Here is a 72,089-nt window from a genome sequence, read left to right on the forward strand (position 1 = left end):
TAGCCAAAACAAAGAGTATATAAGCTTGCCATGGTGGTGCATATTTGAAATATACTACAATTTTAAACATAAATTATATTTTAATAAATGTTATTTCTCAATAGTCTAAGATGCATTGTTGTGGCTAAGGGCTCTATTCTTGCTGTTTCACTTCCATACTCCTTTATTCTTCTGGATTTTCAGATTAGCAGCATGACTGCATGTTCTGTTCAAAGAGTATTCACTGCACTGTCCTCCAGGCAGTGTTTAGGTTTTTGTGTTTTACTGAAGACAAAGACTAAATAAAGACAGGGGCTGCCCCATTAACTAGGGGGAACTATAAATTTTAGCATATAACGTACACCTGAAGTCCTTTATAGGTTGTGAAGTCTCCACCAGTGGTTAGTGCATAGGAGCTGCATGGAAAAATGGAGAATTTAATCCACGGAATGTTATATGCTAGGGCTGTGTAAAGCTTTGGTTGCTGATTCAATTGGGAGGAAATTTGGCTTGATTCACTGGCCGAATCTCTGAACCTGAATTGAATCAGGAGACCAATAAAAAGGTCCAAATAGATTTGAAACCTCTGAATCAATTCAAAAAAGATTCAGAGGAGATTCAGAGATTTGGGCAGTCCCTGCTCACTGCCACAGGGAGCTGGACCTGGGCTTCGCACCAGTAAGTAGGAGTTGTGGGGTGGGGGGCAGAGGAGGAGGGAAGGGACCATGGGGGGACCCTCACCAGGCCCCATCCCCTGTCTACTCCACCAGTCCCCCCAGAGCACCCCGACACGCCGCCTCCTCTCCCAGCCTCGTCAATGGCTGCTCGCCTGACCCCAGCTCATGGCACTTTAAAAAAAAAAAAGCCCCACACTCACCAGCTGCAGCAGCAGCCATTGGGGCCTCCAGGGGCTCATGGCAGAGCCTCCCCATGCAGCATGGGGCAGTGGAGATTGCTCCCCCACCTGGCAGGAGCCAATGAGTGCAGGGATTTTTTTATATATATATATATTTTTTTAATGCCAGGATGCTGGGGCTGGGCAGGGCAGCCATTGACAGGGGTTGAAGAGTGGGTAGGGGATGTGGCCTATCTGATTTGGATATTTGGCTGATTCAGCAGTGGCCAAATCTTCAAATCCAATTCAGCTGCATCAACTGGGGACAGTGATTCAAATCATCAGATTGAATCACTGTCCCCAGGATTGGCCAAATCTGAATCCGAAGTGAATACTAGCCACTTCACACTGGCTTATTATATGCCTAACCCTGCAATTCTTTATGTATGGATACCTGTATCATATCTGCTCTTGCCAAAGGAAAATCTTCAAATATGGGCCAGGAATTCCTTCTGTATTTATCAATTTCAACACCCTGTTTCTTCCCCCCAGGCAGGGGGTTGGACTTGAAGATCTACAAGGTCCCTTCTGACCCTAATTCTATGACTTCTATGATTCCTGTTTCTATGAAATGGCTCAATATAGGACAACTTGAACATTATTAAAGAGCTGGACTGTCTCTTGAATAGGTAGGTTTGATATGATTCTTCACAGTAATATCTGGGAAGAGAAGAATTATGATTGCCTGATGTTAAAGAAAAGTCAATTTCTCTCCTCTTCATTGCAGAAATTGTTGGAGAAATCATTCATGTGAAAACATGACCCTGTTATGTTGGCAAGGTCAGTTATACTCATGGTGATCAACTATGTCAGTTCTGGTCACATAAGCTGAAGATATTGAAGCTGCATCTTAAATTTATGCAGTTGCTCCCTGCCCCTACTCCCTCCCCTGAAGTTCGCAAAAACAAGAGAACTTAGGATGAGAAGGGGAACTAGCTGAAGAAGTAGTCTATTTTCACTCTCTCTCATGCCTAGTGGGCTCCCTGAGATGCACAATAAAAATGGTGGGAGAAAATGTGAATTAGTTCCAATGATTAGTGATATCTCTATTCTTAATGCTAATTATGAAAAACAATTAAGATACGGTGGAGTTCAGAATGGAGCCCTTAACCTATCATTAATAATAAAAGATATAGCAATAGCCAAATTCCTATGTTTTCTCTCTTCTTTTATCCTAGATACAATGTACATCATCCAAAACAATCAGGAACTACAAAAACAACAATTTAACTACAATTAAGTCAGGAAAATATCCAAATAAATAAACTTTTAATTATGATACAATACTTATTACAGTAAAAATTGGCATTTTTCCCTCTTCAAAAGCAGAAGCACCATTCTTACATATAACATACGGTCTGAATGATATCCTACATGAAATATAGCATAATACAGTGTGCAAACAGCATCTTAGTACAGAATATAAATCTTGTTATAGTTTTTCTACATTTAAACCTGCCTGAATGGAAACAATGTCATGCTGAATTAAAAACTTAGATTTTAAAAACGAAATCAATCATAATATGAAATACTGCTGAATAGATACATGAATAATTAAAAATGATAAATAGCCAAAAATAGAGGGCATTGAAATACAAATGTGACTAGTGCTTAGATTCCTTCCCACCCCCAAAATAAAATAATGTAATGCTTCTACTGAAAAGTAAAGTGAACTTTAAATATTTAAGAAGCATTCTTCAAATGCTGATGTAGTTCTAATAATGTGAAACGAAATCAAGCTACAAACCAGACGCTTTTTACTCTCTTATTTTCAACACACTTCAATTTTTATGAGCGGACTGTGAAAAGAGATGATGTCCAGTGCAGTGAATACACATCTGCTTCAACATCATGTGACTTCTGCAAAGGCCGTGATGTGGTTCTACAAGTTTAAAACAAACATGAAAACAAAAGCATATGGTTAGACACAGATCATCCCCATCACAAAGACTTTTCCTTGTCTTTAAAGCAGAAACAACTCTAATGTTTGGAGAATTTTGCAGTATAATGGAAATAACAGTGTTTCTAATTGCAATAATGTCTATCCATGCCAAAAGAACTTTTGCTGCAACGCTGTCTGCAAAAGTACAATCAAAGTAGCTCACTCTTATAGTTCTACCATATTTTAGATTTTAATGTACTTTTTATTAAATAACAATGTGAATAATTGAGTTTGTTGTAATTTTATTACTGTCTTATTTATAATTAAAAGCTAAATTCCTAGGAATGAAAACTGCAGTGTCTGACAGATGATAATATTTGGCTTCAGCAGTAAAAAGATTTTAATGTTGCATTTCTTTTTAAGACTAATTGCTGCCTGTGAGCCAGATGGCACAGAATGAAGTAGTGAAATGCAAGGAGATGACATTCTCTAGTTGACAGAACATGTGAAAAATTTCTTGTTCAGAGTCACTGCAATAACATCTTCATTTGCCATGCTTTTCTGCTGGTTCCTTCAACAAGAGGATTTTAAATTGTGTGTCTGTATGCATCAGGTATTACTTCATTAGTAATTTTTTTTTTTTTTACTTAAAATATTATATAGGAAAAAAATCACAGGGTCCAAAGCAACTAATGTGTCTATTTTCTTGCTCCAAACTGTGATGCTTCTCTTGGAAATAGGCACCTTTGCTAGTGGATAATTTCATTCATGCAAGCACTCCCATTCACTCAAACTGCATACACCCAGGATTGGTTCCTACAAAGTGGTGTAACTAGGGGCATAACAGGGGAGCCAGGCCAGGTGCCAACTTGAGGGGAGCGGGGAGGGGGAAGGAAGTGAAGAAAAGTGACTGCCTCCGGCAGCCATGCATTTGCACTCACAAAATGAAAGTTAGTGCTTCTGCTTTTGTGCTGGGTGCTATACTCCTTATACTGCTGTTTCTGCAGGCTGGATACTGCAAAGTATGGATGCAGGTGTCATCAACTGCCACTGTCTTCCACAATCAATTTTCTGAGTGATACTTTTTTTTAATTTTATTTTTAAACCACCACCATGGAATGTGTAAAAGTTCTACATGTATACAGGGCTCTGGGCTAGACCTGTAAGAATGAACAAAAGGAAACAATGTGCCTGGGTTTGCAGTTGCATCATTTCTCTCAGCATCCATCACATCTCTCTTTCCCCATCTGTAGAGCCAGTAGCAATGCTGAGATGTGACAGACAGCAAAATGGGTCAAAGGCTGTAGAAGAAACTGGGACCTGAACATACCCTCCCCCAACTCCAGCTCTCCTTTTGGCATCGATCCTATTATGCCACCAATGCTCAGCACTGTGTTCTCAGTTGCTTTCACTGTGGGCTGAGTTTTGAGATCCATGCAATGGAAGCTGTAGATCACAAGAGAGTAATAACTGTTGTAGCCCCTGTAGTGATTACTAGGAAGTCTAGTCCGGGCTGTGGAAAGTGCTGCTAAAGGTGCATATGCCTCAGCTCCTCCCTATACTGCCTAACCACTCTCTTCTGTCAGACTGGGGATTTTTTATGAAAAGGAACATGATTGTTACACAGGAAAGTGAAGACATTGAATTTCCCATTATTCCAGGGACTTCAGGTCTAGACTCACAATACGTTAACACTGTTGCAAATTATGTCAATTTTGTGAACCAATATAAAAGTTACTTTATTGTCCAAGGTGGACAGGGGACTGGCTCTCAGAAGGAGAATTGGCAGAAGGCACTATTGTAGGGTCTTGTTAGGTGACAGGGTTGCTGGCAATAGCTTGCTTGCTTTGAATCTGCAGCTACTACAGGTGAGTAGATATATTTATCCTGGTGTAATTTACAGCAGCTTAGTTTCATTCCTCTGTTTCCCTGACGTTACTATTTACTGCATTGTCATAAGTTCCACAAGCGGAGGGCCATACGTTATATGCTTACTCCTTGTTTACATTGCTGCAAGTAGCTTACACTGATGCCTGAAGCAAACTCTGAGTACTTTTCTTGTATCATAGCAAAGCAAAGGGTCATGATGACTTAATTCAAGAGGAAACAAGTTTTGTATTCTGCATTTTAAATGAAAAAAAATTTGGTCTTAATGTTTTACAAACAAGAGCTCTTGTTGCTGTGGATTTCAATGAACCATCAGTTTTCATTTTACTCCAAAACAGAGTGAAAGTGCTTTAAATAAATGACAATTGATTGAAACATTGCTTGCAAATTACTTTTCTAATGCTTCTTATAATCACTGCAGAAACTTTAAATGTGAAGAGGGTCTCGCAGTTTAACAATATTAATATTTGGCAGAGATTCTAGGGTTTTATTTGGCAAAAGACAGACCAAATTAGACTCCTTAATTAGCAAACAAAATACTTGAATTTCAAGGAGTTATTTCAAGAAGTTTCAAGTTCACTTAGTGGGACAAGATCTGCTCTCAGTGGGGGCATCTACAGGAGATGCTTACAGAAGAGTTGCCTAATCAGCTCCACAGTAAAATGTCACCGTCTACATGTATGGAGGTATTAGGCTGGTGTAAACTAACTCTGCCATAGGTTAGTACAGTCTGACATAAGTACTATCCTATGGCAGAGTTATTTACCCTGCCACAATGCACATGTAGATGGTGACCAGGGCTGGCTGAAGCATGAGGGTGCTAGTGTGGAGCCTGCCTGCTGGCTAGCCCTGCACTGCCGCATCCTTGTGCCCCAGCCAGTACACTGAGCAAGGGTAGAGCAGCTCCAGGCTGACCCCCCCCGGAGCTGCTGCCAGACAGAAATTCATAGAGCATCGAGTCCGACGCCCTGCCCTGGGCAGGAAAGAGTGCTGGGGTGAGTTGACCCCAGCCAGATACCTGTCCAGCCTTCTCTTAAAGACCCCCAAGGAAGGGGAGAGCTCCCTTGGAAGCCCATTCCAAATTTTGGCCACCTCTACCATGAAGTTCTTGATGTACAGCCTAAATCTGCTCTCTGTCAACTTGTGACTATTGTTCGTTGTTACCCCAAGAAGTGCCCGTGAACAGAGCATTTCTGGTTCCTTGCTGCCCCACCCAATGAATTTGTAGGCATCCACAAGATCACCTCTCAGCCTTCTCTTGCGGAGGATGAAGAGAACCAATTCTCTTAGTATCTCCTCATAGGGCTTGGCCTGCAAATCCTTAACCATATGAGTGACTCTCCTCTGGACCCTCTAGAGGTTATCCACATTCTTCTTAAAAGTATGGCGTCCAAAACTGGATGCAGTACTCCAATTGTGGTCTAACCAATACCGCATAGAGGGGAAGTATCACCTCCTTGGATCTGTTAGTCATGCATCTGCTGATGCATGATGAAGCACAACTAGCGTTGCTGATGATTTCCTCACACTGACGATGCATGTTCATCTTGGAGTTCACTATGACTCCAAGATCCCTTTTCACTTCTGTGCTGCTGAAAGGGGCATTTCCCAGCCAGTAAGTGTGCTGGACATTTTTATGCCCTAGGTGCAGCACTGCATTTGTCCTTGTTGAACTGAATCCTATTGTGTTCTGCCCACTTTTCCAACCTGTCCAAGTCTGTCTGTAATCGTTCCCTACCCTCCAGCGTGTTCATTTCACCCCGCAATTTAGTATCATCCACAAACTTGGACAGAATACATTTCAAGCCCACATCCAAGTTGCTGAAGAAGACATTGAGGAGTACAGGTACAAGGACCGAGTCCTGTGGGACCCCATTGCCCACATCCTTTCAGGTCGATACCAACCCATCTACCACCACTCTCTGGGTGCAACCTCCAAGCCAATTTGCCACCCACTGGACTGTGTAATCATCTAAGTCACAGCCTCTTATTTATTTATGAGAATGAGATGAGATATTGTATCGAAGGCCTTCCTAAAATTCAAGTAAATGACATCCACCTCTACTGCGCGTCTAAGCATTTTGTGACCTGGTCATAAAAAGAAACCAGATTAGTCAGGCATGATCTCCCTGGTACAAATCATGCTGCATTATTATTCCTGCTGGACTCCCACAAATATGATTCTTAATAATTTTTTCAAATAACTTTTCCAAGGGTAGAGGTGAGACTAACTGGCCTATAATTACTCAGATCCTCCTTCCTCCTATTCTTGAAAATAGGGACTACATTGGCCCTTTTCCAGTCCTTCAGGACCTGACCCGAGTGCCACAAGAGCTCAAACAACCGTTCCAGTGATTCCGCTATGAAACCAGACAATTCCTTCAGTACCCTCAGATGAAGCTCATCCGGGCCTGCTGACTTACACACATCCAGTCCATGCAAGTGACTCTGCACCAAGTCAGCGTCAATAGCTGATGGGCTGGTGCACCTCTGATGCCCATCTAAGAACCCATTAGGAAACTTATCTGTGGTCCTGGGTGCATTTGTAAATGCTGCAACCAGAAGCAATAAACTCTGACAAACTGTGCTGGATTCTATTCAGGTGCATTCATTGCATATGTAGATGTGCCAATTACACTGTGCAACTCTACTGAATCCAGAACAGCAGCAGACATGTATAATTTTGGTCTACTGTATTTATCTGTGAGCTCCATTTAGATAGGAAAACACCACTGTCTAACACCACTAGGCAGCTATGGTTTACCTATTCTTATGACAACCATGAGGAAGAATATAAGTGAAAGGAACTGGAGGAAAAATTGGAGTATTTTTTGGCTTATTTATCTCAAGTAATTAAAAAAAAGACATTAGGTCAGTCAGGAATCTGAATCACTTTTGAAAAATGGGATTTAAGTGCTTTTGAAAACGTTACCCTTTATGTGTTTTGTAGGGCCGTGCAAAATTTTGCCAGCTCTTTCGTTCCAATGCTGTTTCAACTAGTTTTAAGCTCAAAACAGCAAAATCAAAACAAAACAAAGGGCTTCAAAACAGCCTTGAAATGAAATGAGGGCAGTCAAAATGTTTCAAAATTTTTTTAAATGTTTCAATTTTCAAAGCTGAAGCTGGGCTTGCCTTCAGGGAAACAGAAAGGAAGGAGAGGGAGGGGGAAGAGTGGGGAAGGACTGCTCTGACACTGACTGTGACTGTTTGGCTGCCTGAGATGCTGCTGGCACTACTGTGCTGTTTACTAAGTTACTACCTGTTGTCATTTAAAGTGGTGGACCAGTCTAAGGCTACAGGGGAGGAGGAGACTTCATTGGGGCACATGATCACGTCATATAGAAGCCCCAGTACCCGCGAAGTTGTGCCTTAACACATACACACAGTCACCCATGTCACGAGTTTTGCTCATCTTCAGCTTGAGGTGCCTATACCTATCTCCTTGAAACCTGGTAGGCTTCATGGCCTCAGCAGGGGCTACCATGCCTGTAGTTTTCACCCCCCTGTGCCTTCACACTTCCAAGTGATACTTGTTTTGCTTTCAAGATTTTGTGGTGCAGTTTCCCAGAAACTTCTATACCTATCTCCTTGAAACTTGGGAGGCACAATGCCCTCAGAAGGGGCTACCATTCCTGCTGTTTGTATCCAAATCTGACAAAACATGACAAAGTTATAGGCAGTTTTGTTCTTCCCCATTATAGCCTATGGGCAAAACGTCAAAACAGCATCAAAACTGTGAAACGGTTTCAATGAAACGAAATGGAACAGTGCTTTCAAAATGAAAACTCAAAATGAAACACTGTCCCAGTGAAACGAAAGTTGAAACTAATAGTGCCGTTTCATACAGGCCTAGTATTTTGATAGTGTTAGGTTTGTTACACAGCAATAACAAAAAGGAATGACATTTTAAAAAACTGAAATGAGGCTGTAATACCATATAAACTGGGACACTCAGGGGCAAGTATAGGACTTGAAAGTGCTGGAAATGCTTTGTTATGATACTAGTTAGATTTTAGGTTTGAAGGTACCAGTTCAAGAGATGGAGGGCCCCTTTCTAAAGTTACCCAGTGCCTGGAGGATGTAGGAGTCATGGGTCACCCAAACAATGTGTATTCCACGTATTCCCAGGAAACATAAAACTTGCACCCAGCTGTACTAGTCCTTTGGCAGCATGGTTATATTGCACAACCTCTGCTCCTCAAGGGATGTGTGCACCGATGCATGGAAAGTATAATGTATAATAGTATAATGCTCTTTCTTGCAGCATTCATTTAGGAGTGGATATCTATTGCCAAGGAAATGAGAACATGACTTTCTGCTTCTACTTCCAACACTCTAGAGCATGTAAACAATTCTGTGGCATCCCAGGACAAAGGACATAATACCAGAGAGCAATACCCAAGTCCTCTGAACAAATCCTCAGAGAGACATTCTCACTAGCAATTATGGAGTAGTGGATCTGTAACCTAATTAAATGTTGCCTATTCATTTCCAACAGATTCTACAAGATGACATTTTAACAGATCAAACCTAATTACTTGATATTGATAGGAATAATGGGTATTGATGAACATGGCTGTGGTGGTATTCATGTCTTTTGCAGATGTCATTTTTTTCCAGGAAAAGTGCAAATAATGCTTGCCGAGAATCCTTTAGAAAAAAACCCAGTGTTTTCCTCTAGAACATTTGATCTTTTCAGGTACTTTACCATGCTCTTTTAGTTCAGTTTCATGTTATTATGACAGTGTATTAAAATTTAACAGCAAAAGCAAAGACACACAAATGCAGGGGACAAGCCAAAAACATGCACAAAACCCCAGTGTCCTTGAACTCCATGAGAAAAAGTTATATACTTCAGTGCTCATAAAGAATTCAATCAAAAAGAAAGGTTTATGTTATACTTTGGTTGCTTTACACATTGATACACTGTTTTTATAGTATTCATTCTAAGTTGACAGTGTAAAATTATTAGAAGCAGCAGCAGAAGATTTTCAACTCAGCATGCTTAGTAATTATTCCTTCAGGTCAATAACCATTAAAGCAAAGTGTGGAAGGCTGAACCTTGAGTGCAGATTTCTGGGGAAAAAAATACCATATTCTTGTTCTGTGTAAAGCATTTAACTGTTGAATTTAATATAATCAACTACATAATGATTAAGTACAAGATACTTTGCATGGTCTTACTTATATTTTGTACTTTCCTTTACACAGATGACATTTTCAAGCATTAAATATTCATTTCTGTTCTATAAAAAATTCATTATTGCATCTGTCAATATTTGGAAATAGCTATCTATGCAACAATATTCTTCCTTTTTAGGATACTTTAACTTAAACAGCCAGGGTAGGTAGCAAAAAAAACCAGGAAGAGAAAATGTTGCAATTTAGGCAAATATAACAATTCTATTGTAGTACCAGAGAATTTGCTTCTTGGTCTGACAATGTAAAGAACACAAGAATTGTTTATGTTCTTAGAGAGAACAGAATAAGTAATCAGTCCTTCACTGAAATGCTAATTTCCTGAAAAGTTCAAACCCTGCACAGAAGGTTACCATGCCTTATAGATCTCCCTTTGCTTAAAGCCACACTCAAACATATAAGTGCGCTTTTGCGCACATACGTTTATTGCCTTATGCGAAGACGTTCAAAACAATTCATCCCGGTTATCCAGGAGAAGAATCTAATGAGGTGTTCTTTGAAGGAGTTGTGTTGTAAAGGGTCCTCCTGATTATTATCAATACCTTGGTTCTGTAACACCTACAGTGGGTATATTTGTGGAAGTCACATTAAATATATTTAACATTTCTTTTGTTCAGCTACTATTTTATAGTACTTACCAAAATTCACTGTTTGCTCAAAATTCAGTATAGTGCAAATAAAAATACCTCCATACAATTGCCTGGAAACAAATACTAATGTGGAGAAAAGTATGGGAGAAGTTGGGAACATACATTCAGACGCTTGGTTTCAATAAAAGTTGGGCCTAAACTGCTTTCTGAACCTTTTTTTCCTTTTTCGGTGCTTTCCATTTATAATAAAGCATCGTTACAAATACATATTTTTTTAACATGCTGAGTTGCCAAGATATAGCCACATAACCACAAAAAGCTTGCAAAATTACGCATAAGATAATGCTAACATATTCAGTCTGGTAAACTGTACACAAGTCCACATCTGCATCTTCCTGTGCATACTTGTGTGCCCATATGCACTGCAACACTGTAGTTATCTACAAAAAAAATAGACTAAATATAGACATTGGATTTATGACACACTACAACCTGCCTCACATCTGACTCCCCAGGTACCTCTCCACTATTTAACTGCTACATTCATTCCCCTTCTCTCCCACCCACCCTGCCTGACTCTCACCTACTGACTCCTCTCCTCAGTTTACATCTTCACTGACTGCCTGTCTCATGCGCAGCCCAGCCCAGCCTCTGACCTCTTTCCTGTTCATTCCATCCAGGAACAGCACACACCAACTGCAGAGACTTCCTGAGCCTGATGAAGGGTTTTTAAACCCAAAAGCTTGCATAAAAGACCTTTTTTCAACTATTTCAGTTCGTCTAATAAAAGATATCCAATTCACCCAAAGAACCTTGTCTACTTTGAAGATACACATTCATCAGCTAAATGTTTGTTTAAATGAGACTGTGACCTCTTTGACCAGGTACAGACATTGAACTTTTACCAGTATAAGGGATTGGAAGCTGGTCTATACCTGTAACAGAACAGCAGTTCAGCACACAGAATAGTTTCAAAATGGCAGAACCCAGTCTAAGCTTTGCCCCCCGCCGCCAAGGGTGAATGTGTGTTCTGTTCACTACTACCGATCTAAACTACACCACTTGCAAAAAACTGTGCAACTTGGATAAATTCCGCCTTGAACTTTTTGAATGTCTGCACCTAGCCTTGATGACAAAATATCAGAACTGACTTAGATGCACTTGGTTAGAGACAGCTTGTTAGAGAATTCAGAAAAAATACATCTGCCTGCTTTTCCAAGGGTATAAACTACAAACCTAGGGTCTCATGCTTTATTCAGGTGCCATTTCCATTGATTTCAAGTGATTGGCATGGACTGTCAATTGGTTAAAAATAAAAAACCACAATATATTTTCTTATGATTAAAGGGAAAGTTACCGTGATAGCCATTGTATTAAAGTGAACACCAATAAAATCATATTGTTGGTGTCCTGCAGGAAATAAAGTTGCTCACCATCTTCAAGTGAGGGCGCACACTAAAGAGATCTTAACACACAGTGACAAATAAAGTCATTATGAAAATTTAAACATTTGCATTAGTAATTCAAAATTTCCTTTAGGTAAAAAAGTGCCTAAAATATTTCCTTTACTTGGTTAAGTTATCTGTTTCAATTCCTATTATATCACAAAAGTGTTCCAACACAACTTCTTCTAACATTTATATAATATATCATCATCTTTGGAAACATTATCATTTTTATTGCAGCAAAATAAAATTAATTTTAAATATAGTTCAATTGTTTTCCATGCAAAGCATTTTGACATACCCAAGGATGTGCTAGTAATGTTAACCTAAGAATCTGTTTTGGCAAGAGTCCATGGCTTTCTTGTAGTTACTGTGACATTCATGTATGAACTCTTTATGTGTCTCATTTGGTAGTTAGTCTTAGAGTCATAGGAAAATAGGACTAGAAGGGACCTCAGAAAAGTCTTGTAGTCCAAATTGTCTGATCCCAGTCTAGTGGTCGTCTAACCTGAGTTTCAAGAGCTCCAGTGAGCAGAACTGACCTGAGTAGGGTATGGGGCCAGGGCAAATCAGCCCACGCGCGGCACTGTCCCTGCTCTGATCCCATGCGCCCCATAACTGAAGAAGCCGCTACTGCCATTAGCAGTGGCAGTTTCGGTGGCAGGGGGTAGTGTGTGGGCTGCTCCACCCAGCTCTGCGGGGCCCCTTCAAAGCGCAGGACTCTGCCAATGACTGAGAGATTCCATATAACCATTTTAGGTAATCTATTCCAGTGTTTAAATACCCTCAAGAGTCAGCAGATTCTGCCTAGTATCTAACCTGTATCTCCCATGTTACAGTTTAAGCCTGTTATTTCTTGTCCTGTTCCCTGTGGATGCAGAGAACAATTGACTGCCATGCTCTTTATCACAACCCCTTCTGTATTAGAAGACTGTTAGCAAATTCCCCCTTTTATCCTTTCTCTAGACAAAATAATCCCAATCTTCCACCTTTCCTCATGTCAGATTTTTTTACACCTTGAATAATGTGTTGCTCTACAACTATTTAGTTGGTCTAATAAAAGATATCAGATTGATCCAAAGAACCTTGTCTGCATATTTCTCTACTCTGACCTTTTTCCAATTTGTCCATATCTTTCTTTAAGTGTTATGCTTGAAACATTGTAGACTATGTGAAGTTTCTGTGCAATCACTATGTGTGGCTGCAAGAAAAGCATGTTAAAGGTAAAGATCATCTAACACTTTGATGACACTGGGAATGACATTAAGGGTCTGCTTCCAGATGAAACTTAAAACTGCTAATCTGTAGGTATTTCCCAATATATAACCTTAGCATTCTTGTTATTGCACTTTCCAGTACAGGTTATTACAGACATTTATCATTCCAGAAAAATTAGCAAAACTACCACTGTACTTTGATTTTAAAAATGAAATTCTTTGGGTGGATGTTACCTTTTCTAAAGGACTTTCTACTCGTGGAATGCTGATCATTGGCATCTGAGCCAGACTGTCCATATGTGAATGTTCATGTTCCGTTTGTCTTCCTCTAAAGTTATTTACCACACATACAACCTAAAAGAAGGTTAGAAGGCAGTTAGAATAACTATTAAACATTTTAATTATTGAAGTCTGATCATGCAATCTTAACTCAGGCCAAACTCCTGCTATTGTTAGAGCTTACAGTAGAAGCACAGACTTACTAATGAAGTATTAAAAAAATCTCAATTGTCCTATTATAAATAAAACTAAGTACTATTTCAAATTATTCTGAGATCAGCAAGCTTCTACCCAAATAGGAAGTTGAGAAACTGACCAATTGTAATTAGAAGCAATAGCATAATTCTAGTAAAAACAGCATTATAAATCTGAGTTTGTAAACTAGACTGGCTTACGTTGTTTTTTGTTGTAGTCCAACTCATGTTTTGACAAAAAACATTAAATTGATATTACAAAGATATAATATTAAATAATGTAATATTTCAACATGGTACAAGAACTTTCTGAATGAAAATCTGTTGCTGTTGTGAAATAATAAGTTACCATTTCCAACAACTTAAAGCTCAAAATAAAGGAGTGTTGAAAACAGCTTTTAATGAAATAAATTTAATAAAAAGTACAGTAATACCCAAGTTAGCCTTAACGGATCTAACCAAATATAATTTAAGTGCTTATCACTTGACATCAGGTGCTACATGACATCAAATACAAGCACAAACAGCTCTTCATCTGGCAGTAGTTAGAAAATAGCAATGCATTTTACTTTATTAATCTCAGAGACTATTAATATTAATTTATTTATGTTACAGTGTTTCTGCACTCCGATGGCTTTTTCAGTATCGTATTGTTGAATATGGTACAGAAATCTGAGTAGCATGCACATAATGGAAAATTATTCTAGTAAAAAAATGGATTAGTGTGAAATAATTCTCAGATCTGTTAAATAATATTGCCTGCAGTGAACTAAATATAAATTCCATACCTTAATTTCTGAAAAGTAATTATAATCCTCTCTTTCCAACAGATAAAGTACCCTACTGCACAATGTCTTTGTTTTACTTAACTTTTATTGTATGGTGCAATTTCTTTCTTTAAATTGTTCCAGTGGCAAGGTTCCTACAAAACTGATGTTTAAGAATAATGGTGACATTCATAAAGCATGCCCAAATTGTTTCTTCTTCTCCAGAAACAGCTAGTGAATAATCAAATATTTAATACCCAGAATGCTGAGTTTTCCACTTAGAAACCATTTGATTGAGCAGGGGGGGTTTGCTACTGTATGTTAAATGTGATGCCCTACTATTTTTATAAAAGGAACTCATACTCTGTAGTGTCAGCATTCTAAAGCTAAGGTAAAAGGATGGGCTTTTGGTTTCCATCTGTGCTGGAGGCAGATCTTCAGGGGTACGCACAGCACAGAAATGTAGAAAAAGCAGCTTGCTAAGAATCCCATGCATATGGAACATTTCCACTGACAGCTTAAGCAACTGATCTGGGCTCCTTCTGGTGTAGGTAATCTCCTGGGGCAGGTGGAATGTGTGGTCAGATACTCCATGTGTCCTAGGCAAATAGGAGGGCTCTCAGATGTGGGGGGAAAGGCATTACTTCTGGTGGAAATAGGGAGTAACATCATTTCTATCTTCTCTCTCCGGGATCTAAGAGAAGTATAGTTCCAGACCCAAGAACCAGGACCCAAAGTATTTTGTAGAGTAAAAATTATATGAACTTTGAGGAGTGAATAAAACGATATTGCATGGTGGTAGATGGATAGACCTGTATAACAAATGAGACTTAGTTCAACTTCTGCACCCTTTCCATAGATCAGCCCTCTACTGAGATTCTGAATGAAGAGGTTATGAATGAGGTCTTGTGATGTTGATATATGTCCGTATAAACCAAAACCACACATCTGGGTACAAAAATACAGATCTAAGAGCGAGGGAATCTTGCATACAAGGCTGCAAATGAAATAATAGACAGCTATATATTAAATAAATTCATTTAATTCTTGAATAGAACTTAAAACTAAGTGAAGGACTTTTATTCCAGAAAACCACACCATTTTCAACAAAATGAGCCAAATACAGCAGGGGCATTTTTAAGTAAGAAATCACTACTGTGCAATGAAGAGGTTTGCTTCTTTGGTCCCGATATATAATAATAAACTAAATTCTAATATTCTGTTACCAAAACCAATATTGGATGCCATTCTGAAAGATACTCTAGCTCAACCAGTTATGGAATGCTACAAGTATTACCAGATGAAATTCTATGACCTCTATTGTCCAGGAAATCAGATGTGATGATGATATTGGCCTTAGTATTTATGAAAAAATAAATCTATGAACACTGGCACTTTAACTAACAAGCTTGGACACAACACAAAGTCTGATGTTTTAGTAACCTGTAAAGAAATCTACAGAATCAATTCACCGATTAGGAGATGGAAATATATTCATTACATTCTTTATTGGGTGTTAGGTGAGAAATCCTAGCCCCAGGATTGTTTTCCCTATTGACTTTCAGTAGGCTAAAAATTTCCCCCTTTGCACCAGATCCTAAAAAAGACCTAGGTGCCTTAAACAGAACCTAGGCAGACATTGCAGTCCAAGAAACCCCTGCTCATCAACCTCCTAACTCTGGAATTGCTGAGGCACCTACCTTTTTTGACCAAAAAGTTCCCTAGGTACCTGAAGTTCTGCCTTCTGTACATGTCTCTAGACTGAGTTATAAGGTGTCTAACACTTAACTAAGCCTCACTGAGATCCAGCAACTGGGTAGGGCAGTGTTCAAAACCCTGCCCTGAGAGGTCCAATCTAGCAGATGAGTTGAAAACACATTGACAACATTGATTTCAGCGCAAAAAAGCAAAAGTCATTTACATTGGATTTCACATTGTCCCATATTGTCACTTTATTTATAGAAGTCTATTGCCAGACATTGGTCCCAGGATCTAGCACTTGAATAGCTAGATCCTTGTGAGTTCCCACCCTGATTTAGGTGCCCAAGCTCTAGAAAAGGGCTGGAATTTAGATGTACCCTTGTTCTCAGCGTTTCTTATCGGTTAATCCTTGATGGTGTAGCATGTAGGTTTTTGGTAATTTTTTTGAGGCTTTATCTCTCCCCCTGCACTGTGTTGGAGGCCTGCGTACTTAACTCTGGGTTTTGGATTCTACTCTGAGGTCCAAGCATGAAACATTTAGTCATTACAGCACCTTACATATACGCTCCTAAGGCTCTTATTGCATGTAGCCTTCCAATTGTCCTTATCCACATCCAAAACACACACTTACCAAAAAAACTGCTATAGATATTCCAATTAGAAATCCTGCTATCACATCTGACCAGTGATTTCGATACTCTGCTACTCTGTTGATTCCAGTAAGAAAGGCCAGACATATTAAGCCCAAACACAGAACAGGTTTTGCAAGTCTTGTTCCTCTGGCTTTTACTGTGTTGGTAATATACATCTGGAAATTAAAAGAAGAAAATACAAAAGACTACAATGAATGATATTTCCTATTGATCTCTGAAAAGACTCTTTAGAATTTGGTGCACACTGTTTTCCGTACAAAGCAAGGAAGTAGAGCTCTCTATTCATTACATTACCCAAGCCTGTGGCATTCTTTTCCTACCCAGAGATTGGATAAGTACATTTTTCAACTGGGATTTATCATCATTACAGATATTGGAAATCTAAGCAATGAAAAACGGGACTCTTAAAATCTCATTTAAAACTTAAAATCTTAATTTAAAAATTCCAACTTTTTTTGTGTTTTTTTACATTTAGGATGTTAATACTTAATTGCTCATGCTTTTGGGGAGCAAGGGTTTTTTAACACTTGGCACTGGTGCCATGGAAGAATATACCTGTCCTGCAAAGCTCCTGATCTGAGCCAGAACACGGTCTTGTTTTCACAGGCAAGTGTTTGTACCAGCATTTTTTATGCAACAGCTTTAAAGGGGAGATTGTCCATCTGTTTTCTGAATAGTTTGACAGTACATGAGAATTTGCCAATAACAGTGAGAATCATACCACCACCACCCAGATCTAATTTTTGGAAATAAAACATATCAATTTCAACATGTCAATTCAAAACATGTCAGTTCTGGGCAGATCCTGTTTCTGTACTTCTCAGACGCCAATGGAGGGCAATTAGTGCCAATTAACCTCATTGTGTGAAGAGGTCTGGAAACAGAAATTTATTTAAACAGTTTTGCCAAACTCCACTTAGTCAATAACTTCACCCCTGACCAGCTATGAAAAATCATCACTGTAAACACACTATGCAAGCACAAATGGTGACTTATGACAGTTCACTGCTTTGACACTGGTGGCACACAATTTACAGTGATGTGGCCACACCAGTAACAACACTGAAGTACGCGAAGTTTGATAGACCCACAGAGATGATGACTCATGGCTTAAGGCCCTGTGTTGAAAAGGTCCCTTTTCCAGTCCTTCCAGATACTAAAATCAAGGGCCGAGTGTTACATGAAATTCCTCTGCCTAAACTGGTTTTTGATGGAAAACTAAGATCTCAGTTAAATGCATTTTTTCCTCGGTGATTCCTCCACATGCCAAGGGAGTATTTAATTTCTGCATAAGATTCTGAATTTCTAAAACATAAAAATCTACAAATTCAAACTTTATATAGTTGGGGACTAATTCTTAGAGGGGGAAAAAAAAGATAAGCCATGTATTTCTACTCCATGCTGCTTTAACATTCAGAACCATCTCCTGGTATTGCCCAAAGAAATAGGGCTGCATTTAATTAAATAGGGAACTATTACTTTATATATCTAAAAATGACAAGTAAACAGACCATTCCAACCTCTGAAAGCTTCTGATTGGTTTATATGGGTAGTATGTCACATAGTACTGCAGAAACCCAATCAGCAAGCAGACCTATGAAGTATTTGATATAGACTTATAGAAGCAACTGCAAGCCACACAAAAACTGGCTCCTTGTCTTGAATCCTAGCATGAAACCAAGAGCTGGAATATGCTCAGAGAATGCATGTGTCAAAACCAGCTAATCACAAAGTGCATGTATGTGTTAAGCCACCATATTATAGATCCATTGACAAAACATGATACATGTCAGTTTTTTTCCTTAGGGTATGGACAGAAGACCCACGATATAGATAAAATATGAACGGCAGAATCAGGGAACTTAAATAATAGTACAGTATTATGGAACTTGCACACATCACATACCTTGCATGATGCTTAAACTTGCACATCACTGGATTTCCAGCATAAATTATGCTGCTAGCTTGCATTAATTGAAAGGATGTGGTGAAGGGCAGATAGCAGAACATAAGAAAAAAAAAACATTTCAGCCCATATCTGCAACCCATATTGCTCCCCTTTTCACTCTAGCCCATTTAGGAAACAATACATTTTTTCCTTCACTTGCTCTCTTTTTAAGTTTTGGTCACATTTCTCTGGGCTTTTTCTTCTCTGTCCTCCACTCCTATGCAATATTGATAAGACATTATTAATTTCAAGTTCCAGCTGTTTTCCAGCTATTTTCTTTTGGTATTGAGCACCCAAGCCCACTTCTCCAGCAACTGTGAGAGCTGAATCACCCGATGACACCTATATTTCAGTGACACTTACTGTAGTCCAGAGTATTGGGCATTTTAGTACACTATGATCTTTGTTATCCACACTACATATTATAAACCACAGATTTCCATTATTCCTTGTGTCAGAGAAAAGAACTGTGATGTCTTGAATATACAGAAAGATCACCAGGTTTCAAACACAGCTTGAATAGGACTGACAAGAGTGGGTTGGCAGCAGGCTACGCTTGTTTTAATTCTACACCATAGGTGTTAAAGCAAAATGACTACTTGTAAGTAAATATCAACTAAATAAAGTACATTTTTCAAAGGCAAGTGACAGTGATGTATATTAATTATCTATAATAGGTACTCATCACTCCAGAAGATAATATTAACTCTTAACAGAGAAGTCAAAACCATTATGGTGCTGAATGGAGCTCATTGCTCTCATTCTGTGTGAGCCATAAGGACTCAGAACTTTGCAGGAGATGTTCACCAGCACTCAGCACTATTCAGGCACATTCCTGAAGATCTCACTTCAGGAAAAACATCTACTGAATCAGAAAGTGCTGCAGAATCCAGCCCGACATGTCTAACTCATAAGTTCTAGCATCTGGGCCCACTGAAAGCTATGTTTAAGGTGGTAATGGCCCTTCCGTTCTTCAGAGTAGTAGTTTGAGAGTTCTGCTAATATAGTTACCAGTTTTATCGTAACACAGCCACAATCGATTGTACAAATAATAACGAATCAGTGTAAGCACGGCAGTATCTTTAGTTCAAACAGTATCCTGTTTGAATTCTTCGCATCTGCGATCTTCTCTACGTCTGTTTCAAACCAGAGAACACATATATTCCTAAGACTGGTTACCTGCAGTTTTGGTGGTACATTCATCTTAGTCAAAGATTAGGTTTGTGCCAAGGAATAAAGTGTAATTAAGCAATTGTTTTGTTCATGCTCTTGAAGCAAAGTGCTGGAAAAGCAGGATAAACAAACGTGTGATAAAAGAATAAAGATATTACAAAGATGACTGAGTTTTTGCTATTCTTCATAAATATTAAATGCATTCTCAGCAAAGGATCAGTGAATTAAAATTGGGTTCTCCTCAGCGAGAATGAATGATATGATAAATTGTAAGATGAATAATGATAGCTACTGAACAATTCTATTTTAGTTCTTCCAGGGACAGAAGTGCAGGGAAATTCTAAAATAGCCTTGTAAAGCAATAAACTCAGCAGAAGGACCAATAAACAAATAAGATCATGGGTATAATGCCAAGAATAACTGATAGGGGTTGATCCATTAGAGAATTCTCACAGATAGCATCATTTTGCATTCAGTTCACGGGTAGTATTTCTTTCACCACACGAGACCATTGTTAAATCTTGACTGGGGATACTCTTGCTATTGCTAATCTAAATTTAGGTCTATGCATGCAGAGATCAGAAGACACTATAGACAGGCAAGCACAAGCAGTAAGGGAGCAATATGGAAGTAAGTAAGTGTCATGTAGTGCAGTGCTTTTATACACAACATTTACTATTCAGCAAAAAATGAATAAAATATAAAAATGAAATAAATACCTTGAACAAAGCATTTCTGAAAAATGTTTGTCAGTTCATTTTCTTTTGATTGTGACGAATACAAATACTAGCATCCTAAGCAAGACTGGAGGTACAGTATTACTTTTGATATCTATACATTCAGAGCCTATCAATATTGATGATCTCTCTCCAGAATAAAATAATAATAAATAATTTTCTTTCCATAGATCAGATTTTTAAAGGCATTTGAGTGACTAACGATACATTATATTTCCTTGACAATCTTATTTACTATTCTCATCTTATATAAATGCAGTGTTAGGTATTCTAGCAAGCAATAAACCTACCTCCTAAAAACTCATTCTGTAATCAAATTTTGCTTAATGTCTTTGTCTTTAAGAAAAAACAGCTGTATATATCCATTTATATTTTTTAGACATTACATGTATTATACGCTTGATAGCAAGGTCAAAAGTAAGACTTCATTCTAACACCCATATAACAATACAGTAATTTATTGTTATTTCCACTGGAGGTCATAATCATCACCACCACCACCATAAGGTATACAAATAAACTGGATCCTCAGACAGGAATCTCGAAAGATTATAAGCAGGAGAAAAATTAATGTTCATGTTAAAATGTTAACAGGAAAGCACCCAGCAGAGGATATTATGCTGCAGAAAATATAAAATATTGGTTTTACAAAGTTCATCACACACCTTAGACACTAAATGCAACAATTCAGAAACAAACAGTCATGTGCCAAATGCAGACCAAATGATTTGCAGGATTATAGCAAGAGTTATCTCTAAGCTTTTTCTTTCAACAAATCTTCCACCCATCTTTCCACTTTCTCTTTCCTTATTCTCTTACATATGCATATACCCAGAGTCATACATACAGAGTGGCTCAAAACATCCCATGTTTAACTAGGGGGTGGTTATCACAATTCTAGTTGCGTAAGACCGCGTCAGGTTGCCCACTCACGGAGCAACTAAGCAGAACACCATTACATTCTTGACTGGCCTGCTCTGAATTGTGATGGCTAAGCATTCATTCAGCCAGAAAACTGTACTGTAGCCTGTTACTTCACCTTATTGTTGAAGCAGGTGGATAGGAATAATAGACTGCAACGACAGGATAGATCAGCAGCAAATTACTATTCTCACAGAAGGGGTGCAGAAGGAATAAATCCTCCCTCGGAAAAGCACAAACTAGCCATTTTTAAGCATTACATAGTTAGAGAACTGCTAAACTATACTGATAAAGATGATCATATATCCGCTATATGTGCTCCATCTGTAGGGCATGTAGCCCCATCAATTGTTCATGCATCCAAGGATCACAACATTTAAATAAATGACAAAATAAACAAAAGAAATGCAAGATACATTATAAGCCTCAATACACAGACAAATACCACAGTTCTTCCCAACCTGGGTTAACCATTTACTCAAAATTCTATTCTGGTTTGACTTCAGTTTTTTTACCCAATAATCAATGGCCAAATCCATTCCTGGAGTAATTACACTGTTTTGTTCAGCAATCTGCTAAGCCTTACTACAGACAAAAGAACAGAACAAGGACCACAGTTCCTTTGTTACTGCAGTGAAACCTACGTTTTGTTAAAAATTTTATAGCAGTTAGTAATGACCATATGCAAATCTGGTCCAGATTTTTACTGCAAAACATTTTTGCCCATATTTGAGATGCTCTAACTATAGGCACAGAGACAGTCTGGGGGAACTTTTAGAGAGAAAGACATTTCCTAGTACACTTGCTACCTCTTAAGTATAGATACACCACCAAATGCTAACCATGGCTATATTATTAGTAACTAATAACTAAATAATTAATTCTCAATGTAGTCTCCATTTTTTCAATTGTTTTTCCCATGAAAATGATAAAACATGCTTTTCAGACTTCTGAAATCCGCTATGGATTCAAAAGAACCCCAGGATGTATACCTGGTTAGCATAGGTAGACAGCTCTACACTCAGTGAAGTAGATTCCAATACCATTATCCCATCTGGACCTGTCCTATAATTTATCAGAGCACTGCCATCCCATGTGCGCTGCATCTCACACCTCTATCAAATCCAAGAAAGCTGAGAGACCGAGACTTCTGAAACTGACAGAAGAGAAACATTGGGATGAGCATCATGATCACTGCCTTCTACTTGACTTCAGACTAACAGAGCTAACTACCCCTCTCTGCTCATTGATATAAAAGGCAAAGATTTTTTGTGATATATATTTACTGGACCAATGGTATAATTGAAAGAACTGTTGGACAAGCTTTTCAGTATCAAATGCCCTTCCTCAAGCACTTTATACCAAAAAGCTATACCAACAGCTCTCCCAACTATACAAGTTGATCCAGTAAAAGATACACAGAAATCCTCATCTATCATACACTTTTTTGATCGCTGCAGCTAGAACAACACACCAATCCCATACTACTATCACCACTGATGGCACTGTACCCAAACTGCCTTGCAATCTGCTCTAACAGCTTCAAATGCACTCAACAGAAGGGACAATTTAACTGAATCTTACATAAAAAGAGTCTCAAGACAGAAGATCCAATGACCATTATTGGGACTCACCATCTATCCCAGACTAAGATCAAAACAAGGTCTGTGCTTAATAGTCAAAGATGTCTAAGGCAGTTAAAACATCCAAAATTTCTTTTCATGACCAAGACCACCAATGGAACTTTATTAGAGCAAGTTTCTTATCAAATATCCAATCTAAAACCTGTTTGAAAGGTTTCCAGAAAATTTGTGAACTCCAAGTATTGCCAGAATTAGTTCACTTGCCTGTTTGCCTGGACAAATGAAATAAGAATAGACAGAACCAAAAATGGACTTGCTGTTTTATGTTTTGAGTTATACAATGGAAAAATATCCAAATAGCACAGGAAGAACTCAAAACTCTTCTCAGTTGCACCTTGCAAAGATCAAGCCCTACATTTTCAAAACAAAGTGATATTTGCAAACCTCAAAGCCTCCATTAATGTGTATGGGAACCAGGTGGTTAATTCCCAATCTACAATTTCTGAAATCTAACTCATTTCAGAACAACTTATTTTTAAGTCTCCATTACAAAAAACAAAACACACAAATATTCCTATAACTAAATATGGCCTGGTAGAATGTTACTTGTTCAACCTGGATTTGCTTTCTACCTGCATGTCAGAGTACTGTTGATAGTACTTTGGTATTTAATAGCCTGGAAGTGTTTGCCTGAAAAATCTCATTTCATAGGCAGATGCTGTTCTTATTGGGAAAGAGTTAAGGGTTAATGACGGACTGATATCCAGTTGTGATAATGAGTCAATGGCATAAGGGAGCTCAGTAGTGACTCTGGTGAAAAAGGATCTTTGAAGAGGAACCCAAAAGCAGACAAGCCTGGGTAGAAAGCATGAGTGTGATATGCATGCATCTATGTGATGCAATTTTAACCTTATGAAGCAAGCATGTAGTTAATTTATTCTGTCTGTGAAGAAGAGTGGGGCAGGTGGGTTAAAAATCATCTGACCACACTGTTACACTGGAACAATTTCAGTTGTTAAAGATTTCCTTGGGAAGCCTCAGGTAAAGCAATGGAAGAAAATAGTATGGAGAGGTTCAAACATTAGAAATAAAATTGCTTCAAAAGGACTGCATTTTCAGCAGGAGGGAAATTCAGAGTTGCCATAGCAGCCACCCACACACACTACAGAGAGAAAGGGAGAAACTGCAAATGAGCCAAAAAAAAAAAGACGACAGTATGTTCCATACTATATGATGGGTCCCATGGTATACTTAGAGAGAAGAAGATACAGGAGACTTAGATAGAAGATAGATGTTAGATTTACATAAGCTGATATGTAAAACCGTACAGACCCTGCTTTGTTTAGTTTATACAGTGTTAGGGTCAAGTCTCTGAATCAGCACGTTGGTTAGCACCCAGATAGTTAAAATGCAGGAAGTGAAAACTGGGATTCAGCAACAACCTCCAAACAATAGCAATAACAAAAAACCCATGTTTTTGTACAAGAGACAAATGCTTGCATCTGGGTAATGTACACAGCCAGCTATGTGCATCAGTAGCCTGTGCTGGGCATATACAAAGACCCAGCCACAACTTAAAGTTTCAGCCCCAATGAATAACCCTGAGGGAGATCAGATGACAAAGAATGGATACTGAAAAACATCAGCAACAGCATAAGCCAATGCCCCCAAATAAAATAAATGCACTGCATTTCCTACAAAAGTGGATTTCTAGATTTAACAATGTACATTAAAAGATTTTTGAAAAAAAATGATGGACGTAAGAAACAGGAGCTTAAAATGTAAAAACAACTATTTTCTTCTTATAGATCTTCTGATGTATAGCGCAGTCAGAACTTACAGTGAATTACATGGCAATAATTCACTTTATATCATACAGTCTATAAAAGGATCATTAAGAAGTCATATCAGCATTTCATAGTATTTTAGTATAACAATTATATTGGCATACACCAGGCAAATTAGTCATGATAACATGGAACAATTGTAAACTACAAGATAAATCTCAATCCATGAACTAAATCATGTTTAGTTTGCTGTCTGACTGATCCCCATACTGTTCAATAGCCTGTATCAAAATTACTTCAAATACCTTTAGTCTTGGCTAGCAGTTCTCCTTACAGTCCTGGTGTGGGGGAGGGAGGAGAGGGATAGACAGAGAAGGGAATCTTTAAAAAAAAAAACAAGCCTCACACGGGTCCAAGGACCAGGACTTGAATTACTAAATTAATCAGTTCTGGACCAAGGGCAGAAACTCCAATATGAAAATTTATACAACTAGTAAGCTGGGAATTGAATCTAAATCCTAACAATCAAATTATGTCGATGAAATACATCATTTAGAATGTTTGTAACTTTTAAAAAAGTATGCATATGAATTTTAGCTGGTTCTTTTTTCTCTAGTTTAAGTGGGTCACGGACATAGTGGAAATTCAGTTTTATAGATAGAGAAGAAAAATAAGTACAATTAAAGTGTACAATTCTAAATCTTTTCATAGTAGCCTGAGCCAAATTTAGAGGTGAATGTCAATTAATCAGAAAACAAATGCTTCATATATCTCCCCCCAGCAAGAGACAACAATGATCTTAAGTGTTGTTCTTCCTATAGTTCAGCATTTCACTGCTCACATCACCACTTGACTGCAGATAACACTCCCTTGCCTTGATGTTGATCACAGTTTCTAGATTACACTATAATCACAAGGAATTGTGTGGAAATGCTGTGTTTAGTGCTAGAAATAGCAAGGCACTAAAACATAACTTATGGAAGCAAAGAGTGGGTCCCTCCAGGAACATCAGTGCCCTAAAGCTGATGAACGTAAAGATGTTTTATGGTGGGAATGTTACTGAGAAATACTAGCTGTGTCAGATAACTAAAGAATTCCTCAAATCAAATTAGCTTGTAAAATATAAACGTCCAATTCAAAAAATTGTCTAGTTAGAAGGCAATAATTTAACCAACCATGAAATTATTTGTTAAAGCTCTTAATGGCCACAAAAAGATACCCATTTACTTTGTACTTCAGATACAAAATACTGAGGAAAATCCTATTCCCTTTTGCCTAGGTGCTCATATATCATTACTTTGAACGTAGTATAAAATAGATTTAATCAGGGGCTCTAACCTGTGGCCCATAAGAACAACTGTATTAACAATAAAATAAAAATGTATTTATGAAAACAAAGAACACACACTCTGAATTAAGACTGAGGTATTTGAATCACCCCAGTTACTACTTCCCTCCATCATTTCCTCGGTCTTCCGTGGAATAGCTCTGGTGCCAGAACTGTGGTCAATAGCTGCTGTCCCCTCCCTACTGCAGCTGCTCCTGCCACCAGCTACATCTCAGAAGACGGAGAAGGAATTGTTCCATTCCTGTTTTCCTGTTCATCTATGGAAACCTGGAGAGCAGGATAAGAGCTCCCAGGGGTTTGCCTGAACCTAGACACTCCTAGCAAAGGGTGTTTCCTTTTTCTGAAAGCAATCCCAGAAGACAGATTAAGAGAAGATGAAAAACAGAAAATAGTTAGCGATTCAGTACTCTGCTTCATTCCATGCAGAGTTCAGACAGCCTGGGGCTCCCCCTTTTTGCACCAAATGACAAGATTTCCCAAGAGGACACTAGCTAGAATGGGATAACCAGTATACATCATCCTTCAGCTGCTCCCTATTTTCATGAGCCACAAGAGCTCCTTCCCCAGAGACAAGGGGAAGGAAACACAGCACTTGATGGTACTAAATCTATGCCTGCTAGGGACTTCTCCACACTGAGGAAATGCCAAACTCAGAGCTTACAGGTAAGTTTTTTGCTCCTCTGCATCACCTGAGAATGGGACATGACAGGCAATCTGCTCCCAAACACTGCAGATGGGCATCTTTATCTTTCCAAGATAGTAAGTCTGGCCTTTTGGAATGAGCAGATCAGACACCACTGGATTAGGCAACTATGCTGAAATGGGTAACTCAGTGGAGTGGAGTTATTCAGGATTTACCACCAGCACAAGAGAAAATGTTGGCTCAGTGTGGTTCTCATTAAACACTGGCCTAGTTCATTGTTCCAGGGTCAACATAAATGCCTTTAAAAAAAAAAACAACCCACCACCACAATTAAACTGAAAATATATCTTCCTTCTTGGAAACTATTCCTACCTCAGTTTCTCTCTCATAATCCTAAAAGACTATGGGAGTTGCATCCACATAACCATGGCAGAATTTGACTTAATGACACCAATTCTCAAAGGCTACAAACCAGCTTCATAAAATCTCTCACACATTAGTTTCAGAGGAAGGAAAAATCTCAGCTGTGTAACCTATTTTTAATGATTATCTTGAGTTGCAAACAAGCAAAAAACATTTCAGGTTACTAATTTACAAATCACTGTTCAAATTATAATGAAATTAAATAGTAGTATGTACTTACGGCCAGATACATTGCTGCATATACACTTAGAGCTGCTTCTTTGGATGGAAATGTTTTTCTGGCTTTCATTATAAGATCTGGGTTTCCAGTACAGGCATGTACCCCACTGACGAATTGTGTGTACTGTTTACATCCAAGTGCGGTATAGTTGGGTTTACAAAGTGCAAGAAAATGTGGGGCAAGATTCCCTGTTACTACTTGTCCAGCATTTACGAAGATATCTGTTGCAAACAGTCCAAATGCATAAATGCCTAAAGAGGAAAACAGAGTTAGGTTCCTGCTGTTTTGATTCCCACCATCTTGATGAAGTCCAAACACTCCCCCTTTTACAGGAGATTTGTATGCTCTTCTATTTTGCAAACAGTCCACTCCACTGTGTGTCCTAGACCTTTTGCCTTTCAAACTATTAGGGTAGCTAGCAATTCTTCAAAAAGAATTTAGGAAGGCCAGGTTCAGCTGTAGTCCCCCTATACTCTAAGTGCAAGTGTCAGCAAAGAGGCTTTATCAGTGTTTCACCAAACACACCAGCTCAAAGACTGTGAAAGACAGGTCCCAATAAATATAATTAATCTGAAACCATGTTAGGAACCCTCCATATATTGGACAAGAACCTCTTTTCTTTCACCTTGACTGCATAAGCAAGATGAAGTGATGTATTATTTAATATATCTGTTACAAGCTGTCTTCATCTGTCTACCATCAGATACATTTCTATGCATGGCATGATTCCCAAAATATCCAAATATTGGAGGTAAAGAGCTATATATCTGAGGAGCAATTTACATTCCAGGGTTTATTATTAAACACATATCAAAGATATTGGACCTTGTGTAATTTTTGCTTTAGTGTGGAACTACATTTATCCGATCATTCAAAAGAAAAGCAGATGTATTATTGTTTCATACACTTTCCTAAGGCCTGAGGGAGAAGGAAGCTGGTGCTACAGAGGAAGGATAGTGGTTAAGATGCTGACTTCAGATTTGGCAGAAGTGGGTTCAGTTCCTGGCTTAGTCCATGTTTCCTGTATAACTATGGGCAAGTCATTTAAGTCTCTCTATGGATAAATAGAAAGGACAGCATTTCCCTACTTCACCAGGTGCTGGGAAGATAAATGAGCAATGACTTTATAGCACTACAGATATGAAGACTGTAGAAGCATCTCCGTTCAGAAAACCAGCTTTTCCCTGAGATAACTCAGAAAAGTTTAGAATGAATTCTAAGGTGGCCTCACCTTATTTCTAAGACTAGAACTCTGGTTTCATGGGCAAGTTAATTAAATTTGCATTGCCAGAAATTGTTAAAACTGGACTGTGTATGTGACCCTTTCTAACACTGTTCTAAAATAATGGGAAATTGACTGGCTCTGGTGCCTTTCATTGTCCCAAATGTACAGTGAAGCCCGCCATAGCGGAGGGGTGAACAGCTTATACCTTTCCACCTTCCAATTTCTTTTTGCCTCAAGGGGCCAACAAGTGAGCCGGGGGACAGGAAGTGCAGGCACTGATTATGCAGGCCCAACTTGGGACAGCATCACCTCTCCCCACCCCGAAATATCCATGTCAGGAACAATCCTGTCCTTAATTTCTAGAATCTGCCATTACTGTCAGTCTAAAGTCACTAACCAGCTGGAATTAGTCTCTGGAGGAAGGCAGCAATGCTTCAGAAGTGTTCAAACTGTGAAGAATGGCACAGCTGTGCCATTCCTCCCACTACATTTGCACACTGCAGCAGGCAGGGAGGGGTTGGCCTGCCTGAGGCTCAGTTCCTTCTCTTATTTACATAAGAGACAGCCCTGAGCAGGAGGGCACAGACTGGGCATCCCTCCATTGCTACAGTTTTCCAGAGACATTTGGAACTAATTAATGGATCACTAATATTAATGATAATTTTTCTCCAGTGAAAGATTCTCTCTCACCATAGGAGTGAAATCCTAGCCTTTACTGAAGTCAAGGACAGTTTTGCTACCGACATCAGAAAAACCAGACTTTCACCCCATGTAGAACCTTCTATTATTAGAGAGATAAAGGCTCCAGGCTCACAACACACCTAAAACCTGTATTTAATCATAAATTCCACTGACCTCTAGTAGACCACATGCTAATCTGCTTTGCTGTGAGTGGCCAAGTGAAAAATTCCTTGGGGCTGCCTGGTGATAATTCTTTGCTGCCTGCCTCTACTGGGCCTGTTCAGCCAGTCTATGCTGCTGGACAAGTCTCTGCTCTCACTTGCCCTGCACCAATTTCTTCCTTTCTTTGGAGCTGCTACTGCTGCCAACCAGTTCTTTACCTAAAAGCCCCATGGTTGCACTGGCTGCCTAAAATAGATGGGAAGGTAGCTGGCCATGGCAGGTCCAAATGTGGGAAAAAGACTCATTGCATCTATGTCAGGATTATATATGGAGTATTTTATGGTGTTTAAATATTTTCCACATTTCATATCTTACAAGATATTGACCGCTAACATTTAATGACACATGAAAAAATTAACTTTGCTCATACCAAGGAATCTGAAGGTTCTGCGCACAAGTGGATTTATATAACAACAGTCTCCAGTTAATATTGTTTTTTCTTGGTTTTCAAAATCTTTTGTTGCTAATTGTAGACAAAACACTGCAGTTTCTCCAATGATTATCTTATGAGGAGAGGAAAAAAAAGGGGAGAGAAGTGATGCATCAGATTTCAGCAAGCATAAACCAATAATGACATAGCGATGATCACCTTGCCCTAAACACACAAAACAAATGTAACCAAGTTACACTAGTGAACCAAATTCCTGGAGAGTTAATCTGGTAGTGAGGGAAATATACCATATGGCTTGTTTGTCTTAATTTGCATAAAAGGGAGTAACTTTTGAAACAAAACTTGGCACCCACAAGCATAGCCCAGTTTTTATAGGGAAAAAAGTAAAAAAGTGGTTAATTCAAGAACAATGGATTACATAATGCCCAAAATGTGCAGAAAACCATGAGGAGTAAGAATCTGATTCTGCAGAACACTCAACTCATTTGAGTTCAAACAGCAATCAGCATCTCACACGACTAGGCACTACCTCATTAGTCCAATGAAAACAATCACTATAAAGCTTCTCTTTGCATCAAGGATTGTTTAACCACAGAAAGTATTTAACAATTTGATTCCAGATTTTGCTGAGTTTGTCACGTTTATTATTAGCTTAGTTCATCAAGCTCAAACAAAATGCCTTTGATGCTGTTTTAACATTAAATGAGCTCTGCTTCACATTTGCTACACAGATGTGGATATTCCATATTTTTTCACATTCAATCTATACCGTTTCTCAAAAACCAATGCATTTCTGTGCAAGAAATATGCTAAGAGAAGGTCTACCTCTTCCAGGTAAAACCAAAAGTAAAATCTGCAGCAATCTGGAAGCAGTAGAACAATGAGCTGGTCTGGCTCCCTAGCTGCTGCTACTCAGTTAGTATAAGGAAAGATTTTTTTTTCCCATTTTGCATTTCAAAATCAACATGTATATTATATTCCAGGGCATGTTGTATGCAAGAAAAATATAGTATATTTCAATTTTATTTATACATTGGTTGTTTATACTTTGCAGCTCTGTTAGTGAGGGAGGAAACATTCTGAAAAACAGCCTTGAAATTTAAAATTACTCCTAGAACTTGTACTTGCTTTGCCTATTAGACAGAATTGTATAGGATGCCTATTCTTGAATCAGCAAGAACAAACCCTAGAAATATATGCACCCTCTAAGTTTTGGGTATGGAATACTGACGTTTTATAGCAAACAAAATAGGGGCGGTCAAGAGACTTGAACACAGGTGAGATGCTGGATACCAATGCTCTACTCTCTTCTCTAATGCTGACTCTGATCTCTGCTCTCACCTATAAGGGAGATTATAAAGCTTACACCATATTATGTGAACTATGGATAAACAGCAGAAGTCTCTATCGCTCTTCTTACAAAATGTAACATTAACACTGCTGTATTATCAATTATTTTTTTTTAACTTCAGAAATCTTTCTTTAGATCAAAAATTGGTCTGAACCATTTTATGAACTGTATATTCACAAAAATTCTTACAAGAGTATAAAGAAACTCAGATGTACTAACATAGACTACATACCCACATTCAAATTATCTGCGATAATTCTCCCAGGTTTGTTCTCTTGGTACTTACCCAGAGATGGCTAAACAGACATTTGTATGCTGAGCCCATAAAGAGCAGCGAGCTTGTACTGCTAACACTGCATAATCGGGGGGGCTGGGCACACATCTCTGCACACTCTGCAGAGATGGACTAGACTGTGACTACATACCCACATAACGAAGTACAGGATTTCTGTGAATGAATGTAGTCCAGAACAACAACCAACCACCCTCCATGAAGTTCCATGAATGCAAAAGACAGAATTTGATCAAATACACTGAACCCTAAGTTTGTTATTGCAGAATCAAAAGCCAGTCTAAACAGACAAAAATCTTGCACTCAGTTAACAAACTTCTGCCTTCTCTATTTCAGTGTGACCCAGATTTCCTGCCTCTGAAATCAATTCGCAAACTGATAAAACAGCTTAACTCGACCTCGAATTGCAGTTCATCAGAATAACAAAAGTAACAGGAAAAGCTTAACATAAATGACACCTGCACAGCGCCAGCCATAGGGGAAATAGTATTTTGGCACCCCCGCCCCCTAGTTTCTCCCCCAAGTCATTGGTGCTGTTGCAGGCAGGCAGGAGTGTGGGGTGCTGTTCAGCAGGAAGGTGGAGCGGCATGGTGCTGCCACCCACACTTCCCAGCCCAGCTCCTCCTGAGAAGTGGCTGGAAGTGGGGGGTGCGGGCTGGACACCACTTCTGCATCAGGCAGTGGAAAGAGCACTGCTGTGAGTGCAAGCAGTTGCCCATGTCACCCATTCCCTTAATGCCAGCTTGGCACCTACAGCTCTTATAAAAAAGACAGACACACAGAACAAACTTTAAAGTACAATTCATCAGGTGAAGGCTAAACCTCTTAAGGTCTCTTATGTGCTTCACCAATTTCCTGTCTCCATGGAGAACAGAAATCTAGGATTTAATATTGGCAGGTTGAACAGCCTGGACCAGATTCTGTACTAGCTGCTGCACTACCAATGCACTGGAACGCAGAGTAGTTACACCAGAGCAAAACAAAAATCAGCCCACAGTAAGAATTACTTATTGACCTGTGAGTATGCCATGACATACTCTTTGCTAAAGTACAGGCAAGAAAACATGCTTACAAGCTTCAAATAGCTCAGAAGTTGGCAGTCTCTGTATACCTACCTAGGGCAGGCATAAAATGGGTTCCGCTTCAATTTAGAGGGAGCTTCTGAATGAGAGGTCTAGTGCTTCTAAATTATCCCGTATTTCTATGTCAGACTGTGACCATCACATGACAATTCATATTTATTGCCTGTATCTGAAGCCTGATTGGCAGGAGTGACAGTTCTCCTGGAGACCTATATCTGTTGATTTACTATTCAGAGAAAAATGCTACTTACAAAACACACTATAAAATTCTGCCTCTAAAATTATATAAATTATTCTGACACTTGATATTCAGGTGCATGGGTTAAGTGGTTGCAGAACTCTACTGGAAGCAGAACTTTTGATGTGCCGGCTCCTCCTGCTCTTCAGCCTTAAAAATAATGTACAATGAGGCCACCATGCAGAACAGCAATCATTTTTACTCTTATATGGCTTGTATTTTGATGGATTTCTTCTCTAGTTTGGTGATGAATCTGTGCTGACAGCTCAGATAAGCTGTCTTGCCCTCCCCCTTTGTTCTGCATGGGCACAGCTCAGATTTTCGTAGCAGAGCTGAGGCCAGATTTTGTTCCGTACTCTATCCCTTTAGGGTAGCACATACCACTTGTCTCCACCATATCTGTCATTCACTAGCTTTGCTGGGAAAGGGAAGACAAGAAATAACCCACAATCTCCTTTCCAAGACCCCACAAACCCCACTCCTGTTTCCTTGGCTGTGATTTCTCTCTCCAGTGTGCACTAAACAGATAGAAATCCTGCATTACCTCTAGCACAGGGGGTGCCACTGTGCCCAGCTTGTATTTTATGAGGGAGATGCAAGTAGGTGGGAGGCAAGAACAGTTCCCAAATGTTCTCAATTAAGTACCATTATTTGTTCACTCTTTTTCAATAAATCTCAGGATAAAATTATTTCCTTGAATATTGTTCAAAGCTCAAAATAAAAAAAAAAAGAGAGATATGGAAAATATTATAAAATAATTATCCAGTTGCCCATGGGATAAGACAACTTTCATATACTTTTATAGATATAAGCACACTGTTAGCAATGAACAATGAGGAAGAAGCCAGAGAAAATCATTACTGTAATTTGTTTGGTCTAGCATGTGCTTTTGCTTGAGCTATTTTTCTATAGAAGAACATAAGAGCACATAAGAATTCTAGGCTGAGCATGGATTTTGTATGAAAGAATGAATCCCCACTTTGGAATTGTTATGATGGAATTATATCATGTGAGCAAACAGGACACAAGTGATTTTTTTTTTCAAATATGGGACATGGTATGCAATATTAATTGCAGAAGATGTCTTCTTTGGAGAAAATGAATAAGTTGTTTTTCTAACTTCCCCAGCATTAAAGAAAATAATGAAAATAAGTAGAACTTTAGGTGGAAATGCTGTTTACCTGGCTTGCTTTAGCAGAGTTAGCAAGAGGTGAAGGATATCGCAGTGATTCAGGGCATAGACTCAGGAATGGCTGACCTGTGTCCAAGTCCCTGATCTGCCAGAATCTTCTAATATGACCTTAGATGAGTCACTTAGCTCATTTGTGACTCCATTCTGGGCACTGTTACAATGAACTATTATGAAGAAGCATTCTGATACTATGATAATGGGGGAGGTGAGGTGTATAAGGTGTCCAAGTGAGACTGCAGATGATAAATATTTTTTTTCATAATGAAAAGAGCATTTCCTGTCTCTTTATGGAAGTATTACACATATTCAAGAAAAGAGGCATCCACCAGAGAAAGGGCAGTAAAATTATGCCATAAGAAAAGTTCTTTGGCCTGTTCTTAACCCTCTCCATGACAATAATATCCTTCCTGCTACTTGATGATCAATCCTGCAAAGTTTCCAAGGCAGGGGGATGGAAGTCTAATATAGTAATACCTCTTTTTTTTCTATTACTCCTTCCAACTAACATAACATAACTTAATACCTTTTTGTTTTCATAGCTTTTGTACACAGGTCATAAAGATTCAGTAGCATTCTATAATGGAAGCCCGTTTCTGTTCATTATTCAGGCTGACTGTAGCTTTTAGCGCATATTCCCTACGCTGGTTCCCTCTTTCCAAATTATTCACATTTTTTGCATTAGTCATCGGCTGACACACTCTCCCAAATGATCTAAGTCCTCCCAAATTTGCCTTTAGTTTCATGATCATATAATCACAGATTTAGAGATCTTATTTTCCTATCTCCTTATCAAAAATCATTTATACTGCATTTTCTGAACATGGGTCACTAATTCTCACCCCTTTCCAATAGAAATGTTGCAATGCACCTGGCTAATTTTAAATAATTAAGGCAAGATAAACCCTGACCTTGCTGAGTCTTCAATATACTAGATAAAGTTGTAACCTTCTGTGCACTCCATACATACATTCCCATCTTTAGTTTCCCCTGTGGTTTACAACAGGTAATATCTGTATAAACGCATTACCCTCACATAGGGCTTATACAACTGTAATGAACAAGTTACTTTGTGAACCGCCTCCTCCTCTCTCATTTGTGCTTATTCCAGTCACTTCTCTTGCCATTCAGAATGATATAAACATCCCTCTTAATGCTTAACAGATTTTTTTAAAGGATTTGTATAACAAAACTGTCTAGTGGGGCCTTTTCTGTTAGTATATTAACACACACATGCATACAAGAAGGTGTAAAGTCAACTCTCATACCAAATTCTACCTGAAGTTAGGAGGAAACTTCTCCTGGGAACAGGTTTCCCACCATCACCTACCAAACCTTTAAAACAGAAGCTAATGTGTAGTAGGATTTTAAACTTACATGCACAGCCATTCTTATCCACTATGAAAATTCTCATTTTTGTGTTGCAACTACAGCAACTGCTCATGTGGAAAATATTGGAGAACTGTTATATGCAAGTGCTTTGTCATTCTAAAAAAAAAAAAAAAAAAGTTGACCATATTGTCTACTTCTGTTCTTCATTTCATTTCTCTTTCCCATCTGTTCTATTTCCTTTAATTGAAAACACAAATTCAGTGGAGCTCTTCTATAGACTTCAATAAGACCAGGCACACAGACAGCACCATGCAGTTGATCAGTTCTTAACAGAATACCTGGTAGAGTTTCCCATATCAACTAGTGGTCCACAGACCAGAATGCAAGAAACTCTGTCCATGGTTAACTTCACAACTCCTACTTTTAAAACAAAATAAATCATTTTTCTGGGGGGGAAAAAGATAAGGCCAAAAAAAAAAATTAGGAAGATAGGAAAGATGTCCCTCTGTCAGATGTATGTGTGGGACAAATTACTCCACCAATAGTTTGAGTCTTATCTTACAAAGCCTCAATTAGTTGCAATCAGCTTTTTCCTCAGGAAGGGCTGTGGGTTACATTTTGTTTTAAAATATAGCTACAGGGGATTTGTTTCCTTATTTTTGTTTTAGGAAGATAAGAAACCATTGTTTTTCCTGCTTAAAACAAAAGTGTGTAGCATTTCTGGACAGCATTCACCTTCAAGTCCCCATCAACATCCTACAGAGTACAGCAAGCTATAGCGTATGCAAAAGTTAGCAGTATAAACAGTGGTCCTTAGTGATTTTGCAGCCTAGCTCTACAATCTTCTTTAAACTGAAATTGGCTAGTGAGGTGACAGCCCTGGCAGGAAAAGCAGTAACAGTATTACTAACAGTAGCAATTTCAGGTTCATTATGCAGAGCTTTCCCTTGAGGCCACTTTCTCTCCCTCTCTCTCTTTTTTTGTATTCCTTGTTCTCATTGTTTTTTTGCTTGTTTAAACTGACAGAAACAGTTCTGGTTAATTTCTTCACAGGCACATTTTCTATTGTTAAAAAAATTACCAAAAGTTTGGAGGAAAATGGAAGAAAAAGCAAAAAACAAAATCTTAGATGTACCCATTGCTGACTTTGACTCATGATGAAATACAAACATACTGCATAACTACTTGGAATATGCATAGCATGAGAATGCAAAAAAAAAATCCTTTTTTTTTAATTTTCAGCAAGTGAACAATGAGGAAAATGTGCTTATTTTTCAATATAATTTCTAATATGTATTTTGCACAGGCGCAGTATACTGCACTTAAATTACCCATGAAAAATGTCATTATGCACAATTAGACTGGTAAAAGTATGACATATTACTCACTTTGACATCCTTACTTTTTATAAAAATGTAAAAAAATGTAGGTTGAACATCAGTAGGTACATTTTACTACTTTCTTTGATGGTATTTATTGCTCTTTATCTCCCTTTATATTATATCAGGGCTGTCCAGCTGGGCACCTCGCAGGACAGGCATGGGCCTATGAGAGGTTAAATTGTAGCTTCGAGGTTTTTGCCCTGCTGGCACTCCGGGCCTGCCACTTCCATTGCTCCTCCTCCCTCCTGCAGTTTTTACTGCCTGCCTCTGCTCCACGTGGCAGCGTGGCGCAGTCAGAGGACCCGAGAGTGAGCCTGGGAGCATGGAGTGAAGTGATGGGGGCTGAAATGGGGGGAAGGGAAAGGAGAAAGGAGCATCTATGCTGGGGGACTGTGGTTTGCTCTGGGGTGGCCTGGGGACACATCATCCCTGAGGCATTTTGTCCCTGGCCACTTTGAAATTGATCTTATTTGACTATTTGTACTGATTTATGAGTAGCTTCTCACTCCCTATGGAATGTTTACGTGGCACAAGCACTGAATTCTCTGTACAGCAGTATATACTGCTGATTGTGGAAATGCACCATGTAGGGTCAGAGTTTAGATGTATGAAGAACTGTGTTTAGATACAGCTATGTGAATACAGATTATTTCTAATGTTGTTATGAGAATTTTATTTTGGGAATTATCACATAAGTGAAATCATATAGAAGTCTTGTAACATTCAATCTTGGGATGCTGATGCTCAGTCAGGCAGAGGTGGAGCCAGCAGCCTTGAAAAGACTCTGCACACTGATACAGTCATTCTGGTGCTCCTTCTGGGATACCTGGTGTCTCTGTACAACCAACCTTCTTAGGCACAGCTATTGGTTTTAAAAGGCACAGCCTAGTCTTTTGCATAGCTTTGTCACAAAGGGTGCAGACAGAAGGATGACACTAAGATGTGGAGAGAAGTGGGCATGCTGAAGGAGAGGGACAGGCTGCAACTAGATCTGCACAGGTTACAGGGGTGGGCAGATGAGAACAGGATGGGTTTCAATACTGACAAATGCAAGGTACTACACCTAGGGAGGAAGAACCAGCAGCATACCTACAGGCTGGCAAACTCCCTTCTAGTCAGTGCAGAGGCAGAAAAGGATCTTGGAGTCACTATTCATTCCAAAATGAACATGGGCCGCCAATGTGGGGACACAGTCAGGAAGGCTAACTGCACCTTGTCATGCATCCACGGATGCATCATGAGGAGGTACAAGGAGATGATCCTCCCCTTCTATGTGGCACTAGTCAGGCCGCAGTTGGAGTACTACGTCCAGTTCTGGGCGCCACACTTCAGGAGGAAAGTGGACAGCATGGAGAGGGTCCAGAGGAGGGCCACTCACGTGATCAGGGGACAGCAAGGCAGGCCCTATGAGCAGAGGCTACAGGACCTGAACCTGTTCAGCCTCCACAAGAGAAGGCTGAGGGGATCTGGTGGCCATCTACAAACTGGCCAAGGGGGACCAGCAGGGAATGGGAGAGTCCCTCTTCCCCCGAGCACTACCAGGAGTAAAAAGGAATAATGACCGTAAGTTGACTGAGAGTAGATTCAGGCTAGATATTGGGGACACTACTTCACAGTCAGGGAGGCTAGGATCTGGAACCAGCTTCCAAGGGAAGTGGTGCTCGCTTCTATCCTGGGGGTCTTCAAAAGGGGGCTACATAATCACCTAGCTGGGGTCATTTGACGGCAGCGTTCTTTCCTGCCCATGGCAGGGGGTCGGACTTGACGATCTGCCCAGGTCCCTTCTGACCCTACCCTACCAACTATGAAAGCGCTCTGAGTTATAAGGATCCCCCAGACCAAGCAGAAGTTCGCTTTGGTTCCAGGGGGGAGGGGAATCTAGCTGCTGGCTGTGAGCCTACAGCCTGTTTCTGCTAGCAATGGCCCCTCCTCCCTGCCAGCCGGCGCTGTTTTCAGAATGGAAGGAGGGAAAGGAAGCAGAAGGAGCTTGTTCTATGGGTTCCCCGGCTAGTGCAGGAGGGAGGGGTGAAGGGTGGGAATGAACTGGAGCCCTACCTTGCAGTGGGAGCTAAAAAAAACCCAGATCAAATTCCCTCTCATCCCTTTCCCCACTCCAAGTCTGAAAAGAGCTTGAGGCTGGGAGGCAGCACAAGCAGAAGTTACAAAAGAGGTATCTTCATTTGACTGGGGTCAGATTTTCACTCTATCGCCCATTTTTGAGGCAGTCTTCAGCTGTGCACTTGTGTTTGATCACAGCTATAGACTATTTCCTGTGGCCATATCAGGTGAAAATCATTACTTCTTTCTGCATCCAAAGAGGCAATATCCAACAGCCTGTGGTGTATGAAAACTCCTTGGCTGACATGGAAATGGCTGAAGCACTGAAAGCACTACTTTGATGCTCCTAGCATGGTATTTTTCAATTCCTGCCTCAAAATTATGTGCTACTGGTACAGGTGCATGTTACTGGGAGAAGAAACGTGTTCTGATTGTCACATTCCTGGAGGCCATTATAACAAAGCTAACTGGAAAGGGTTTTATTTCTATCTCAAAAATGTTAAGAATTTGAAAATGTTTTCTATCCAAAATCAGGGCAGGTAATCAAAATCTCAAATTCTTGTGGACTAAAAATAAAGTTTGGCTCTAAGAAAATGCTTCATTTCAGTTTTTACCTTCCCGTTTACTTCTTGAAAATAAATTCTTATACCTTGAAAAGTGGGTTTCATACAGAAGCAGAAACTGTAGTTTAAAAAAAAACAGCAAAAGCAGACCATTGAAAAGGTTTATATTTTTGAAGTGAGAAATTAATTGAAACTGAAATTATGTCTGAAAATAAAGTTAGGTTTTATAAACTGGCATTTCCTGTATGAAAAAAGTTCCACCATAAACATACACGCGCACACATACACGTACATATATATATGAAACCTTTTTGCCATATATTCTAGTTTAGATAATAATAATAATAATAATAATGTTACAAACCAGATTAAGGACATAAATCCAGTTTGTTCCACCAATGGAATGAATAGAGTGATGTGCAGTGGTTTATGGTTTTTAAAAAAAAAGAAAGAAAAAAAAAATCAGTGGTCACTACAAATTAGCCTACAACACTGGATGTTTGGGATTCAAAGAAAAGCATGAAAGCTAAAATTAATCAATTCAAAAGTTGGAGTACTAAGATTTCAAGACATTCCACTTCTAACTGTGTATGACATTTTCCTCTTAATACCCAAAATAAACATGGCTGCTGAGTGCCAAGCTCCTAGGGAGAAAGATTTATTCATGCCTAATCCAGTGCATTTGTAATATTGTTGTAGAAATACTCATGTATGCAAAACTAGAAGGGAATAATAATAGCAACCCAGAGGCTAAAACATTGCTCAGCAATTTGAATATGTGAGGGTTAATATTCTCCCTCAGGCTCACCAACATCTTCTGAAGTTGTCCATTTTCAATCAGGTATGAATATAACTCAGCCTGACTATAAAATGCCAATGCAACTGCATTAGATTAATAATTTTGGCTTTTAAACATTTCATAGTATTTCTAAAGACGTAATGTCAATCTGTTTAAGGCCCCCCTGAATTGTCCTTTCCCGTAAGAAGATTAATCCCATGTATAACTATTGAAACAGTTTGGCTCAGATCCTCTACCCCAACCTACACAAGTCATTGGAAAGGCTTCCATTCAACTTTAAGGTTATTGGGTCACACTTCTTTCTAGCAGGCTGTATCTTAGCTCATTACACCCCTTTTGCCATACTCTGATTTTACAGAATAGCCACAGACTTCATCCCGTATGCTGTAGTAATAGTGTCTCCTTATATACCCTATGTTCTCAAAAAGGGGCATTAATTAAGCATTCCAATGGTTAGGATTTTTTTCTAATGGCAGTTTCCAAGAGTCATACTCTCTTACATTTCTTTAAGCCCAAAGCTATGATTCCCCACTTGCAATGAAAACCAAATAGCAAATTAACATGCCTTATCTACCACAACTACCTGACCAGGATCCCGTGAAAGATTCCAGTCGCACACCCACTGGAAAGTTTACAGCTTGAAGGATGCTGCCCAGTCCCTTTGTTCTCAGAGGTTTGTGGGAGGTAGAACGTGCTTGGAAGTCCGAACTCCCCAGCTCTCAAAACGTCCTCAAATCACACAGGCTTCTCGCAGCAAATATTGAACAGAAATGCTGAGGTGACACCATTCTCTTCCCATTCTCCAAAAGTTCTGCCTCTTGTGGGATGCTCTGGTAATGGCAGTACTTATCATGCCAAAGGTACTACTGACTTGAAAACTTCTAGCAATGAACTTCAGCACATCTGCAGGAACTTGGCCATTGCCCATCCCTTTCAAAATGTAGTTAAAAGGTATTGCCTCCATTTCTTCCATGCACTTCCCTATTTAATTTCCCCTTTCAAAAGTTTTCCAAACACCTGAACATGTTGCTTTTGTTCTGACCACTGATTTACTGTGCAAATGTCACTCTCTGTGTAGGGTAACTATTCTGTGTCAGATTAGTGTCTGTGGGAGGGTGAGGCTGGTGTCACTTGTGTTTCCAATTTACACAAGGGCTGGGGAGATCAATGAGTGGCTGTGTGCGACCTACTTGGGAACCTCTTACTGGAACTGCTATCTCAACTTGCACAAATTTTACAAATGCATTTCTCATGGGAATAGATGATAAAGGCCCAGATCACTAAAAGATATTCAGTGCTTTATTCCCATTGAGTTAAGCAAAAGGCAGGATTGGTCCCTTAAGACCAACAGAAATCAGAGAAAATAAAAGAGTTCAGATAAAGCACAGAGATAAATGCCTAATATGAATGCTATCTAAAGAACTGGCTCAAATAACATCAGCAAGACACCCTCATAAATGGCTAAGCCTCATAAATGGTAAAAATTTAAACCAGTTAAATCAGAAGGGAGCCCCCCCACCAAATCTAAGGTTTGCCCATGAGTATTTGTAATTCTCAACTGAAGTAAAGGAAGCTTTTATGAATAACTCCTTCTGACCTTCAACGTTCTATACAATTCTCCTTAAGTGCAAGATATAATTAGAGAGGAGTGAAAGAACACTTTAAAACCCCATCTATGAGAAACACATGATGTATGGCATTATTCATGTAATCTCAACTCTTGTGTCTGAGCTTCTCCTACAGTATTCCATACACTGCGCAAAATTGTAGCAGTAAAATTACAGCTAGATAAACACACATTTCTAATGCATACAGAAACTAGAAGAGGCAATGAGAAACCCGAAAAAAGGCAATAGAATTGGCATCTTTACTGGAAATTCAACACCTAGAAAAAGCACATTCATTCTAAGTCCCATTGTAGTCAGTAAGAGAACTCTCCCCACCCCAGAAGTCATCAGCATCAATATCTGGTCACCAGAACAGAACCCAATCATAGGAAACCAGAGGTCCCTCATCTCCTATTAGACCTGTTTTCAGGCTGATTAAGAAGTAAGCAGAGATACAAATGTAAGACCATTCCCCTGCAGCCCTCTTGCTTCAGCCTTGATGGGCTATAATTTCACTGTGTCCAATTATTTCTCCTTGAAAATGTTATTATAATAAATGAATCTAGTGAACTGATGTTTATTACAGAGAGAATTTTAACGAAGGCACAGAAAAGGGAGAGAAGGTTGTTTATAACTTATCACTTCTGGTAACAGTGGCTGCAAGCTTTTCATAGACCAGTTTATAGCCATAATTTACATAGCATTTTTACCTAGCTTTTTTAGCATTTGTATTAGTAAATGAACAATAACAATTTTTATTTATGTATTTATTGTAAAGCAGAGAAACCTAGTGAGGCATCTACATTTTACGTTGCTGCTATCACATAATTACAAGAGTAGGAAGGCTAAAATATCCAGGGATCCAAATGGCCACAGGAGTGTTGTTGGATTGTCTGACCATGTTTAGATCATATACAAAATACAACACTTGAGGAACCAAGTGCCTTTTTTTAGTGTTACCATCAATGGACTTGAATCAGTGGTAACAACAGTGAGAGGTTTTAATAAGTTTCTTAGTGTAGACAAAGCTTAGGAGAAAGAGAAGGCAATCATGCTTTTACCATGAAAGCAGTGAAGTATAAAACAGCTCTTTTGACATAGACAAGATTACTCTGTAAAGTCTATATGCCAAGGGAGCTGGGTAAGCCTCATTACTTTTCTTAAATGTTTGTTTATGTATCTTTCTACTTAATAAAATAATGCACATACAGGGATTACCTGTGAAGAAATATTCTTCATATTTGGATGTAAAATAATGGCAACTGGATGTGTTTGGATACATCAGATATCTTGATGAAATTTCAACTAGTGAGCAGAGACTGGAATTTTAATGAAGTTAATGTATTTGTGAAAAAATTGTAGGTGTTGGAGAGTTTTGACACTGATGAACTTCAGCATAAACATTATCACTTCCCTGATTGTCTGTGAAGAAACTAAATGGTTATGTTAAAATGCAAGTACTAAAGGTGCATGTGTGCACACATGCATGTGAATTATGCTTCAACTGCCATTGGTCTTAATCTCTCTCGTCTCAGGAGAATAAAGCCCCCATGGGAAACCGGAATTCTAGGTATACTGAAAACTCAGGGCTACAGTGCTGGCTATTTTTGTGTGTTTAATGATATTATGACCTTTTTCCATATCCAGAGTTAATAAACTAATTATTTCAGGTACTTGCCTGTACATTTTAAATATTAATAATTCGGAAAAAAGAACTACTTCCTTTTTGGTATTCCAGCTTTATTTCTTTTAGCCTGTGTGATTAAAAGGGCCCTTTCACTGAACATGGCTTTCACTCTTTCCAGGGCACAGATTCCACAGAATTCTCTTTGTTCCTCAAACTATAAAACACTTCTTGGGCTCTATTCTGATATTTCTTCTAACCTTATGTCATTCTGTACTGCATCTAAATAAACTTACATGAATACATCAGAAACGAGACCCTTTCAAAGAACTGGAAGCCTACTTTGTTTCAGGGCAGATTGTGACTGACTATGCTGCTGTCGCACAGAAGAAGGATCATAAGAAAGTAAGCAAGACATCAAAAGATCACTACTCTTTCCCTAAACAAGTGAGAGGACATAAAGTCAGTTCCAACTCCTTCTTTCCTGTTTTGTAATGTATTCTTTTAACACAGACAATCCAACAAAACAGAGGAAGTAATCTGCACCTGATAGTGAAGATTACATTCACAAACTCAAGGGAACAATAAATAAATAAATAAATAAATAAATAAATAAAAAGACTGAAACAGAGAACTCAGTCTGGTTCCTGGTCTTCTCCTAGGATAGCTTGATTACAAGCTGCCGCTTATTTGAGGTATATAAGTCAAGTACTACTGAGCCCTAAAACAAGGGGGAAAAAAAGAGGAAGAAATTTTGATGGAAAAAGAAAATTAAGGAAAAAAAAAAAAGAAAAATTAAGTCATATTTTTATGGCAGTTTGTGAAAAGTTATTCAAATTATAGACCTAAGGCTATATTGAGACCTGATTCATCTTCACTGACTTCAGGTGAATTATAGCAGGGATAAAATTAGCCAAGTGTTTGCATCATGATCATGGTGGAAACAGAAGAGGCTGCTGTTTGTCAGGTAAATGATGTTTTAGCTATACGTCAATAGACTACGTTGTTTTAAAAGTTATTTATAATGCATATATTTGCCTTTTCCTACTCAAGATCTATTAAGGACATTGTTTGTGTTTGATTTACTTCCTGTAGGTTTAAACAATACTTTGTTTTCTCCTCATCTCCTGAAAGATTTGAGGAATTGCTTCAATCAAAGATACCCATCTCTTGAGACTATATAATGTTTCAGTAACATCTATTTTCATATGCAAACTATTGTACTAAAATATAAAATATATATATTTTTAAATTATGCATAAAAATCTATTTCTTTAGATATATCAGTGCATAACAATGTAGTTACAAATACCAATGCATGAATAAGGAGAAGAGCCAACATTACTAATGATGAGTTTACATAGTTTTTAACATCCTTCACATGAACTATTATATCTGTGCCTCATTTTTAAAGGGACATTTAAAACATCTGTATGCAATAGGACCATCAGGAAAGGAGAAAAATCAGTGGAGAGTAGAAAAACCATAACGTGTTAATGAACAAATCCTAAAGCAGGTGTGCAACAGAGTGCTCATTATATTCTCATAGTTGTTGCATTAATTAAAAGGTTGTTTTATATATGGTTCTGAAGTGATTTTTTTTTCTCTCCCTTTTGGTTTGCTTGTGCCTAGAGGCTTACAAAAGGTGACTTTGGGTGCAACTATATGAGACATTATACTGACCAGTACAGTAATCTACTGTGCAGTAAAGCATCACTGTCTACATGTGCACACCATTTACTGCATTGTAAATTGTAACTACAGACTTCAATGTAAATTGTAACTACAGACTTCAATGTTAGTTTGACACCTGTATTTACAGGTAATAGCTAACTGTGCAGTAGATGCCGATCAGAAGAAATTTTGCTTCCAGTCAACACTAGGGGACCGCAGAAGACTGAGAACTCTGCCAGAAGTGGGACAGCTCCCAGCCAGCCCCAGGCTGCGCAGGGAAATCCCTGCCCAGCTGGGGGCTGGCTGGGAGTTGCCTCAGAAGCAAGACAGGTCCCAGCTAGCCCCCAGCTATGGGGAAGTCCCACTGGGCATAGGACAGCTTAGCAGTGGCAGCTGGCTCCTGGTCCCTTGCACATCAGGACCCTTCCCAATGTGTACGGAGCAAGGAGACAGCTGCCACTGCAGCTGGCAGAGCTCTCCTGGCCCCTTGCACATGGGGACTGGATCCATGCTCCCTGCGAGCCCCGAGGCTAGGAACCTGCAGTTTCCCCTGGCTGCTGCAGGGGGCCAGAGCAAAGTCAGAGCAGCCCTGTACCAGGCTGATCCCATTGGGTACAGATTTGTTCACAGAACAGGGAGCACGTGTCGCCATGTCTGGGGAAGCCTTTATAGCATTAACAACATGTGTAGATGTTCCCTTTTTCTCTTAAATTCACCACAGATTTTGATCTCTAGTTCAAGAGCCATTTTTGCTGCAAGTATGTTCATGCAGCCCTAAGGAGTATAAACTGAATAAAGTTTTAGCCCAAATAAGAATTACAGACCTTTCATTAAAAATTACAAAATATTTCTATAAAAAAACCCACTGATCTATTCAAATACATTAGGACTTAACTGAGGATAGCAATTCTATTGATCAGTGTTAAATGCATACTTAAGTCCTTTTGATACTGATGGAATACAGCGCCTAACTTTTACACAGTACTTTTCAGTCATAGATCCCAAAGTGCCTTACAGAGAGGTCAGTAACATCACCCCTATTTTACAGATGGGGAAACCAAGGCACAAGTAGGAAACTGACTGGCTAAAGGTCATGCCAAGCCAATAGTAGAGCCAGTAGCATGACTGATTCTTCTTCCTGCCCCAAGCTCTATCTACGTAAAGACACACCTCACTGTAAGCACATACTAAAGGGCTGTCCTAAGCAGGGATAGACATCAGGACATACTTTAGCAAGTAAGGTCCCATTGTAGTGTTATCCTGAAGATATGCAATACAATTTATTATTACTACCCAAAACTGAGCATCACTTATTAATTCTAAAATTTAATTCTTGATTTACAAAAGTCAAACTACAAACTGACTAAATAATAAGACAGCATGTAACAGCATATAGAGTTTGAATGACAATGAAATTGTGATTCAGATCCTGCTTAGTGACAGCATGTGACCTACAGCCATATGTCAGGTAGGCAAAGTAAAAGAATCAGCAAACCACATCAATGGGCTCACTTCAATTCTTGAAAGGCTGTGTGTGTTATCATTTTTATAATCACTCCAATTAGGTTGTGGGAAAGAGATTTTCATTCATTCTCCCTAACTCCAAATGATCAAACAAACAAAAAGAATCAAGGAAAAGCTTAAAAATAGAAACAGAATTTTAAAAGGAGTTATACTGTGCACTGGTTGGGAATACAAATGAAAATAAAATTGAAACCATTCTTTTTCTAAAAATGTAATGTGGAATCGGTATGAAAAGTTTATCTAAGTAAGGACCACATATTTAGAGCCAATGTCAGTACAGTATTGTTAGTGTATATTGTGTCTGATCCAATGGATAAAATGACATTAAATATGTGGGGTTGGGAACTACTTTATTAAATACATCTTGGGGTGAGGGGCAGGAAAGTGTATCAGACAAGTAAATTGAAAATAAAAACAGGCACATCAATTGATATAGCAACTTATCAACTGTAAATCTCAAAGCACTTTAGGATCATAGACAAGAAGAGCTAGAACGGACCTCAAAAGTTCATTCAGTCTAGCCCCTTACTCAAGGCAGGACCATCCCTGACCAAACCACCCCAGCCATGTGTCTCTCTAATCAGCTTTTGAAAGTTTCCAAACATGGAGATTCCTCAACTTCCCTAGGTAGCCTGTTCCAATGCCCGACTGCTCTCCTGGTCAGAAATTTCCTCCTAATTTCCATCTTAAAATTTCCCCTGCTGTATCCTGAGACCATTGCTCCTAGTCTTGTTCCCTACAGCCACAGAGAAATACCCATCTCCATACTCTATAATTTGTTTTCAAGTATTTGAAGACTGCTATCAAATCTACCCCCTCAGTCTTTTCTTCTCCAGGTTAGATAACCCTTGTTCTTTCAGACTTTCCCCATAAGTCTTGCCTCCAAGGCCCCTAACCATTTTTGTTGCCCTGCTCTGGGCTCTTTCCAAATTGTCCACATTCTTCTTGAAGTATGGGGTCCAGAATTGTGCCAGATAAGGCCTCACCAGTACTGAATACAGCAGAGCAATCACTTCATACATTTCATAGACATTAGGGCTGGAAGGGCCTTGTAAGATGATCAGGTCCAGCCCCCTGCACAAGGGGTAGGAAGTCAGCAGGGGTCAAATGATTCCAGCAAGATAGGCATCCAAGTGTTTTTTTAAAGTATCCAGAGTAGGTGCTTGCATCGCCTCTGGGGGGAGTCTATTCCAGGCCCTGAGGATTCAGACTGTAAAGAAGTTTTTCCTTATGTCCAGCCTAAAATGGCCTTCCAGGAGTTTGTAACCACTGGAACTTGTTTTCCCATGGGGTGCCCTGGTGAACAGATAGACTCCTAGTTCCTGATGCACACTGCTTATGTACTTATAGGCTGCCACCAAGTCACCCCAAGCCTATGCTTTTCCAGACTGAAGAGTCCCATGACTCTCATCCTGTCCCCATAAGGCCTGCTCTCTTGTCCTCTGATCATTCATGTGGCTCTCCTCTGGACTCTCTCAAGCTTCTCCACATCCTTTCTGAATTGCGGAGCCCAGAACTGGGTACAGTATTCCAGGTGTGGTCTCACCAAGGCCGAGAAAAGTAGGAAGATGATTTCCTGGGTCTTGCTTGTGATGCATCAGTAGATGCAAGCCACAGTTTTGTTCTCTTTGTCAGCTGCGGCATTGCATTGGTGGCTCATATTCATCTTGTGGTCAATCATGACCCCCAAGTCTCTTTCTGTTGTGGTGCTAGTGAGTGTAGCACTGCCAAGCCTATAAGTGTGGTGTGAGTTTTGCTTCCAGAGGTAGAGCACCTTGCACTGCTCAGTGTTGAATGTCATCAGGTTTTGATCTGCCCACCTTGTAAGCCTGTCGAGGTCAACCTGGTTTGCCAGCCTATCCTCTAGGGTGACTGCACTTCCCCATAGCTTGGTATCATCAGCGAACTTAGCCAGTTCACTTCTGACACCAGAGTTCAGACCATTTATAAACACACTGAAGAGCACAGGTCCAAGAACAGATCCCTAGGGGACACCACTGGTCACCATGTACCACATAGATTTGGTTCCATCAACTATCACTCTCTGGGTCCATCCACTGAGCCAGGGCCCCAGCCCTCGGACCATGAAATTGTTGAGGCCGCAATTCCCCAACTTTTCCATGAAGACGTCATGGGACACCAGGTCAAAGGCTTTCCTGAAGTCCTTGATATGCACCAAAGATATGATATGCACCTCTTGTCCTTTGTCCAGGTGATGCATCACCTGGTCATAGAAGAAAATGAGATTGGTCAGACAAGACTTACCCGCAACAAAACCATGCTGGCTATCTCACTTCCCTCCTGTTAATAAACCCAGGATTCCTGTTGGATTGTGTTTGGATTTTTTCTGTAGTAAGAGCACATTGTCAGCTCATATTCTGTTTATGTCCCACTGCAATCCCTGGGTCCTTCTTAGCAGTCCTGCAGCCAAGCCCACCATTGCCCAGGCTGTATTTGTGCATGTGGTTATTTCATCCCAAGTGCAGGATTTAGCACTTGTCCTTGTTTAATCTCATCTTGTTGATAGCAGACCAACTCTCCAATCTATCCAGGTCGCTTGGGATCCTAGCCCTGTCCTCTGGAGTCCCCTGCCCTCTGGAATTCCACCCAACTTGGTTTCAGCCACAAATTTGCTCAGCATGCACTCAATCTCATCATCCAAATCTTTAAATGGAGATACTGAACAACATCAGACCCAGGATAGACCCTTGGGGATCCCCACTTGATACCTCCTCCCAATTATACATTGAGGACTACTTGCTGTGTACAATGAGCCAAACAGTTATGTATCTACTTTACAGCACTTTTGTCTAGTAGGTACCTCCTTAGCTTGTAAATGAGGATGTCTTGAAGTAAAAAAAATAAAAGGAAGAAGAAAAGTAAGTATCATCTGCAGTATACAGATGGGGAAAACTCAACTATCAGGAAGAACGGAGCTTGCCCAAAGTCAATAGCAGCAAGTTAATCACAGCTAAGAATAACATTCTGGTTTTCTCACTCCCTGCCCCATGTACTATCCACTAGCCCATGCCACTTGTACATAACACTATATTAAAGCCTGATACTATAAAACTATCCACTATGTTCAAAATATTGATTAATCAAAATATATTCAAATATACAAAGTTATAAAGCTTATTCATTTTTAAAATAGAATATTATACTCATTTGTGTTTTGGAGAAGTGGCATTTCAGTTTCAACAAGACTTGTTTATACATCCCCCAAAAGATGTTACTCATCAGTTGTATTAGAGCCATGTATGATGAAATTTTCATATATGTTGTCTGGCACCCATTTGAGAAGCATCTGCCAGATCAGCACATAAATTCCAAAGTTTTAAATATCATAGAGTTTTAAGGCAAAAAAACAAACAAAAACCCTATTCAATAAAACTTTAGTACAATTCTATTTTTATTCTAATTTATTACATATCATATAGACATGCAAATCCTCCATTCTATACCAGTGCACAGTGAATATTAGTTAGTTACTCAGCCTAGTATGTAGTTTTCACTTTAACATGTGATTTGGGAATTCACACATACGATTAGTAAAATAACAATATATTCTATAACGTAAGTGTACCATTTAAGGACAGAAAGGTGTTCAACTATTGCAGACCAAGAATCCCATCCTCCTTGTTCACATCTGTTTACTGCTTACATCTATACATCCTTTCATATGGTCCCAAGTTTGTTGCATTTCTAAGTGCCAGGCATAGAAAGCACAATCAAATCATGAATTCCTTTTGTCGTTTAACTATGCAGTTGCTCCGATGCAAGGCAAATCGCACCAAAATATCAAATCCCACCACTTTCTATAACTACATGTCATCAAAATACCCTAGGAAAAAATCATCATAGAACAACTCCAAAAGCGAGTTTTGTGCTGTTTCTTTGTTGTTTTTTTCTGGTTATAATTCCAGTGGATATATAGTCTTTCATAGGGATAAGTATGTAGGCAGAATCAGACTTAAGCAATGGATTTGTTCATATACCAGTTCCAGTGGGCCAACAGGTATAACAGGTCTGATCAATAAGGAAGTCTTGAAAGCTACAACACTTTGATAGTGAAACTTTTCTTGTATACAAAGCAATTACCCAGTCACACAGACAGTGACAAGGTTTAGGTTTTCCCTGGGTTTCATCATCAACTCCTGAAGAGAAATGTGGAAACTTTCTGAAACACCTTGCACTTGGCATATAGAAACTGGAAGCACATTTTACACACAGCTTGCAAAAAAACCTGACTTTTCCCCTCAAAATACAAGAATGAAAGATTACAATAGGCAAGAAATTAATACTGTGAAGGCTGCTGGGTTGCATGTAATCCTGAAAGTACTTTGGGCAAAACTCTGGTCAAGAATGGAAGAAGTGTTTTACCCTTACAGAAGACTATAAACATGTGAATGTGCTGTACAGACAAAAGAGCATACTAATCTGTACATACTAATCTGTCTGGATGAGACAACTACTAAGACTAAAGCTAATTTCAGCAAACAAAATATAGCAAGCTATTCCACAGTTTGTTTAAACAGTTAATTTCCATAGGTTGATATTATTCTCTCTCAGGATTGCATTTTTGCATTAAACAGGGGATAAAGATGAAGGGGCCCTCCAGGAATGATTTGATTAGAGGATGAGCAACAAGAATCTTACCTACTTTCTTGTGTAAAGTCTTAATAACTTGTCAAATAATGTCTTCAGATAAGCCACTTGGGGGAAAAAAGAAGCTTTAGCTAATCAAAGATATTCTAGAACTTCTTGAATGGGTCATATCAAGGTGGAAGATCCTGCTTCTTTTAAAAGTGAAAACCATTTTAACTTGATTTTAGAATAGAGCATTTGAGTGCAGGGTTTCTAACAGAGATGGACATAAAATGATTTAGGTTTATTTCTGAGATGGCACCAGGAGATGTTCAGAGACTACAGTGGCAGGTGCAAAGTACAGTTTTACTTACCGCTGTCTTGAGAAAAAAAAATCTGGACATATCCAAATTTTGACTGACCCCCTAGAGGGCTCTAGTAGGTAACCAGTACCTAAAAATCTTTCTATAACATAGAAGATGTTTCTGCAAATACATCAAAGGCTGGCACTTTGTCACCTGTTAAAAAGAGCTAGGAGACAAGTATGCCTCACTATTCTACCTATCCCATTTACTTGGCTTTTGATCCCAAGGAATCAAATGAGAGGAGTCTCCTTCACACTAAAAAGGAATCATTACATCTCTGCCTGAACAGCAGTATGCAGACTGTTTCACCAGCTCTCACAAGAGGATCTACAGAAGACTACAAAAGCTGTAGGTTTATAGGTAACATTGACTAAGTCTAACCCTTAAAAGGGCCCAAAGAAATTAATTTTAGCTCACATTCTAAAAAGTTTAAGAGCAGAATAACTCAGTAAAATGCACACAATGTAATGGGTAAATATGCATCTTTACTGAAGTACCTTTGTCAGCACCACAGGAGGCCATTAAATGTGACTTCTGTATTTTTCAAGGAATTTTTCTGCCTGCCTCAATTCTGACCAACCATTCAATATGAATGTGGACATTTACGGAATCACTGGAAAAGACAGTGAAAGGTCTTTGACAGTGAAACCCAATGTCTTTGACATGAAACCAATTCAATTAAAAATTTCTCCAGAATCAAGGATTTGATTTCTTCTGCTTTTGATTTCTCAGATGGTACCAAAATGCTCAAAGTAACAGAAACAAACCTGCTTGGTACTAAGGACAACACCGGGGGGAAAAAAAAGAAATCAACACACCAAGGTGGATGGAGGACCTAGTGTAAAGTGTAAAAGGGGCTCCTCTGGCTCCGATGATTTGATCAGTGAGAAGAAACTAGAATCCTTCCTCATGACATGAAGTTCCTTGTCCATGGAACAATGAATTCTGGTCACTAAGGACACAACCCTGGATTTTTTTCCCCCCAAAACTTGAATCCTAAAGGACTTTTCATTCCATGTTATGCTTCACCGAGGAAATTAAAGGAGAAATTTTGTGCTAAATTTTTAGGGGTTTAAACTAATAACTCTTCTTTTTTTTAAATGGACTACACTAAATTACTTTATCACATTTTTTAGTGAATGTAGAGCTATGCTTTTACAAAAACATTTTGAAAATACCCAACTTTGAAAAACAAGAGCAGTCCCAGGAAAAAAAAGCATAAGGGTACAAGAAGACTTTCAACCAGTTTTGAAAGTGTTATCAACAGGATAGAAATAACTGGATATGAGAATAAGCTCCATTGTCTCCCATGCCATAGCAGCTATACCTATTTCTTAGAAAATAAGCTCTGTGTACAACCTTTATAACTTTTAGATATGAGGTCTGTTTATTATACAGCACATATATCAAGGCCTACATCCTTCAGACACTTAAAATTACTGTTAGTGGTCATAGGTCTGAGCAACTAAAATAGTGACAACTTGTAGGAATAAATATGCTGAAGAAACAGCAGAGCTTCATGAATGTTTATGAGATCTCTCTTCTTGTAATTAATCAAAGCATATTCACAGTTCAGATACTAGTAAACTATAGATAAGCAGCAAGTTCCATTCGGAACAGAAACAAATGTAAAAAGCTTTTTGCCAGATCCAGAAATTGCTGCTCCAGAAGAGATGTGACAACAAGCTGTATGTAACTTAGCCTCATCTAGGAATACCTTATGTCCATTATCAGTTTAGGCTGAGCCAATGAAGGTTCATGAAGACTACTAAAAATACAATATGCTGTCTCTAACGTTAAGACGATTATGCTAAAATAAAAATTACTTACTCTAATTGATTTAGAGAGAGAATGTGAATATGCTTAGAATCTGCCTGGGCAAATAGTGTATATTTTATGAATAAGTACTGTAATCATCTGCTTATTATTTGGATATAAAAGCAAACAATGTTAGCATAATAAAGCTGTTTATACAATGTTTTAATGAAAGTGTCATTATCTTCTTCTTTTTTTTTTTTAATAAAACAGTCCACATACATTATAACTTCAATAATCACCCATTGTTTTACACAGATTATCTGCTTGAATAATTTTGTCATATTAGGATGAACTACATTAGTATGTATATTCTTTAAAATCATTCTTTAGTTCAGTTAATCATTCTGACCTTTATCAAATGCTGTTAAAATACTGCACCAGAAAGAAATGGTGCAAAACAGATCATTTCTTAGATTTTAAAAGGCCCATGAACAACTAGCCGGAGAATTCCACAAATCATTCCCACTGAAAGTTAGAAGGATTAGATTGACGTAGATTTCTCAAACTGCATCTGTCATAACAAGTCTAAAAAAGCAACCAGCCTGCTGAGCAAAAACTGGCACGTTGAAAAATGGTTTAAATAGCACTGAACACAAAACTATCATGTCTATGCCTCTTTTTAGATTTTTAAATAGAATCAATCAAGGAAATGTTTCTTTTCACCATTAAATTTTACTTCAAGATATAATAAAAAATTTAATACATCCTAGGTATACTGACATGACTAGATATTCCTAACTTTAACCAAAAAGAAAAAAAAAAATCCTCAGTTAGTGCTACAATTCCATCCCTAACTCACAGTGAAAGATGAGAGAGAGAGATCAAACCCATTAATTCTACTGATAATCTATTGAATCTTCAGATACTTTGATCTCAGGACTGTGTCACTGGAGCCATTTACATTCTTCCACTGGGCTGTCACTAAATTTGGCATATCACTGTATTCTTAGGGTACACTTTATGATATACCTTAAATCTCTTAGTGCAAACAATATGCCTGTTCATTCACAACCTTCTTATCTATCTCATAATTTTTCCTCCACAAAAAGGTAACTTAAAGAAGGAAATTTTCACAATAGTCTGCAATAAATGGCCTGGAGACTTGACCCAATATGACATCCCATGAACTTTGGTGTCATATAGCACATTCTCCTGCAACTGCAGGGAACCCTTCTAAAATAAGTGTAACACGGGGAACTCACTGGGGTTGGACTTTTCCTCAGCCTGCAGAGAGAAAGTTGGATTTCAACATAGGCCTTCAACAACTGTATTCCCTCCTTTCAATGGCAATAACAGCTGCAGCCCCTCCACTCCTTATGTAAGGTCTTTAAGTCATTAGAGACCAAATCCACGAAGATATTTTAGGTGTCTAACTTCAAAGTAGACACCAAAATTCTCATTAAAACTGATCTGGCCCTAGGTGCACATTAGGGCTGGGCGAAACACCATTGTTTTGAAGCACTGTCCCATTTCGTTTCGTCAAAGCTGTTTCGCTGTTTCAACGAGTTTTGACATTTCACTCATAGGCTACAATGGGGAATCATGAAAATGCCCCAAACTTTGTCATTTCTTGTCTGATGTGGACAAAAATTGCCAGGGTGGTAGCCCCTTCTGAGGGCAGGAAGCCTGCCAAGTTTCAAGGAGATAGGTGTAAACACTTCTGGGAAACAGCACCTCAAACTGTTGAAAGCAAAACTCGTGACACTTGCTGGCAGCGGCAGCCTCCTCTCAACCAGGCGCAGATCTGGGGGCCCGCACCTCCGGGAGGGCTGTGGCGCGGTGCCGGATTCCTTCCGAGGCTGCAGGTCCCCAGATCTGCACACCAGATGGCAGGAGGCTGCCACTGCTGCCTGGGACCGGCACTGAAGCCAAGTAAGCCCAGCTCCAAAACTCAAAAACAGTTCAAAACTTTCAAAACATTTTAAGTGTCCTTGTTTTGTTTCAAAGCTGTTTCAAAGCCTTTTATTTAATTTCAAATTTTGCTGTTTCGAGCTTGAAACAGCTTTGAAACACCGGCAAAATTTCACGCAGCCCTACCAGTTTATGCAATGTCTGTCCCAGACCCCTTGCAGGTTTAAGACAAACCGGACTCCCCCAGCATCTCAGCATGCTCTCTGAGCTGTCTGGGGCTCTCTGCTCCCCTAACTCACTGCTCGCTACTGAAGCAGGGATCTCCTCTTCCCTCCCAGCACTGGAGAAGATTGCTGCTGCCACAGCCTGAGCCTCCTTTCATCCAGCGCAGATCCAGGGGCTTGCACCTCTGGGAGGAGTCCGGCACAGACCAGCAGCCCTCCCAGGGGTGCGAGCCCCCAGATCAGTGTACCGGATGGGAGGAGGCTGCTGTCTGGAACTGGCACTGAAGCCAAGTAAGCCCGGCTTCAAAACTCTAAAAGTTTTGAAACTTCTGAAATGTTTCAAGTGCCCTAAGCCTTTTGTTTCATTTTGCTTTTTTGAGCTTGAAACGTGTTGAAACAGCTTCAAAACAAAGCACTGGGAGAAATTTTGCACAGCCCTAATGTACACAAGTATAGTTGATGAATTGCTTCTTACTGAACTGAGTAAGACATCGGAAGAACTTCTCATTAACAGCAACACAGTCTGTATGATGTTTAAAATTATTATGCAACTCTCAATAGATGTTCTGACAGCGTGTCATAAATTGTTTAAATCAAAACAATACACATATGGTTGGTGAGCCCGACGGTGGCTACCTCTTAACCCACCCCCCTAGCAACAGAAAGACTAGAGAGAGGAAAGCCACTGGGAGCCCCACTCAGCTCCCCACTTAGAAAACTTGAAAAAAAATTGATAGAGAGAAGCCTCCACTCAATTCATATTACGAGAAATTCCACCTAATGCATTTGCCCAAAAAACAGCCCCGCACTAGCTTGCCTAGACTTCACTGACTGCTTCTGGCACCTGAATTAGCCCTGAAAGAAGGACACTGCATTGTGCCATGCAGACAAACCCACCTTGGCTCCTTCCCAATTCTTTCCTGAAAGAACAGTCTCTGTTAGGCTTCTTCCATTAGCTACCCAGTGTTTTCCAGTTCATATGGCACCACTGTGGATCAGAGTAATTTACCTGATGTCCTCCCTTCCAGGCCAAGCAAATTTCCTTAGCCTTCTTCTGAGTTGAAATAATATAAGTTTAAGAAGGGGAGGGAGAGGGAAGGGAAGAAAAAGATCACGTTATCAGTGCTGGCTGAAAAATGGGAGGAAAAAAATGTTGCAAGAATTTCCATGATTCTTCCTCTTCCCTCCAGTCCATTTAAAAAAAAAAAAAAAAAAAATCAAAACAATGTTAGAGATCAAGAGTTCCAACAAGTTGTGGTAGTTAGTGTGACTGCTTTGTTTCCTGTTAACTTTGCAGGTAGAAGGATCTTTTTAACACTAACGAATTTTACTGTATTTATGAGATTGTTTTCCATGACAACAAATGGTCTTTTAAAAATTAACACTTTTATTCATGGAAATACACCCCCATGTTTGACCTACATCTTCAGCAACACATGTAGAGTTTTAGTCATATGACATGACTACTTAGTTCTCTGGGTCTTTACATTTCATTTTTTTGGAGAGAAATTATGTGCACACTGTGCCCCAGATGACAGTTGAACACAAAAGGTAGACAGGGATGTTCAGCTGTACAGAGCCAAATTCATCTCTGTGAAAACAGAGTAGACTCTACCATTGTTGAGTATGATCCACAGCATACAAATCGCTCCGAATGAAAAACAGCAATAGCTTTACTACTACTGTCTTCGAAATGGACTAAGCAGAAATCAGAGTAAAAGAACATTATCATATTATGCATGACTGGGCCAGCATATTGCACTAAAATACAATCACATGAGAACCCTGAATGAATTGGACAGACCTAGTCCATGGCCTGCAAAATAAGCTTTCTTCGTTAAATTTGTGTAATAATAAAATTCAGTTAATGGTTGGTTAAAGTTGCAGGACTGCTGTTTCCAGAGGTTTAAACCTCCTCCTGACCCAAAGGAGAGATACAGCACAGACAACAGCACTGCAAGCTTCTTTGACCTTATCCACCCATGTGTCTCAACCTTTCTCTAGGAGTGCTTCTGTTATGGGAGATACAATAGCTCTATGTTCACACCAAATCATTCATTAGCTTTTTTCCCCCAAAACTGTTGAGAAGGGTGCCATGTGAAGCTATGATGTTGCATGTCAAATGACTGGCAGATATTAAAAATCCTGGGTCACTACCAACTCATACAGCAGCTAAACCTTCAACAATTCCCCCCAGTTATCAAAATGCTGCAAAAAAAGGAGAGAGTTAAAAAAAGTAAAAATAAAAAGGCATTTGGGTATCAGGAGCAAAAAATATCTAAAAACATTGAATTTTATTTAATTCTTCTATAGCTTTTTAAATGACATTTTTATTTTAGTAGGTCTTGTTAAAATAGATATGAAAAGCCTGTAGAACAAATTTTACCAGACAAAGTGCCTCCCCAAAGGGAAAACACCAAATCTACACAACCACACTGCCTTCACTACTAAGGCAAAATTTGGCCCTGAGGTTTTAAATGGGAAGATCTAGCACATTCTGAAATATTATGGTGCTACAATGCACAATGAAATTAGACTTCAGGGACTACTGATAGAATCTGCTCGGATGCTGAAGCAAATTATTCTCATATATGTTTTTTAAAATGATTTCCTGAAGGGGGAATCTGTTTCTGAAATGAATAATTACAATCTTGACAGCTCACTCTCATTTGAAATGATCTCTCTGATCTTTAGTGCTGCAAAAAAAACCCCACCTTGATTACAAAACCCCCCTTCTTTACGTGGACTTTATGCATGTATAAAGCTCTCTCTTGCTCTCCACGTGTCCCCTCCAAAATGGCTCATATTCCCTTCACATTTCCTCTGAATCTTCCACATTATGGTCAGGGATGGATGATTAAATGATGCCAATGACTCTGTCATCTGATGTGGCCATTTAGTCCACAACTTCAAGACTGGTTTTTATTACTTTACCACATGCATTTTTCCCCCTAAGCAGGTACAACCACCTAAGCAAATCCCATTTAAAAAAAAAAAAACACACACACACACACACACACACACATATTTATCTAGAGATAGATAGATAGATAGATCTTATTCACCCTGCAAAAGTAACCAGCACAGGGATTACCTTGTGTACCCACCAATAATTGCGCCTGCCATGCACACTACATCAGGGGGAATGCTCTCTACTCCATTTTACATCTCAACTTCTTTTCCCCAAAATAAATCCACAGCTTTTTTTTTTTTTTTTAGGTAAGATCAGCAAGTGGGTGTTAGCATTATTGGGTCTTCCTTATGTAGCCCATTGATCTGTAACTGACAGGCATGCTTTGAAGAAAAGAAATAAGCTCTTAAAAAGGGGGGAGGGGGGATCTGACTGGGCTCGCTAAATAACAGCAGGCAGTTTTAAAAAGCAGTGCTAAAAATAAACTTGAAGCAATGGTGGAGTCCCTTGGAAATGGCCCCGGGAGGCTGGGGGGGGGCGGTTATTGGCTGTATTGGCCCCGGGTTTAAAGGGCCTCTGTGGCCGTCCCGGACGCGATGGCACTGGGAGCGGAGCGAGACCGCGGAAGCAGCGGCCGCCCTCTCCCCCCGTCAGCGGCGGCAGGCAAGGGCAAGGGCAAGGGCAGGAGGAGCCGGAGCCCCGGGCAAACGGTGGCTGCAGAAGCAGAGCGAGCCGGCGAAGCCTCGGGCAGCCCCAGCGCAGGGAAGGGCCCCGGCCCCGCGGCCGGCACGTGGGGAGCCGGCGGGGCGCGCTCTTGCTTACCACCAGCACGGGCACGCCTGCGGCGAGCGAGTAGAGGAGCACCGGGGGCACGGCGCTGCTGTCCTCCGGGCCCGGGTAGGGCTTGCGGTACGAGCCCTCGTAGCAGAAGAAGCCCTGGACGTGGACCGCGAAAGTGTCCGTGTACTCGAAGTAATAAGCCAGCATCACGGTCCCTGCCATGATCACCATCTGGAAGTAAAGCATGCTGCTCAGAGGAGCGCCCGCCGGCATGCACTCCGGCTCCGGCGGCCGCGGCAGCCCCCCGCCCCGGCTGCGCGCTCCGCCCGCTCCGCGGCGGCATCCGCCGGGGGAGGGGGCGGCTGGCCCGGGCGGCGGCGGCGGCGGCGGCGGCGGCTCGGAGCACGTGCGGCGGGAGCGTCCCGGGCCGCGGCTGCCCCAGCCCCGCGCAGCGCAGGCACGGGGGCCGCCCCCGCGGAGCAGCGGCGGTGCGCGGGGTAGGGGCAGGGGCGGCCGCGCTTCCCCGCTCTCCCAGGAGCTGTTCGCAGGAAAGGGCGAACCGCCCCCTGCCGCGCTCCCCGGCAGCCTCCGGCACAGTGTTTGCCATTGCGGATCTGCCCCGGCCCCGAGCAGCGCACGGACGCTGCCAGCCCCCTCCTGCCGCCCGGGGCATGCCCCGGCCTTGACCGCGGGCTGCCCCCTCCGAGCCGCCCCTGCCCCCGCAACTTTGCGGGAGGGCCGCTTGGCACCAAGCGGCAGAGCCGGGGACACCGAGGAAGAGGGAGCAGCAGAAGGGACGGGGTGGCCTGGAAGGTCCAACTTGAGCCCCGGCCTTGTTGACTGTCACTTGATGTAGAGGCCAGGGTCCTTTCCCCTTGCATCATCTCTGGACCAGCACAGCTGCAACATCCCTCTGAAAACCATATAATGTATTTTACAGATTAGACTAGAGCACTCCTCCCCACCCCCCAAAAAAAAAAAAAACATCTCAGTGAATCCACGGATCTCAGAGGTGGTGGACTGTCGGTCCCTGGAGGTGTTTAAGGCCCAGCTAGACAAAGCTTTGGGTGGAAGATCTAGTTGGGGCTGGCCCTGCTCTGAGCAGGAGGTTGGACTAGGTGACCTCCTGAGGTCCCTTCCAACCCTCATTTTCTGGTTCTATGAGCCTTGGATCGGGCCGTTAGTACATTTGGTGTCTTTGTGAAAACCAGCATAATCCCTGGAACAAGCACTTATTGAGATGGACGTGAAAAATTGTTACATCACTCATGGATTCTCGAATTAGAACTCCAACAGTTCTGTCAAGGCCAGTATAAAAATGCATGACAGCAATTAACTGGGGGAAAAACACAGGTGTTGGTGTATTCCTTATGCACTTTAAAAAAATGGAAGGGTTATAAGCTGCTCCAGCAAAGAGACAGATGTAAAAGAGGGTAAATTTACTAGCCAATTAGAAATAGACACTCCATCTCTTTTTTTGGACAAACAAGCCTCCTTATTTAAATGACAGTGCATTCTAATGATTACACCAAAATGGCAAATACTTGTAAGGACATCTAAGTTTCCAGCTCAGAGGTCCAAAAAAGGTAACAAGTAACATTAAAGCTACATCTTAACGATAAAAGCCAAGAAACATGGTTCCTTCCCCAATAGTCTCTTTAAAGTTAAAGACTAAATTATAAATATGGAATAGAAATGTTTTATTTGGCTTGGTTAATAATAATCAAATTGTTTACAATTGAAATATAGTTGTCTTCTCTCTCTGTGCACCATGCAAGTGTTTTCTTATGCTTCCCTGTGCTTTATAGCTGTCTTCAAAAATTAGTTTACTTCCACTTTCATGAGCAAGAACTTGATAATATCTTTAATGTTCATCACAAATTGTTATTCTCTGCACATTTATTTTCATCCAGTGCTTGAAATAACATTTTTTTTTTTTATTTCCAGCTGTTTACCGAGCCTGGTCTATTCTGTACTTCTGAGGTATTCACCAAAAGAGCCCTTAACAACTTCGATTGCATTCCTCAAACCTCATTGGACTGCTAGATGGGTTGTTAATAATATGTGGTGAGACATCTTGTGGTTAACTCTGCTCTGCACGATTCATTTGTTTTCCCTCATGTGACTACCAGCAGTCATTGAACGTGACATGTCCATGTCAAAATCTGTTAATGTCAAACATGTTAGTCGAGTAACAAGGTGCATGGTGTTAGAATGCAAGACCTTCATTGCCTTTTGAAGTCAATGGAAAAGCTCCTACTGGGTGTAACAGGCACTGGATCAAGCCCATAACTTTAATCGTATTTCACTAAATGTACTATAGAAAAAATGGTAAGGTTTGATGTTTGGTGCAAGGCCACACAGGGTAGAACTTTGTAGTAAGAGTCTTGGTGCTTTTGCTAATCCAAAGCAGTCCTTGTCATCTTAAACTAGTGGTGAATATTGAGTAAAGAATACAAACTGGGGAAAACTATTGTCACCATGTAAAAACTATTTTTAATTTCCGGTTGTTAATGAACCATTCTACATTCTGGCATACATGCTATGAGCCAAATTCAGCTCTTGGATGTGCAAATAGAGCTCTTACTGCACACAGAAAATGGGCCTTAGTACAGAAAAAAACCTGTTTGAAGCTCCTCTCAAAAACTGATAATAGCTCTGAAAATACAAGGGGGCTCATTAGCAGTGGAAGAGCAATGTATGTTTGTAGGAGGCGGGGAAGGAGGGACAGGGAAAACCCCCCAAGAGGAACAGCTGCTGTGTCTCCCTCCACTCTTGATATACAAGTGCCTGTAAGCGTATTATCTCCTGCCATTACCTGCAGCTTGGGACAATTGAAAGGAATTATAAAAAGACTGTCCTCAAGTTTTCTTTTACTCTGCAGTGCTGACAAATACTAGCTGGGCACTCAATAGGTGCCTTTTGGGTACATTTAGAGGTATCATGTGCAGCAGACTGGAATAGATCGATCAGATTCAACATATTAAGTCCTATACCATTTTCATCCAAGTTTGATCGGTTCAATCTCATGCCCAGTGCTTCACAAAGACTGTTATACAATTAACATTCTGCTGACCATCAACAGAGAAAGCAAAGGCTGCCCTGTCATGGGGAATGAGCTAACTTCTCTATCCAAATTAAGTTTACATTAAAATCCACTGGGTGAAGTAGAAATTTGTTAATGGGCTTATGGGGTCTACTCTTGCACCACTAACATCACAGAGATTTTAAAAAAATTACTACTGTCAGAAGAATCAGACCCCAGTTTGATGAACTACCCACAAAGAAAGTGTATACAACAAATGAAATCTGTCTTTCATTCAGGAAACTGTCTTTTCTGAACAAACTCAACTAGTTGACTCAAACCACTGATGGGAAAGAAGATTACCGTTTAAAGGGAAAGTTCACAGCAGTGGATGCCTGCATTCTTTGTATCCAGGAACTTCAAACAAACAAGTCGATAATAACAGAACTTTCTTTTTAGTCAGATTCATTTTGCTGCCTTGAACTACAGCTTCTACATTTAACAGGGACATTTAGAAATGTTCTGGTCACATGTTCAACTGAACATTCAGCTAGACTGAACTACCTTGTAGTGCAAGGGTTTCAAACATACATCCTGCAGAGGCAAGTCATCCCTCCCCCAGGGCTTCCTGTGGTCTGGAAGACCCACCATGAGATCCAGCCCATGGTGCAGAAATTTAGCAGTGGGATGGGTGACAGTGATATTAACCCCTGCAGCCACCAGACTTGTGGTATCAGTAGTACCATTGTGGGGGATGGGGTAGTTAATATTGCAGCCCCTGGTGTAGAGAAAGCAGATCCTGACACACAGCTGTTGAACTTCTTTCTTAAGCAGACAGAGTGTTCACTTGTTAATGATATTTTCATTTAACAGTTGTTCCTGCCTAATTGTGACCATTTCTGAATGCGTAATTTGTTTGATTTTAGTTATTCTTATGATGACAAGACCTGCAACTATGCTTTTCTTAATCTTTTAAAACAAGTAGGAAAGATTCTGCTCCCTTTAGTAAAAAAATATGCACCCTGGTCAACACCCTAGCCCCACCCATAACCTGTTGGCATGTTGGGCAATATGGCAAAAAGAATTGAAGCAAGGATTTGATTTTATTTTTTGCTTCTTGCATATTTCCTGGACAGTCAAAGCTACAACAACACGTAGCAGTGACCCAGCCAAACTCCATACTCACCAGGGCAACAACCATTGGTATGCTCCCCAAATGGCGGGCTCGCAGCCAGCCTGGAGGGAAAGCAGCAAGCCTGCAGAATGCCAGGGTGCTCTGCTGCTTCCCCACCCCCAGGGTGAAATGAGTGGTCAGGGGGAGTAGGCTTGCAGCTTGCCCTTCTCACGGCCTGGAGTGAGAGCCAGAGTCAGGACTCAGGCAGCCAAGGAGGCAGGTGGTAAGAGCAGGAGCTGCAGGTGCAGGAAATGATGAATTTCTCTGAGGCTCTAAACACCTGGCAGTGAGCACAGGACATGTGGGGGCAAGCAGGGGTATAAAAGAGCACCAGATGAAGGGGGAACACTGTCACAGGCACTGGCCTATGCCACATCTCCCCACCAGAACCCAGGATCCAGATCAAGGACCATGGAGACATCAATTCTCCATGAGGAGCCCTGACTGTCCCTCAGCTGCCAAAGGTCTGGTACACATAGGGGCTACACAAGGGTTTGTGGTACCAGTGGCCCCCCAAGTATCCAAAGGGCTTGGCCTAGGACAGGCCAGCCAACTAGGACTTGACTCAGAGAAGTGGAGGTAAACCCTGGTTACCTCGGGTGAAGCAACCGAGGCCAAACCAGGTGCCCGTGCCAGGCACTGACAACACCCGAGTGGAAAGGGGTGGGGTGTAGGGGAGGCAGAGCCCCACAGAAGACTTGCAGTTATCAGGACCCAAGTCATCTCCACAAACCTCAAATCATCAGGTACCACCTCCTGACAGCTATTTCAAAAACACCAAATTGTGGCAGGTGAAATATAGGAACAGGGGGAAGTAGACACCTGTAGAGTAGGCTGTTCTTGGGCCTCAATCAGGGTCCTTCTACATGACACTAACCTTACTGCAAAAGGACCTGTGAAAGGACTTTTCAAGGATATTATTTTAAATGCTATTTTTCTGTCCATTAAAAACCTTTAAAAAAATCTCTTTCGATTATTTGCCTGCCCCTATGTATATCTGCAACTCCTGTCATTTAACAATCATCTGAAAAAATCATTAATGGGCTGCTCACTTCTTCTTCCTCAATGGATTATCTTGGACCTACAGATCTTTGTGTTATTCTTCTAATCTAGGTAATGTTATCTGTTGTTGATTATTGCAAGGAGAAGGTTGTATCATCCTGTAAGGCACAGCCATACCTCAGAGCAGAGGTGGGAGAGACTGGAAGCATCACTGACCCAGAATAGCTCAGGGAAAATGTTCTCTCAGGATGACAACATCATTATGCAGTGCAGCAGAAGGAAGGAGGGGGAGGAGAGCACTGGCATGGTCTCCATCCTGTCCCTCCCTACATCCTTTGGTGCCCTCTAAAACATGCTTGCTTCACTCACCAAAGCTGCAGTTACCCATAGTGTGGATTAAGGAAGGAATTTCTTGCTCCATTTCTTCCATTGTGTATGCATGCAAAGGCTAATATGCTTTTCCAGAGGCATATTATAGTCCCAGATTATGTATCTTCACCAGAAAATAACTGCACAGGAAGTTAGATCTGGCATCAGGAATGACTGCTACATTTCAGGAAGATTTAGAGTTTAGCAAATGGAATCCCTTTTGTTTGGCCTGAAGACAAGTCCAGGAAATCCTTACCTCTAACAAGACCCTATTAAGAGGATGTTATGGACTGGGTTGAGCAAGCTTTACCAATATCCACTCAGAGAGTAGAGTAGCTCCCACTATTCTAGATAGTTACTTGAATATTGACACAAGCAGCCCAGTAAAAGTAGTATGCAAAATATAAGCCATTCATCCTCAAGTAGGAAAGGACTCATTATAGATTAGCATTTGGCAGAGTAGTCTGACAAAGCTTGCTCCAATCTTGCCCTTGCTATTCTGAGGATCTGCAAAGAAGTGCAGTTTGCAGGGCTATCAATTCAGGATCTTTGACAAGATCTAAATCAATTTTAAATAGATGCATTTTTTTTTTTTTTTTTTAGTTTTGAGACAATATAACACATCCAGAACCCCCTTTTCACTCCACTTTTAAAAATAGCCCCCCACATATTTTTAGCTTGTTGTACAATCATGTTTAGTGTGGCATGAGGGAGAAGAGCAAAACAATGAACTTTTAGGTGAGGTTTTAAAAGTCATTTCAGACTCAAATGAATATTTATGGTTAAGATCTAAAATTCTGAGAACATAATTTACAATAGAAATTATGACAAACACCCTTAATCATGGCACTACAAACATAATGAAAAGTACCACAACAAGATTACAGAATTATAAATATTCATGTATGTTGGATGTGTTTTTTTGTTTAGTCAGAAGCCATTTAACAAATTAAGAAAATATAACATTTCTGATTTGACACTCCTTTGTTTATTTTCAGATCAAAACATTTTCTAGCTTCTTGTTTGTCAACATAAACTGCAAAAAAGGAATGCAGGTTCCCACAACAACAACCATACAATATTCCTTGATGACTGCTAGAAAAGAGAGACAACCCAATGACCTGAGGAATATTTTTAGTTCCCACTGAAGTTTTACTGGACTTGATGGTGTGCGTGTGTAATCCCTGGGGAACTAAAAGTGCCTAAAAAGGACAGGTTGATTTATTCACAAATTGTAAAATGATAGATTAAGAACTGTCTAAATTATTTGCACTATTGCAAACATATAGAAGTCAAAATATGTTTGAATGTTTGGCTAGCAAAAACTATAGACACAAATATAAAATAAAGAAGTTGCACCAAAATGTTTTCTTTTCTTTACTCTTTTTTGTTTCTAAGTACACCCTTCAAATAATAAAATGTTCCATTAATCCTTTTGGCTCTGCTCATTAAGCCCAATAAAGGAATGGGTTAGAAACATTTTTTATGGTCAAGTTGATTGCTATACACCAGGGTGCCAGGCTCTGAAGTAGTTACAATGAAGTCCATATAACTACTTGCTTGAACAACAATTACTTAGGGCATGTCTACACATGCAGTTAGCCATGATTAAAGTTACGGCACATTAGCTTAATGCGTAATAACTGATTTTTGTAAGGTGTCTACACATGCAGTTCCCTCCAGTCCTGCCATGTCTGCCTGTGGCTACTGGAGAGAGCTCCACGTGGGTACCAGCACTTGGCAGCCACGCTGGAGCCAGACTCAGCTGCCAGCACTTGGCAGCCATTTTTAAAACAGGACAGACACTTCCTGGCACAGACACAGGCAGCACATGTCAACTCTGCTCCTGTCCCAGCTATACTTCTCAGCCATGACTGCCCCAGCCCCAGGCCCTGGCACCCAGGAACAGGGTCCCCAGAACCTCACAGCCACCGCGGCTGTCCTGCTGGCTCACTGCTATAACCAGCACCTGGCTCATGGCTACCTTGCTCTGCCTGGCTCCCCCATTCACAGGAACCACCTGGACAGTGACCACCCCATGCAGCTGCTGCTGCCATCCATGACAACCAGGGGCTCCAGGATGCCACTGCCAAGGCCACTGTCACCCTCCTGGCCCTCCAGCCCCACCACGTCTAGGTCCACCATGCTGGCCAGGACTTGTGGGACAGTACATTGTACAACATGACTGGGATGACAAGCAGTGGGTCAAAGCCTTCAGAATGACCCAGGGCACCTTTAATGGCCTGGTACACCAGCTCTGGCCTCACGTGGCACACCAAGACACCAAGATGCACCAGGCCCTCCCCACTGACATCTACCTGGCCCTGACACTGATCAAGCTGGCCACTCTTGCCAGCCTGTGATATGTGGGGTACCAGTTTGGAGTGGGCAAGGCCACTGCTAGGGATGCCATCTTGGAGGTGTATGGCACCCTCCAGGATGTGCTGGTGGACACAGTCCTCCACATCTGTGATCCCCAAGTAGTGGCCACAGAGCTCCAGGCACTGAGGTTCCCCCAGTGCATTGGGGCCCTGGTAGGGATGCACATCCCCATCACGCTGACTCCACTCAGGCTGGCCCTGCTATAGCTGCAGGGGATTCCATTCAGTGGCCCTCCAGGTGGTCATTGACCACCAGGGCACTTCCATGCATGTCAGCACCAGCTCAGCAGGCAATACACACGGTGTGAATGTTTTCTGTAACTTGGGATTTGGCACTCACGGAAAGCAGATGCTTTGTGCTGGGAATGGAGGACATGCAGCTGGGCACTGTTGTCATCCCACCCCTCATCAGGGACCCAATCTACCCTCTGGCTCCTTTATTATGCCTTCCACCCAGGAACAACGGACGCATGCACGCACGCACACACGCACACACACACACACACACACCCCAACTGCAGATGCTTCCTCAGCCTGACGAAGGGTTTTTCAACCCAAAAGCTGGCATCCCAGGCAGCTAAGCTGAGCTTACCTGGAACCTCACAACACCACTGCAACCAGCAAGCCTCAGGCCTGGCAAAGATATGACAGGTCTGGGCTTTCCGCAGCCAGGACTGTGTGCATGCGTGTGGTAGCTGGAGGTTAGGGCACCTCCTACCTACCTTTCACCAGGGGGATTCTTGGTCCTGACATTTCCTTGGGCTGCTGCAATGCTAACAATCCCACCAGGCCTCCTGACACTGCCAGAGTGCAGGTTTAGTGGTCATGTCCAGGACCTGGGGCCTCCTCCTTCCCCATAACCCCAAACTATACCTCCAAGTTCATCCTGGCACAGAAAAACTCAGCAAGGACATGCTCTCCCCCAGCTGGCTGGTTATGCATTGAGTGCCCCTTCCAGCTCTGAGAATGAGGCATTAAATGGCTTTTAAAAAAGGGAAAAAGGAAATAGGTGCATATGGAGTGAGGAGGGTAGCATGCAATCCATCTGCACCTGGAGCTTGGGGAACCCCAGCAATGGGAGGTTCACCTTGAGGACACCAGCTGCTCCACCAAACCAAAATCCAAGCAGGTGCGATGGAGTGTCAATACATTCCCAGCAACGATGAACACCCTCTTGCTCAGAACACTGGTCGGTGGACAGGACAGGTGTTCCTGGGCAACACACAGCAGTGGCTCCACATCCACCAGTGGGTTGTATAGCAGTGGATCCACATCCTCGGTGAGATAGGCAGCCACGAAGGCCTAAGTGCCACCTGCCTGATGGTGGGGTCTGGTGTCCTTGGACCCCACCATGGAAGCCATGCCTTTGGCCCACATTAGCAGCACCTGTGGTCAAGGAGGAAACTGGCTGGTAGATGGCATGCTAGCATGGGACAGTGGATCCCCCTCTTCCACATCCCCCTACTTTCCAAGGCAGAAAGCAGGCCATTTCAAATAATGCTACCTTTTATGCTGTTTTTCCATCCCTCCTCCAGAGCACTGGGATTGGAAGGGACCTCAGGGAAGGATCAGTCACTGATCAGCTACACAGTCAGTATGAGAGCAGTCCTTCCCTCATTTCATTTCGAGACTAGTTTCAAAGCCCTTTGTTTCATTTTGATTTCACTGCTCTGAGCTCAAAACGAGGTGAAACAGCATTGAAACAAAACAGCTGGAGAAATTTCATACAGCCCTACTGTCCACCCCCAGAACCACTCTTAGGACATGCACATGGTTGAATGAAAACGTTTTATACCCCCCACAACATCCACCCCCATCCCTCCCCACCTCAACACAGAGCCTCCTCCCCTCTCCTTCCCCAACAAACAGAGCCCCTCCACCAACCTCACCACCCACCAGTGAAAAACCTTCTTCCCAATATGTAAACTATATATAAGAGTCTCACAGTCTTTTATTGCCCCAGTATGGGGGACCATAGGATAGGGGCACATAGGGGGCAGGTGGCTAGCACCCCAGCCTCAGACCATTTCCCCACAGGTCCAGGGGCCACAGCAACCACAGTGGGTAGTGGGCTCATCCATGGGCAATGGTGGCTGATGCTGCTCTGGAGCAGGCAGCTCCACACCTGGCTGCCCAGGGACAGGGCAAGCATCCCCTGGCAGTACTGTACCTGGCACCTCAGGGTGAATGGCAGGGGACCCACAGTGGGGGCCAGCTTCTGGAGGCTCGTGGGGCCAGAAATGGGACCTAGGGAGTGAGGAGCATGCACATGACCACCAGGCCCAGGACAGTGTCCAGAACCTGACTGCCCCTAGTGAAGCCACAGGCACTCCTGCTTCAAGGCCAGGAGCTCAGCCCAGAATGCCTCCTCCTGGGCAATGTCCTCCACCCACCAGGCCAACATCCACATCTCCTGCCCCTCGGCCAACTCCACCAGCCACTGGAGTAGGTGGATCCAATTACACACACACTGCTGGTGCAGCCGTCATGTGCAGTGGACACCAGTGCTGGGTGGAGGTGACCTGGAGCCTGCATCCCCACTTCCCAATGTGGGCCCTGCACAGGCAAGAGACAGAAGCCTTTTGTGAGAGTTTGCAAAATTTCAGAGATAAGATGGTCTGCACCAGGGACCATGTGGTACCCAGCCTCAGATCAGGGCTTGGTCATGCACAGCTGTCCATGGATCATGATAAATCTAGCCCCAGGGTGAGCCCCCCAGCCCCACTTGTTCCCCTGGGTCCAGTGGCCTACTGGGTGCTGGCCACAGGCAGCCTGCCTCCCCCACTCCCTTCCCAGCGCAGAACAGAACAGGCTGCTGGCAGCACCTGCTGCTGTGGCTCTAGACCCTGCTGCCCCGCTCTCTTTGCAGGCCAACCACTCTGCTGCATTGCTGCTCAGCTCATGGCACCTGGTCTTAGGGCATGCAGGGGTCCTGGACAACTGGAGTGAGGGCCTAGCTGTGCCCCTACCCTCCCCACCCCAAGTGTGCCCCTTCTGCATGTGCCCTGGGTGGTGCACGATGAGCTATTTGTGCAGGCTGAGGGATGCCTGAACCATGATGCATCCTGGGGAGTAGCTGGCACTGCTGGTGGCCCATGGTGGCACGACCAGCTGCTCCTCGTAGTGGGGTCTGAGGCTGTGGAGCCTGCTGACAGCTGCTGGCCTGGGCTCCCTGAGCTGCTGATGGGTGCAGCAGCCAGGGAGGTGAGCAGGGTAGGGTGCTGAATACTCAAGGACCCCTCTTCTGGTGGTATGTCACCAGAGCGGTCAGAGCATAGTAGGGACTCAGGCAAGCTGTCCCTGTTGGTGACCACTGTAGGGGTGCAGCCTGGGTCCTGGGGCACAAAAATCTGGGTCAGCTGCTGCATGAAGGTCATGGTCTCACAGGCATGACTGGACCAACCATTGGGGTCAGTCATGGCCACCCACTGTGCCCACAAGGCCTTGACATTTATGTGGCACTGTTGCATGGACCAGGAGTGCCCTTGCTCTCATATCCTACACAGGGACTCATAAAATGTGGGCGTTCAAGCACCTACCCTGCACCAACTGCCTATGGACCTCTGCATCACACCAGAGCGCCACAAGGTCACCAATCCCTTCCTGGGTCCAGTTGGGGGCCTGGGTGGAAAGCATGGGCATGTACATGCAGGTATGGCTGGGCCTCACTGGAGAGGATGAGAAGGACAGTATCCCATGCAAGCTCTCTGAGCCCCCACATGGCTGTCCTTGTGTAGCCAGCCCTAGACAGCACTCAGGAGTGCTCAACAGGGGCATGGCCAGGGATCGGAAGATGCATTGCAGAGGCAGATGTGCCACAGTGCCTGCAAGCACAGGAGATGCTGAGCAGCAGCAGGGAGCAGGTCCTGCCAGACACTTAGCCAGCAGCCCTGGGAAGATCTCAGGGCTGGGCAGGGAGTGCATAAGGCTGCAGCCCTTTACAACACCCACCTGTGGCCAAGCAGCAGCTCTGGCTAGGGGATAGGACTGGCAGAGACAGCCTGGGTCCTATCCAGGCTGCCTGGGATCCAGGCAGGTTCTGCCAGTCCTATCCAGGGGGGACACAGGGCCTGCAGTGATCCTGGTCAGACACCAGGCTCTCTCATGCTGCCTGTGGTGTGTGCCTTAGGGCACAAAATGGCTGGAGGCTTTTATAGCCTGCAGCTAGGGGCTGCCAGAGAGTCAGCCCAGCCCCAGGGCAGGAGAAACTCCCAGCCAGGAGCCTTGGGGCTGGGCTCAAGCCGGCCCCCTAGTGGCTGCGTAGACCGAGCACTAAACGTAGGTGTTGGTCTGTGTCTACAGGTGTGTTAATGTGCAATAACTAAATCACAATTAAATTTGATACCTGCATTTTCAGGTATTAAATTTAGTTGCATTTAGCCTAGTTTACTGTGCAGTAAGGGCGTGCATGTATAGACATGCAGCCATACTGCTCAATAAACTAGACTAATGTACATTAACACATGTAGACACATCCTTAGAGAAGTAAACGGTGATAGGATCAGACCCAGACTGGTTCAATTTGACATCTAAAATTTAAACCAAGCCCTCAAATGTTGCTTGCCACTGTTAACTTTACTGTAAACCCAAACCAAGCATTTCTTATTAAAGCTTACATAGCATTCAAAGAAACATTAGGAACTGAGTTCTACATAATACTTGGAGAACAGGGAAGAGTGATGGCAAATGTGTCATCTTTCATAGTCATAGGCATATTTCCATTTGTTCAGACATTCTGTACAAAACACACTCATCCTGCATACCAGCGGTCCCTTTTCATAAATATGATGATCAAGCAAAACCACAAGTTTATTATGGATGCAGTATCTATTGACTAAACAGTTAATTATGCAAACATATATTAAAAATCAAATAAATGCAAGAGTAAGAAGATAAT

The 72,089-nt window shown here is 41.1% G+C and overlaps 1 protein-coding gene across 2 annotated transcripts; it reads right to left on the minus strand.

Annotated features, from left to right (window-relative positions):
• Positions 1–2,124: 2,124 nt before the first annotated feature.
• On the minus strand, positions 2,125–59,576 carry PLPPR5 (phospholipid phosphatase related 5). 2 transcript variants are annotated; one of them, XM_090048171.1, is made up of 7 exons: positions 59,284–59,576; positions 29,970–30,102; positions 27,472–27,722; positions 16,667–16,843; positions 13,329–13,448; positions 10,264–10,400; positions 2,125–2,756 (listed from the first exon to the last, which is right to left on the minus strand). In XM_090048171.1, exons 1-6 carry the CDS (start codon positions 59,512–59,514, stop codon positions 10,266–10,268), a joined length of 1,047 nt encoding a protein of 348 aa, XP_089904297.1. In that variant the 5' UTR covers positions 59,515–59,576; the 3' UTR covers positions 2,125–2,756; positions 10,264–10,265. The 2 variants fall into 2 exon arrangements, with proteins under 2 accessions (XP_089904297.1, XP_089904298.1); XM_090048172.1 differs by lacking the exon at positions 10,264–10,400.
• Positions 59,577–72,089: the final 12,513 nt, after the last annotated feature.

This window comes from Crocodylus siamensis, chromosome 5 (genome assembly GCF_052110815.1).
Source record: "Crocodylus siamensis isolate JL-2025a chromosome 5, ASM5211081v1, whole genome shotgun sequence".
Classification (NCBI taxonomy): domain Eukaryota; kingdom Metazoa; phylum Chordata; order Crocodylia; family Crocodylidae; genus Crocodylus; species Crocodylus siamensis.

Excerpts from the sequence above, each read along its gene's own strand:
- PLPPR5 (XM_090048171.1), bottom strand. The coding sequence starts at position 59,514 with ATGCCGGCGGGCGCTCCTCTGAGCAGCATGCTTTACTTCCAGATGGTG. Across the intron at positions 30,103-59,283 it reads CAGGCGTGCCCGTGCTGGTG|ATAATCATTGGAGAAACTGC; the intron begins GTAAGCAAGAGC and ends TCTCCTCATAAG. Across the intron at positions 13,449-16,666 it reads TATCTATAGCAGTTTTTTTG|GTTGTATGTGTGGTAAATAA; the intron begins GTAAGTGTGTGT and ends ACCTTCTTTTAG.